Source organism: Epargyreus clarus, unplaced genomic scaffold, assembly GCF_041222505.1.
Source record: "Epargyreus clarus isolate Ecla_fem2 unplaced genomic scaffold, WU_Ecla_fem_2.2 ptg000014l, whole genome shotgun sequence".
Lineage (NCBI taxonomy): Eukaryota > Metazoa > Arthropoda > Insecta > Lepidoptera > Hesperiidae > Epargyreus > Epargyreus clarus.
The window spans coordinates 1,177,351-1,249,439 of NW_027332222.1; the positions used below are offsets into that span (position 1 = coordinate 1,177,351).

General features: G+C 35.2%; 2 protein-coding genes across 3 annotated transcripts; one reads left to right on the forward strand and one right to left on the reverse strand.

Annotated features, from left to right (window-relative positions):
- The first annotated feature begins 13,384 nt into the window (after positions 1–13,384).
- Positions 13,385–49,750, forward strand: LOC140747145 (uncharacterized). 2 transcript variants are annotated; one of them, XM_073079421.1, is made up of 12 exons: positions 13,385–14,564; positions 16,713–16,904; positions 30,017–30,163; positions 30,788–30,976; positions 31,638–31,788; positions 32,028–32,159; positions 33,065–33,232; positions 34,411–34,600; positions 44,056–44,207; positions 44,541–44,656; positions 45,101–45,280; positions 46,799–49,750. In XM_073079421.1, the coding sequence occupies exons 1-12, from the start codon at positions 14,276–14,278 to the stop codon at positions 49,312–49,314; spliced, it is 4,422 nt and encodes a 1,473-aa protein (XP_072935522.1). In that variant the 5' UTR covers positions 13,385–14,275; the 3' UTR covers positions 49,315–49,750. The 2 variants fall into 2 exon arrangements, with proteins under 2 accessions (XP_072935522.1, XP_072935523.1); XM_073079422.1 differs by having other exon boundaries at positions 14,433–14,564; positions 16,717–16,904.
- On the reverse strand, positions 28,169–29,256 carry LOC140747146 (uncharacterized). Its single transcript, XM_073079423.1, has one exon. It carries the CDS (start codon positions 29,219–29,221, stop codon positions 28,382–28,384), a length of 840 nt encoding a protein of 279 aa, XP_072935524.1. The 5' UTR covers positions 29,222–29,256; the 3' UTR covers positions 28,169–28,381.
- Positions 49,751–72,089: the final 22,339 nt, after the last annotated feature.

Consider the following 72,089-nt stretch of genomic DNA (forward strand, 5'->3'; position numbering starts at 1 on the left):
TACAACACGTTTCTCAAGGGAAAATATATGAGCAACAATATGTCAGAATAACTTATAAAATATAAAAGTTTCGATAGGATCGGTTTTAAAACAATAATCGTATTCATACGTTCGTCCGATCCCATTAATAGTAATATCCTATTGGGTATCGGGAATATTCCCGGATTAAACAAATCGGAACACCGCAGAGCGTTGTAAGGACACGGCCAGATAGTCACGTAAATATAAATATTACAAAGCAGATAATGTGGCAAATAAATAAAACTTATATAAATAATTTTGCCAAGTTTTATATACTTATACTAACTAGAATGAATATTACAATTAACCATTATAGACAAATATGTAAAAAAATTGAATTAATGTGTGTTTTCATTAATTAATAAGGACCGATCAATGAGCAAACAAATACGCGTAATATCATGTTATAAAAAATGATAAAAATTGTAATCATCTTCTGTAAAATGAAGTTGAAATAAGAAACATACCTATCTAAAGGCGATTACTGTGTGTATGGAAATCTAAACAATCAAATTGAAGAACCTCAAGATGACTCTATGATACACATTACAGCTATCTTCGATTTCTCGGCTCATTGCAAATATGTTTATAACTATTTCTTCACCAAAACTTGGTAGTGTAAGCGCTGTGGTATGTCCGATGTAAACATCTCACCACACTACCATTTTCTTTGACGAGGCAATTTCATACTCTTTGCGTAGTTTAATATTACGATGTTCTCACTTATTGTGGCAGCGTCCTAACACCATTGTCGTATTAAAACAAGTATGAATAATAGAAATAAAGGTTAATGATGTCACATCAATAGTACAAATAGTACCAATTATTGTTTATTGATGTTAAATGCAATTTACGGCCATGTGGTTGGGATAATAGGTAGGGCTAATTGGACTGAAGGAATTAAAAAGTTTTAACGGTAATTAATGATTTCAACCGTATTTTAATAACTCGCAACGTTAATAAACACCTGTAAATTTTATTTTAAGCTCCCCGGTGTATTATTTGTACTAATTTAAGTGATGTATTATTTATCTTTATATTAATATTATACTCGTAATATTTATATTTATTTTTCCTTCCTGTCTCAACGAGAATGTTAACATACCGTGCAATTAAGGTTCAGAGGTCAGCATCAGGTGGGATAGAAAATCCCTGAGGACAAATTGGAATGTTTCGTGTAAGAGTCTTCCTTATTACACTCTTCTAAATAGAACATAAAATCGCTTGGTGCTGAAATTATTAGGGAGAAATTGGTACAGTGATGGTACCTTTTTTTTTGTTTACGAGGGGGAAACCTTCAAAAGGTACCCACGACGTGGGAGCGACGCCGGGTTATGTGGGATTTTTAACGCACTAAAACACCCAGTGTGGCCGTCTGAGCGCTTGTTAGAGAACTCTGGGATCGTCGACGGAACACAACCGGAGTCCTCCAAGCGCGATGCTCCGATCGGGTTCTGCCCTGGGGGGAGCACTTGTCGCTCCTTCCACACCATCTTGTGTTTGTGACGTGGTGGTGACGGAATGCGACCACACATACCGCCGTCCCTTCCGGGATTGCTTGCTGGACGGTTCGAGCTCCCACTCTTGCCGCCCGCAAGCCCGAACGTCTCCTTTTAATCGCTTCTTACGACAGGCAGGAGATACCGCAGCGCTATTCTAGTCCCAGGACTACAAGGACAATAGCGATGATACCTGCAGTGTCGAACCATGAACCGTTCTACTAATTTTAGTCGAATAGACCACAATTGGCATATATTATATGGACAACTAACAGTGCATTTTTTCCAAACTTCCAACACTATCTCAAACCGCCTGAATTCCCAACAATTGTCAATTCCTTAGTTAGAACCGAGATCGCTCCAGAAGTTCTCGGTAACTTCTAAAAGGGATTTGTTGCGAATGGGCCGATAACACCCGAACAGTCTGATAAGGTCTGTAACAAGTTTTCTCCTGTCAGCTTGCTATCTGCCTGAAACAAGTTGCCTGATTTAATTCATCTCGCTTCTTCTCAAAGCTTGTTATCAAGATTAATAGATATCAGAAAGTTCGCCATAATGGAATACGATCTGATTGTGTTTCGCATCCGGCTCGAAGGACCATTTGTACTGTAAGCCGTTTGAACGTGACTTGACAAACAGCTTCGTTTTTTATACTCTTGTCTGTTTCAAAAAATTTAAACACGATTTTGTTTCCGGTCAGTAGTTAAATTCGAGTTTAGAATTTTATTATAACATCATTATTTATAGCTTGTCCCCTTGCGTCGGTCTGATATAAGTAGAATAAGTAGGAAAAAAATGTTAACAATTTGTAAGTACTATTTATTTAAGATACACCTTTGAGACATATCCAAACATTCTTTGAGATAATAATTTTATGGTGTTTAATATTCAATACATTCGTGATAGAAGTAATCACATACGAGTATTAAGTATAAGATATAGAATATGATATTTTTGAAAAACCTTACAGTATCGTAAACATACCTTAAATTCAACTCAAGAATGTCAAAAGCTATCGTAATGAATTTTGGAACTACAACTGAAATCAGTGCGCTATTAGCAGTTGAACCACGGTATGAGAGGTCAGTGACCACGGTAATTCTGACCTAATTACAAAGCCAGTAATAAACGAGCGAAACGAGTGAACTTTTAACTGGACAGTCGAATTTAACCGGGACAAGCGGTTATGTTTACGCGATCCTCTGTAAACAACTTCGCTTAATGAAGATCCGACAATGTAATTTTGGTGTACAGTTCAAGTTATTGAGAGGAAGAGATTATAAGTTTTCCACTTATTTTATTACCTAACACAAACTTGCTTGCTAAACGTTCATTAAGTAATAAAACATTTTGGGATTGAAAATCTTTCGCCAAGCTTCACTGAGCTGGAAAAAAGTTAAGTCAATTCATAACCGCTTCGCAAGGTGTTTAGTTCAACAGGAAGAAGCGACGAACGACAAATAAATGAATAACTTGAAACTATTTGTGGAACTAAAGCTGGGACTATTTCAGACCCCACTTTTCTTATCATCTAAATTATTATATATTTTGTAATACTCTTTTTACATATCAGATTCAAATCATATCAGATTGGTTAGGTGTTTATTAACTTAGATATGAATGAGACAGCTATATCTCTCTTAGAATAGTAATTAAAGTAAGAAAACGATGAATTTATATTTCTTTGGCTTCAATTGTTTTGGTCTTGGTTATCCATTAAACCCATAACCAACAACATGGATTCCGTGTAGAATGTGGCTATGAGCGTCGAAAGTGTCATTTATTCATGGATTTGAATAATTTGTCAATCGCCTATACTATGCACCACCCGTTATAACCTTTTACGTCGCGTTCCTATTTAATTTTATACGCAGACTGTTTACCCGTAATAACGTGGAGGCTATTGTGAAAACGCGTAAAAATTTCAAAACGTGCTCGCGGACAATCAGTGATTTCATTGCCGTACATTTGCTCATGGGTATCATTATCCTCATGTATGCAACGCTTCCAATATCCTGGATAATTGTTGGGATGAAACCATCTCCGGTATATAAGCGTACTTTTTAAAATATTGAAGTAGAAAATGAGCATGCAGTCCACTTTATGGTAAGTGGTTTCTGTAACCCATGGACAACTATAATATTATAACAACTATAACTCCAAACCTAAGGCTGGTCAAAGACCCATTGCGACATGCGACATAGTAACGATAAAAACTTATAATTATAACTCATGATCAGGACTTTTACGATAATGTCTTCTAAATTATTATTAGTTGAATGGGTTGAATATTTATGTCAATGAGTTTACATTTCATGTTTCGTCTATTTATTCTCACATAATTATTGTAGAAGCCACGAAAATCAAACCAGGTAAACAGGTTAACCAGTTTCTATTATTAACTTGCGTTACAGTTGCAACGTTTTAACAACTTGAAATATTTGTGTCGAAACAAACTTATATTTATTAATAAATAATATTTATATGACTAACTGTACCTCCCGGTTTACCCGCGTTAAAAAGTAATTCTATCGCGGGCGAAACTGCGGGGCACAGCTAGTTCTAAAATATGAGTAACCTAAGTTACTCCTTATTACATCAGCCACCTGCCATTAAAAGTCCCGTCTAAATCGGTTCAGCCATTTCAGAGATTAGCCAGAACAAACAGACAGGCAGACAAAAATTGTAAAATATGTTATTTTGGTGATTTACCGTATGTATATTTGTATGCATGTAGTAATAACGGTTATTTCGATATTAAAAACAGACATTCCAATTTTATTTATTTGTAAATATGTAGATGACGATATTGTTTATCGTCATTTTTAAATCTTATTACAACGTCATTATTTTATAATACGTATATGATACGAAATCTATTAAGAACTCTCCTCGGGTGCTCTTCAGTTCAGTTCGGATTGTGATTTTAAGAGAGAAAGTTGAGTATGTTCTTAACTGAGGGGTTTTAACTTAATCCTTAGGGGTAGCAACGCACCTGTGGCGCACCTCTGGTAGCGTTTTAATCTTATCTGGAATTGATTACAGATTCCATTGGCCGATACCAGTTATCATCATATGGATTGCATATATTCAAAATTATAGTGAGCTATGTATATCATGTAAAAAAATGTAAGTAAAATTTTAAGAACCTTGATCTTTAAAGCTGCCTACAACGAGGACATACCTCACAGAAAATTTGTTCTAAAATAATTTAATTTATATTGGAATTTCCGAGAAAATGGCTAGTAATATAGAATAAATAAAAACCGTGAATTATGCATTATTTAAACAATAATCAATAACTCGTTGAAATACTGCTTAATTTTACTGTTAAATTTTAAATGGACCGCCAACAGCTAAGTCATTAACGGTAACTTGAGAATTGTGAACTTAATTAAACGCTCTTAAATCTAAGTTTTGATTGCTTTTGTATAATCTACTTTTAACCGACTTCCTAAAGGAGAGCCTTGACTGAAATCGGCCGATTGTGATGATTATGAATTTTATGACATTCATTATTCAAAAATACCTATCTACATATTATTTTAACGCATTTTAACCGACTTTCCAAAGGAAGACAGGTTATCTATTCGTCGCGTATTTTTTTTATGTATAACCAGCGATTTTTTCGCGATGCCGCGACCGATCGATATGATTCAAACACCATTGTACGCAGCTAGTTTCACATTTCGAGAAAATTTGAAAAGTTTTGCTAGTTTTCCCGGAAAATTGGAATATTTAATAACGTTCTAGTCAGAGATACATGATGAAAAATTTGACCTTCAACTACTTAGATATGATGATGCAGAGGTACCTCTAGCCTAAATCAAAAAAATAAGTCGTTTAGTGCTTTCACAGATATCGGTCGGCGCTCCATGTATTTATGTAAGGGTACATTCGACTGGATATTCGTTTGCAACACAACCATATAATGTATGTCAATATGTATGTATGTCAGCCTAACATACTTACATATTGATATTATTAGACACTTAGAGTACATGGCGACGTTATGGTAAGTTGCCAAAACACTTTTTAACTGAACAAACTTAGAGAAACGCAAAGCTTTCAAAAGCTCTGCCAAAGCAAGCAATGGGACGAACTTCCTGTTTTCACGGATATGTATAAAGTAGGCACACATATAAATAATTTTGTCATTATTTGTGTAACATGTACATTTTTTTTTCTCGATGGGGAAACCTTCAAAAGGTACCTGACGACGTGGGAGCGACGCCGGGTTATGTGGGATTTTTACCGCACTAAAACACCCCCGGTGGCCGTCCTCAACGCTTGTTGGAGAACTCCGGGATCTCCAACGGAACACAACCGGAGCCCTCCAAGCGCGATGCCCAACGGGCTCTACCCTGGGGGAGCAGTTTTCGCTCCTCCCACACCATGTAGTGTTTACGACGGTATGCGACCACACATACCGCCGTCCTTCCCGGGGTCGCTTGCTGGACGGTTCAAGCTCCCACTCTTGCCGTCCGCAACCCCGGAAGCCCCCTTTTAGTCGCCTCCTACGACAAGCAGGGGATACCGTAGCCCTATTCTAGTCCCGGAACTACAGGGACAGTGTAACATGTACCTACAAGATTTTTTAAAATATATTTTTTATTAATAACTTGAGGTAAAGTAAGTTTATTCTCAATTTGAGTGATGTTTATTCGACGCAAAAAATAAATTCGAGTTCTTTGTATAATTGTGTGGTTGTGTATTTGTCAATAGTATCGTAGCTCCCAAATAAATGAACCCATTGTGTCCAAATTGAGACTTTATTTGAAGACTTGTATAATGTTATTCTTTCTAAACTAAATTTGAGAGCAGCCGCGCAACAGTAATGAGTTATTTTCTTTGTGGTATAGCGCTGTAGGTAATATTATAAGTTAGAACTGTAATAAAAATATGAAAATTTCCACAAAATGCACTATCCCCTTCAACGACACGTTTGCTTTATTTTCAATCTCGTCAATATTTAAAACAATATACTAGTAATATAAAATCGACTGAGAGCATTTAAAATTAAACTCATTCCGTGCAAATGAAAAACTCATTACAGAGTACAACGTTTAATTTCACTACAGATAGGCTATTAAGCAATTTAACGGCCTTACAATGGTTAGCAAAAAAATACACAACCTTAAAGTAAAAATAAATAAACCGAAATAACAGATTCGTATCAAGAGGACAATTTTCGTTACGACAAACGTTCCGAAAAATAGTCCATAGCGATTTCGTCGCGACCATAAAAAAGCAATTAATTTGAATAAACACGATGCGGGAAAAGAGGAAAAAAACTGTTGCTCTCATCGAGGTGTCTCACGATAAAGGGATTTGCGATAGGTGATGAAAAATATTAGTTAAGCAACTGCGAGGACAAAGCTCTCATAGCCAATGATACATAAAACCTATAGATACGTTACATATCCACAGCGACGTTTCAATGATTAATGAAATTTCAATGAAATTTCCAATGATCTTAAATTATTATGACTACCGACAAAGTTTTTGTACCTTGTAAATACAAGCAGTTCTAAACTATTGTGCGTTCTGGTTTAAAAGGTGTGGAGAAGCAGAGACGTGGAAATGAGGATGAGCAAATCTGTTCTCAAGGTGCAACGCACTTATGGCCGAACTCAAGTAAATCTAATTATATTTACAGTTGATGACTTGCAGTAACCAATGACTTTTAAATAGGTTCTACGAATTCATGCTTATTTACTATTTCATTTTCTTAAAAAATACCGTCTCACACGAATTATGAAGAGCTCAAGTAGATCTAATTCCAATTGGGGTTGGTAACAGGTTTCTATGAGTGGAAGTCACTATGAATTGTCTATCAAATAGAACCGGTGCTCGTATACTAATTTATTTTCGTAAAACATACCGTCGCCAGGAAACAATATATTTGAATTAATCGCAAACAGTTATAAGTTTTAGGTGAGACTAATGTACCGCGATGAATTAGAAATTCTGTCGCCGTTTTATCGCCGTGAGATCTTTAATGCGATCTTAATATCTCGTTGCCACATCGTTGGTAGCATCTCCTATCATTTTCGGGAAACCATTTGAATACCAAATTTCGGGCCTTGTTTGGTGGACACCAGTTTTTGGTTGTTGTTTTTGCTAAATTAAATGGAATATGAAGGAGGAATTTTGATAATGAATATTAATTTTAATTTCGTATCGTCTTCCGTTTGTTTCTTATATTTATTTATTAATTAGCTATTATGTAATGCCCATTAGTTTTTGACAATCAACCTATTCAGATTTAACATACAAAAGTTTTAAAATTGATTTTCGAAAATTCGTTTCTTTTGATTATAATTTCCATGTTTTCCTATTTATCTCTACAAGTTATCTGATTCATCTAAACCAGTTTCGATACAAACTTGCAAGATGACCATCTATTTTCCCGTGAGGTATTCCCGGAACGCTAAACATGGAGGACTGGAAAAGAGGTGCAAAAAGAGCTCCTGAAGAGCCGGTGCTAGCAATTCCTTTGGTGTTGCGAATGTCAATAGGTTACTACTAAGCAATAAATAGTCACAACACAGTTTATTTTAAAAAGTAAGTTAAATATTTTATATTTAGGTTTGGAATTAATTGAATGACATAAAGTATAATATTAATAAACTTCATCAAGCATGTGTGGAATATTAAAAAATATATTTTACTCAAATTCATCACATGACAATGGTATACTATAAAATATATACCAACTACTTTTACGGAGTTTCAAATAAAAACATTTTATTTATCATTACCAGGACATGTTCAAGTATTTTATTAATTTAGCTTAGTATTAGCACAAATTAATAAATAGTTACTACGTGAGTATTAGTATCGTGGATAGTAAAGTAGGTTAGTATTGTTAGTACGCGGATTATTATGAAAATGTTGCTGTATTTATTTTTTTATTTACAATATACTTAACATAATAACAGCTTGATCATGAATATCATCACCATAAATAGTTGTTTTTGAACGATTTCTAAGAATATATTCGATGGGGTTCTCATGATCTCATTGTGACTCAGTCATCGTCGGAACGGAGTCCATATGATTCTTGTTTATCAGATTTATTGTCTCATTACATTTTGCATGTGGTTTTTAAAATGGAGCAATAAAACTGTTTATCTCTACATCTGTATCTCAACAATTATAAATAAAGTAGGTACTTATTACCTAAGGTGCTATAATTATTTAAAAAATAAGAAAAAATGTTTTTTCGATATCTTAAGTTTCTTTGTTCGTAACAAAATTTCACTGTAGTTCGTAGTTGTAACAACGTATAGTCCACGCCAAACTGCTAGTCCGCTCTGAATATAGAAAAGATTCGCGTCAAATAGCAAATTGTAGATATTAGAGGGACGAAGACTGCGCAGGACCCCATCCGGCACCCGTCTGCTGCCCGTTCTCGCCAAAAATACATAGCTGCGTTAGTATGCCTTATGTTGCTATGGAATATAATTATGCTTGTAGTTGTGCACAACAACTTCAGAGCGGACTAGCAGTTTGGCGCGGACTATACCTGTGTACGGTCAATTAATAACCATGTACGCCTCAGAATCAGTAAACGCTCTAAACGCTTTCAACACACACACTACACACATTACACACACTACCCACTTTCTACCCACACTAGGATTCCCTCTGTCGTGGGTGCCGTGGACAAACACATAGACAAATACACAAACACCCAGATCCAGTAACAGAAAGCTTAGATATCTGTCTGGCCGGGGATCGAACTCGGGACCCTTTGCGCGTCTGACCGGTATGGTGACCGCTCCATCGTTATCCATCCGTTATGTTTGTTAATAACCTCTCTTCTTTAGGAAAGACATTTTTAACCAAGTTGGTTAAAAATATCTTTCCACCAAATCAGCTTCAAGTTCCACTTTTTTAAGGCATCGATCGAACCAGGTTTTATCTAACCGTTGGTTAGTCCAAAATTAGTATCGTATTAATATTTTAACTTTAAGGCTCAATGCGCCTAATAAGTATTAATTAGTTCAATAACTTGGAGGGCATTTTTTTAACGGCCCTAAATAATTACCCAAGAAAAGGCACCTTTACCACTGAGCCTACGTTTCTAACGAATGTCGCTCTTTTTATTCCACGAACATGACGCATCTGCTTGGTTTGCGCAAATATTTGCCCAAATGTGTACTCAGCATTACGGCAACTTGCACCCTCAATGAGGATTCTTGTAGAAAGACAATGGTTTCGGTTTTTAGGGTTCTGTACTGATTTACCAATAGGGGTAAAAATGTTGTTGTATTAGTCCATAAAAAGTGACTAAAAATAAAAGTCTGGTTTATGCAATAGACCTCGCGCTATTCTTAATAGGATCTCGAATATAAAGTCAAATTTATAATAAATATAATTATATATTTCCGACGTTTTATTACAAAATCTAACACGAATACAAAAAATAAAAAGCTGAATCAATATATATCTGAATAAAAAAGCAAAAAAATCATTATTATTAAACGATTATTTCAAATGGACAAGATAACAGATATTTCTTACTAAAACACTAGTTACATAGCAACATAGAAAACATTGGGTAATCTCCTTAACAACAAGTTCCCAAGTTCGCACCCTTACCGCGGCGCATCTGCGTCTCGGCGCAAATATTTGCGCCAGTTAGCGGTCGTGTGTACACTGCATTACTGCCACTGACAATATCGTACGGGATTTTTGTTGGAAACGCTGAAGATAAGCTGAATAAGCCCCTTGGGTTTAGCACAAAAAGGAAATACTGTTAAGCCGTAGTCAGTCTGTTTTTACCGGACACACCGGTAATAAAGTTAATCTTGTGTTCTTTTTACGAAATGGACAATAGCAGTGTAAAATGTACTCGTATCTATATTATTTTATACTTTGAAGTAAAGGCGACTAAAGCATTAAAAGAAAATTCCAGGAAATGAGCGACAGTTGCTACAGAACTCATTCAACATAGTGACCAACAAGTTTGAAGTTGGTAAACACTTTGTAGTTCGAATCCAAAGGCACTACCGTTACATCTATACTTATACCAACATACATCATATATCTAATACCAACAGTGTTAATTCGCTTTAACGACATACTTATTAAAATGTTTTAAATAAGTCCTCAGGGGTAGCAACATATCTATGGCTAAGGGATATAATCTTATCTGGGGTTAATCACAAATGTCATAGGGCGATAGTAGCCATCTATAATCAGGTGGACAGCATGCTTGTATGCTACTTCAATTTTATAAATAAAAAAAATAAGCATGGTTTTATCCCTATAAAGCTCCCTGTTTCAGAGGGTCCGGAATACTTGCGGCATTAAGTGATGCTCTTTTCCTGCATCAATTTAACCAAAAAAGTGAGAATAATCCCACACCATGCAAACCCAAGAACAGCAGCGCCTAGCGCTGCTTTGGAACGAAACCAATAATTTAAACTACTACATTTTAGGACTGTATTTCAGACTACAAACAGCTACGTATGATAGATTTATTTTCGCGAAACTGAATGTTGGCACTACAGAAATAAACAGTACACGAGCAAAAAGACACGAGTCGCAGCTGCTGTGTCCCGGAGATATCGATTGCAAAAAGGGCGCACAAACACAAACAGGATTGAGCTCCTCGGATTACTCGCCACCCTTTGTTTGTTGAACGCGAGCGTGCACGCCCGCGTTTTTAGAATTCCAGATATTTTGAGAGGAGCCTATGTTACTATGTACAAAGTCCTCTTTATTGTTAGTCTGTGTGACTTTGTGTAAAGTTATCTATACATGTGTGTACGTTTCGCCAAAATTGATTTAGTTGTTTCCAGGATCAGTAAAAACCTTGATCTTTAAATATTTTGAAGTAAACAACAGCTAATATTGTTCTCTGCAAAATTTTCTATATTTCTGTAAGTGTTTAGTTTAGTCAATATCGTTGCCGCTGTTTCTTCAAGTCGTCGTCTAAAAGAGAGGGAAAAGAAAATTGTATTTATAGGTAAATTTCATCTTAAATATCATCATAACATCGCAACATTGTGCGACAACCAAAAAGAACAAGTCAAATACAGTATCGGGTTAGACCGCGGACAATCTATCTAAATGAGGAAATTAAATTTGTTTTCTGGGTTTAATGATTAGGTATGTGGGTACATATTATTATGAGAATAATGCATTCATGGCACTGACGTCACAGGAAATCCTATGACTATAATTTATGATATGCTTTATATAATGCCATTTTCCATATTAATTATAGTCAGTTTCTTTCAAAACTTTCAAGATGCTACGATGTTACCTGTACTTATATCAGCAGATTTCTCAGAATTTTTCAAAGATGCCTCTTTGTAGGTCAATATTTATTTTAAGGCGCGTAGGAAGCCAGCGCTTATTATTCTAGTGCCACTTGGACGGAGGTTGACAATGATGGGCGCTTGATATTTGGTTCAACGTTAAAATAAAAGTTTTCTTAGGTCTCGAAGATCTTAAAATTTTATGTTCAACAGAACATGTATATTTGAAAGTTTATTAAGAATGTTTAAAAGACTTTATTTTAGAAAGGTGGAGCAAGACTTTAATGTTTATTAATTACGAAGAGTTCAAAAAAGTAATTGAATAGTATCTAAACATAGTAATGTAACAAATTCTGAAATCTAACAAATTTGTATAAGAAGATTGTACTAAAGAACCTGACTTGACTTGTAATAAAGAATTAGAACTTTAATTTTGAGTTAGATTTCCATGTCGATTCTGGTTCTGATTCCGAATACGAGAAAAGAAGAATCTACTAAAAGAATTGGAACTTATTAGAATGAGGCAAGGTACATCAGCCCCCAAAAAGGAAAAACGCATGTAACATGATGGTCACTACCCTTCTGGCAAAAGCGTTTCAACAAGTCAAAACCAATAGTACTGAACAGAACCTTTTCTACTTAGGTTTAAATGCGAGCGCCTAATTTAGGCAATTTATAAAATTTGACAAGCGTGAATCGATACATAAGAAGAACCATAGTCCACCTACTACTTAATAGGTGGATCTTATCTTTTCCTTCTTTTAAATAAAACATCTCGACCTTCAAATAAATAGTTTTTCTAGAGATACACAATTATTATATCAAAATTAGGAATAAATTGTCATAATGACTAACGTTTCGTCCAACTTCCTCACGCCCGTTCGTCCGGATGTTTACCGCGAGCACGTGGCACTTGGACGAAAATACGCGTATCTCAATATCTAAGTATATCACCGCATATATAGTGTATCGTAAAGCGCTCCACATGACATCAATATTGTTAGCTATCTTGAGATGGGTCTGCAATGGGATTTGCAAAACAAATCAAATTATTGCACCGACGCGTGCGTTTGTCCTCAATTTATCCTGTTTTGTTATTGTTGTTTAATAAATTTGATTTCAAGCGAGGTTGTAGAAAAGAGATTTCAATTGATTATTTTGGACTCGTTTTCAAGTTAACAAATTCCTTGAAATAAAACGTAATTAAAATAGGTACGTTTGAAAATCGTTCAAAAACCCGATTCTCAACCATATGATAATCTATTAAAATATCGAGAAAACGTATGTAGTAGCATTTATTATAAATTATACTATGAATTAAAGATTACGAAATTACATTTATAGATGGAAAAATAGCTATCTTGCAATACCTACCTATGAAATATTCATTGTAGAATCCCATTAACCATCCGTACTAAAATAATGCGAAAAGAAAAGAAGTGAGCATAAATATTTAAACTAAGAATAATTAAAATATCTCCACATGTCAATGTTCCGTGCGTGTAAAATCTGAATAATCCGTGAAACGCGCGCCCCTCTGGCTCGCATTCCGTCGTATTTTGGTATTAGAAGCAGGGATAGCTTGGAAGCGGTCCAGTCAACGCACCGAGTTCACAACGATCGCAATGTTGAGAAAGTTGGGATAAAAATAGATAGTGTCTCTAATGAATTACACCTAATAAGTGTTAATGATACTACAAATCGCTAGCTCGTAAACAAAAGACATGACAGTATTGATACAAATGCGCGTGAAGATATGGAGATTCATTTAAGTGATAGTATTCTGGATTTAGATACTTATTGTAACAAAGACATTAATAATCAAAATTTGATAAAAATAACGATAGATGATCTTAAAGGTATTAAAATAGTAATTCCTTCTAAAATAAAAACGAGACGTGTGACTTAAGTGTGACTAGTTTAAATTAATGCTATTGATTGATCAGTGAACAGTGAGATATCTGTGAGACGGTAACGAGAAAAGTGAACAAGAGTACCTAAAACATATTAGCAATATACCAATGTAATGATAACGGTGAATAATGAAGATAATCTAAAAAGTGTGAGCGATTATAAGAATATGTGATAAACAATAAACAAACGTTTTACTTTTAATAACAAGATCTATCATAGTTATACATTATAAAGACAGATAAAGTTGAAGTTTAAAGAAAGTTATCACGACAAGTTATTTAACAAAAGAATTCAGCAAGAGCACGTCCTCGACTGGCGAAAATAATTTACAACATATATTATTTGTTTTTTTATAAAGTTTTAATCTGAATATACATTGACGGCTGTGAAGTTAAGAAAGCCTAATTAGGTAAACTGCTGGAAAACTAATTCGTCTGCCGTTTATGACGAAAATACATTCAGAAGATGACTCATACACCCATCGCAAATAAAGTCAAGAGGACAATAAAACCCATGAGTATTTCGAGATCTTGCAATGAGAGCAAATAATAGGAGATCAACAAGATGGCTTCTAAGCACGCGTCTCCGTTTATAAATCACAATTTGTTTATTTGTGTTGTTGTCTCACTCTTGCTGCCGATGGCGGACGAAGGTGCGGCGAAGGTATACGAAGATATCCGAAGCTTCACAGGCGAAGAGAAGCGGCTATCGAGGGAGTATCACCTGAGGCAAGGAGCAATTCGAGGACTGATAGTGAAGCCAGGAAGACAGTATGATTTGCAGAACGTGGAAATGTTCCTGGGAATACCGTACGCGGCGCCACCTGTCGGCACCTTAAGGTTTATGCCACCAGGTGAGGTTATACTATACTATACTATCGTACTTACAGCAACAATACGCGTAACATAAAACGATTGGTGTAGTGTTTGTACATAATATTAATTATGCTTTTTAATTATAACTTCATTGATACGAAAGTATGAAAAAGTTCATTATTGCTTAAATTAAGTCTACATGAACAAATATTGGAAACGAGGATACCAATTTTCAAGGAAACCTGTGGCAAGATAGATATTATAGTGACATAATCTACTTAACTATCGCTGAAAACTTTTATAAGGTAAAGTTTATAGTTTAACGAAGTCCATTAAATATCATATTGTCCTACTTACCTTAAATACTGGCCACAAACACAGTTATATCTAATCGGGAATCGAACCTGGACTCTGATGGACATTACACAGTCTTGCACTGTATACTATATTTGGTCTTCTATCATCATCAACTCATTACTCACTGCTGGATCTAAGTAGGTTCATCTATATGTAGGTACCTACGTATCTACATACATTTAGTAAAATACCAAAAGCTATAAAAACCTATCAAAGAAGTAAAAATAAATAATTTTACGAATTCCAAATAATGGTAATTCGTCTATTTAACATAATTTTCTTAGAGAAAACTTTAGCACTGTTGAATATAAACAGTTTAAAACAACGTTTGTTTAATAATACAGTTTTAATAAAAAAGCTAAATTTCAGAACGCGACTTTTTTCGCATTAAAGAAATGTATTGTTTAAGTAAGGTATTTAAACTACCAAAGACGTGCTAGCAATGACGTGCTGATTGGTTGATGAACTCTCAGGTGTTCACGGTTCCTCAAGATACTTCCTTTCCTCGTTACTAAGTTGCACAAATATTTTGCTATAAGTTTACTTTTGCTTCCTTAATACTTAATAATAAGTAAATACTGCTATAAACATTCAGTTATAAGTCTACTGTAAATATGATATGGAAGCCACCCAACACAAGTAATAAAACGCTCAAAGGATGGCCCCAATCGCAATCCTGTTAACCCATTATTGTCCGCTAAATAACCCTTTTTTAGACCGTAATAAAAATATTTTTGATTTTTGACAAAGATGTTCAGGTAAACAGCTAAAGCGTGTAAAAGCATGTATACCTGTAATTCGAATGACAATCATTCGAATTACAGGTAAATTGAAAATGTAGCTAGCATGTTATTGAAATTATATAATGTTATAATCTCTATCTAATAATATTATTAATCTTATAATATTTTTCTAACAAATACACAGACACAACATACAACATTGTATATAAACGTATTATCATAGTAAAGAGACGAGATACTTTCTTAGAAATAGTTCAGAATTATAAATGACACTCATTATTCTGCGGTTTATACAACATTATGGTAAAATAGTGAAAAAACACTGGAATTCAATGTTCTTTCCATTAAAATGGACTTAGTTTACTTTTCATTTGCATGCAAATTTCTGTACCATTTCCATAAAAGCTATGTTGGATTATTTTTTTTCTCGTAGAACCTTTGTTCATAATGTCAATGTTTACAGTGTTAAAGCGGCTTTTCAAACCGCACACAGACATGCGGTTTGTGTAGATCATAATACATCTACAAAGTTAAGCGTCTTCGAGCGAGGTCGAAAGTCGGATGGGTGACTATTATTGAGTTTTCGTGCTTGCTTTCGTGCCTCGAAAGACACGTTGAGTCGTTGGTCTCGATTATTATATCAAAAACCAGTTGCAAAGCATGTAACCTTGAATCTAGGCTTGACTTCACATAGCACTCCTGATATATATTATATAGTTGGTTATAAGAGGAAACTGATTCTGTGATAGCCCAGTAGTTAAGAACCTTGGTCTTTCGATCGAGGGGTCCGAGGTTCAGGCCTCTGATTTTTTAAAGTTATGTGCGTATCAGAAATTAATTGTCATTTGCTTAAACGTTAAAGGAAAACATCGTGAGGAAAACTGCACACCTGAGGGACTTATAAAAAAAACATATCAAAAGTATGTGAAGTTTACAAATACGCTCTTGGCCAACCCGTTGGACTATAGTCGTTTCCTTCTCGCTCTGAGAGGAGACCCGTGCTCAGCAGTGGGACAATAATGGGTTAACAGGATGATACCGATTTTGTGTACCCCTACAAATACCTAAATTCTCTACTTGTTTCAGTTAGTGCTCCACCCTGGCCTGGCGTGAAGATGGCCACTCGCTTCGCTCCCGTCTGTCCGCAAGCCCTACCCCCGATTAAGAAGGGCAACCCTCCTTCGCTGGGCAGGCAACACTATCTAAACAAGATCAAGCCGTTTTTAGCCCACGAGTCTGAAGACTGCCTGTATTTGAACATCTATCTGCCTTATAGAGGTAAGTACATTATTTTTAAGAAAATTATGAAAAAGTGATCTTAGGTATTCGTGTATTTGATACTATGTGACTACATCTCCATCACGCAGATGCAATAGCATCGGTATCGGTAGGTAGAGTAGAAGATGATACTAGTTAGTGGCCAAATCGCTCTTTGACAATGTTTAACGACTACAATCCAACTACAGATTTACTTACATCCATTCATCCACTGGCCTTTTAAGATTAAATTAATTAATTTTTAAATTTTAATTTACTCCAAATTGTAATTGATATTTATTAGACCAACAGACTTATAATATGATTGCATTGGAACTTCGTCTTCTAGTCATCTCAAGTATCCACGCATCTATGGTTAAATCTAATTTGGACTCAAATCTACATAGGGTACAGGTAAAAGTCGTTTCAGAATGAGAAGGATTAGGCCATAGTACACCGTGCTGGCTAAGTGCGTATTGGTAGCCTTCACAACACTTACCTACCTTTGAAAACGTTTTTTATTTTTTGCTCAGTGGTACATTCAACATCAATTCACACTTATTTGTTACATATGTTAAATACAAAACGATCAATGATATATCGCGGTATTTATTGGAATGATCGTGCTAATGGCCAACTACTTTATAAAACGTTTATTCATTAAGTATACATTGAATGAAACGTTTGCATATTTGATTTTTAATCTATACTCGCTTTGATCAAACAGGTTGGATAAAATAAAAACCGATAGTGGCGCCGCCAACACATTTTGAGGAGTAAATAAACCTTCATCCATCGTAGCTTTCAATATTCTTAAAATATATCTTCTTAAAATAAACGTGGTTTGGAATTTCGACCCAATTTTATTAGAGCTTTTGTTTTTAAGAAATATTGATAGCAAACGAGGATCCTGTCTATAGGTTGTAGATATAGGTGTCTGTATATTGACGTTCAAGAATTCTTTCAAGAATCTACGTTGAATATTTTTGATTTGATTTGATCTTGGGTTGATTAATAATAGATGATAGATAGTATAGCAGCCCAAGACCCCCTGAGGATTTATTTGGAATGGAATGTAAATATCTGTCCTTTCACACACACCCTTCAAATCAAAAGTCATAATCATATTACATTTCTGTTATTTCTTATTAGGCAGAAAATGTGTGACGATTGTGCCTCAGGGGTCCTACCACGTGTATTTGTTAGACAAATCTGGTTTCGCTGTTCAGTCAGTCAGTTTTATCCATAGGATCTATGCGATATTCTATAACTGAGACATACTTTTTCTATCTGATTTTAGGGAAATATATAGTTCGTCGAATGGATATGCAAATTCCGATTCCAAACACTTGAAACATTCATTGAAAGTAACACAATAGTCAATTTATGAACTTATGTATCTATATTTGTAGTATATTTAATTCCCTTTCATGCCTAAACAGTTAAATCTCTAACAGAATCACTTTGATTTCTGAAACTATAGTTAAATCAGGTAATCATTTAATTCAGGGCAATAAACAAAAAGAAAACCTTTATAACATGTAAGATAATGGAAAATGCATGTTAAGTCGGTATTTCGGTACATAATGATTTATTCCTCATAGCAACACTAAATATAAATGTTCCCGATTGTTGAAGTATAGAACTGGTATTTATATATAAAAAACTAATACAAGTGACAAAACACTCTAGATTTCTTAATAAAAGCGAATACAATCGAACCGTTGCCAAGTTATTTGGGGCAAGGAATCAATTTGTGAAATTCGATTGTAGGAATTTGCTAATGAAATAATATTAAGTGGGAATGCAAACTATGGTAGTGAAGAACCCTCAATTTAATTCTCTAACTTAGTTATAGGCATTCTTAATACGATTAATGGTATGTAATGTGAGCTCTATTATGATGGCATAAAAATAAATGTTAGAAATTGAATTAAACGGGTCATGAATATTTTTATCAAATACTTAATTAATACCTAAAATAATGGTAATATAGTGTAGCCAATTTAATAATTAATTTTATTCTGGTTTCAAGAATAAAGACAACAATATAAGGTGTTTCAATACAAAACTCTGAATTGCTACTTCAGATTTTTACAATAAAACAACGCTATGTCAACCTCAAGTAGAAGACAGCATTGGCCGCTATACCTCATGCATGTTTGTTACTTACACAACATAAAAATAACCTACTACTCAAGTTAAAGAAATAATTGCTACCTACATAGGTTCTGCTGAACTAAACATAATTTAGAAGTCATTATTAATTTAAAAATCTTACAAAAATTTAATTAAATCACATTTTAAGTTTGATCAAAATTATATTATACTTTGGTACTCATCAATTGGATCAACAAAGTATATTGATTTAAGCCTACCAACGTCAAAATTACTTTAGAAAACCTTATCCAATGGGACGTTAATGATATTTCCCCGTTTGCAAAAGAACCTCCAAAGATAAAGTCGCGAGATCTTAATATTTTTTACCATCTTCCCAAACTTGTTAAACCATCGTGAGCACTGTTTTTGCAGTTCAAATGAGACACCGATATTTTAATTTTTCTGTCACTTTTATAAATAGAACAAGGTGGTAGAATCCTTTGTGGTTCGATTCCGGCGGCACCACTGCTACACCTATTTCTGCCTCATAACAGTAGTGTTAAGCGCTACTGTTTTGGTTTGAAGGGTGTGGTAAGGAGACATACTTTTCCGAGGCGTTCCAGCTTAGTCCTCAGGGGGAATGGCGCATCCGTGGCCAAACTCATGAAGGAATATCTAATCATATCTGGGGTTGATTACAGATGTCCATGGGCGGTAGTAGCCACTTACCATCAAAAGAACTGCATGCTCGTCTGCTACTCCTATATAATAATAAAAAAAACTAACCTAGGCCGACATTCTAATAGAATCAATTTGTTTGACCGGAGATCTAATCCAAAATCCGCAGCCAAATCACGCGGCTGTGAATCTGTGTATTTCTAAATAATTTTCATTCACTCAAAACAAACAATAAATAACGTAACTTTGTCCAAAACGGACTGTAACCGGGCATCAAACCCGGACCCCTGTACTTGCCAGGGCGTAGTCTTGTATTAATATGTAGGATTCATAAAAAGACGCTTCACAGACCGACATTCTAATAGAATCTACACAAAACTGTTACTAAGTTATAATTAGACAAAGTATTTGGGCACATATGGGACGGAAGTCCTATTTATAGCGTCGCGTGGCCCCAAGTGGTCCCGGCGCCAACGTGCTAGAAATTTACGATACGGTGATTGAGACACAATGTCAGGACGTTTGATGAGGTTTTAGATTCTGTGGCCAATTGGCAATGAACAGAAATCTACAGCTTTTTATGTCGTTCGTTTGTTTTTTTGTCCGATATGAAAACAAATACAGTCAGTAACATTTTTGTACACTATAAATTTATTCAATGGGTGTTATTTAGCATTATGGTTGAACTAACCGACTGAAATGCTTTTTACTTTCGTAGTTTCGCAAAATATAAGTGTTGGCAACCCAACAAAAGTGTTACTTAGTAAATATGTGGCAACACTGAGCGATCCTTCCGCTAGCCACCATTAAACCGCCTGTACGTGTAATAGTTAAATAAAATAAGTTTTCTGCCTCCAAGGCATCCATCTTTCATTAATACAGTCCGCGACAAAACCCTAACAATAAGTGTGACTCTCTTACTGCCCTTCAAACCGGAACACAGCAGCATTTAACAGTGTTGTTAATAGTCACAAAATAGGCGATGATTCCTCCGGAGTCAAACCACAGAGGTTTCTACTATTATTTTTTTTTGTTGTTTATGCTAATCAGAGGTATCTACAAATCTTGCACTTACTAGTTCCTATCTATACGAGCACATTGGCCAACCAGACCAAGTCACGGGTATAAGCCAGTATTTTACAGCGATACAGGCCTTAATTTATTGCGCTGCCTGTCACCTTGTTCACAAAAGGTGCTAATAACCAAATATTTCATCGCACAAAGCATATCGAACACATTGTTGACAAAATGGGCTACCTTTTAATCGATAAAAGTTTTCCACTATGACCCGCGAGCTACCCGAATTCCACTCTTCAACCTTTGTGATAAAGTTCACGTGGCACGCCATCGTTAAATGTAAATGAAAAATTCGCATGAATTTCCAGAAACAAAAGCGTTCTAAACAGAAAGGTCACACACAATGAGTCTCAATGTATTGTTTATTCTAATTCCCTTATTGATACGTACCTTTCGTTTGACCTGTTTCGTTTTTTTAATATTAGCGTTTATTTTTTCATTATATAACTTAACTAGCTAACCCGGCAAAGTTGTGTTGCCATATAAATAAAAAAAATGTTAAGGGTTAACAACCCTCATCACATAGGGGTATGAAAAATAGATAGTAGCCGATTCTTAGACCTTCTGAATATGCATATAAAATTTGGTGAAAATCGGTAAAGATGTTTTGGAGGAGTACAGTAAATAGCATAGACACGAAAATTGTATATATAAGATAATAGCAAACAAACATGCAGTCCACCTAATGGTATGTGGTCGCCGCCCCCGAACATTTATAACCAATCGTAGATAAGGTAGAGTTCTACCGAAGATCGATAACCTGAGAATTAAGAGCTCCAATGTACGAGCTACAACTCGCAACAGTACGTATCGCCGACCACCGGTGGCCGTCGCTAACGGCAGACTAACAACAGGCAGTTAACAGTTCTACTATTTAGGTATCTCCTGGCTCTATTTGCTGCTATCTATCTTCTCGATCGTACTTTTTTTCTGTCATCGGAATAACACACTTAAGTAGTACGAAACTGGATTAATTAGATTTTTTTAATATTAAACCTAAATAATTAATCAAATTGTGGGTTAAATTTGATTTCTTACATGTACGGTATTTCTACATACATAGCCAATTAGTCATTCACTTGCTTAAATATGTGTAGTTTGTTACTTATATACGACTTAATCTAATAAAAACATATTACGCGTAACAACAATACTAGTAAAAGGTCAAGAAGAAATAATGGTCCATCGAGCCAGATAAGGATAATTGAGTAGATCCATATAATCTTAAACCTATTTCTGTTTCGATCGAATGTTGAAGGTTCGATTTCTGATTTCACGGAAAATAATGATACAATGATACGTCAATGATGACAGAATAAACTTCAAACTTTACTAACACTTTATACTAACTTGCTTATTATATTAAAAAAAATAAGGTACCCGGGGTTTGAACCCGGAACGCCATGCTTGCCAGGGCGTGCGTTGTCCTGCATTACATTTAGGCACTGACATTATAAATCAATCTAAGGAGTGAAGTAATTCAAAATAACTCTATAACAACACAGTACAAAGTCATCTTATCAAATGCTTTGATAAACAGATGACCGGAATCCGTGATGGAGAGAACTTCAAAGGAAGCTTTGTAGGAAATGTAATGCATTAGAGAACCATTTCCTTTGTGGAAACGGTAGATACGGTATTTCCACGTACGTACATCATTTGCGTGGTCGATATCTTATATATAAAATTCTCGTGTCACAATGTTAGTTACCGTACGCCTACGAAACGGCTTTACCGATTTTCGAAATTTTATATGCATATTCAGTAGGTCTGAGAATCGGCTACTATCTATTTTTTTCATAACCTAAGTGATAAGGATTATTCACCCTTAATATTTTTTTAATTTTTATGGCAACACAACGTTTGCCGGATCAGCTAGTAAATATATTGTATATAAGTTTACCCACGTTTTTTAATTTTATAACTGTGGGAAAGATAAATAATAAAATATAACAATATGTTTACAGGCTTGTGTACTCAACAATATTGTTTATTTTATTATTTTCGGAATTACTTACCTAATGTTAACATAGACCTATTTAATTAATTCTTTTTGTAAAATGAAAACTGGCGCGCCATCTCTATCAAAAATGGGAAACAATTACGCCACCTCTAGTACTATATAGTTTTAATATCGGGCAAGAGATGGCGGTAATAACGTTACCACATTCTTTATTGTTATATCAATACACTTATTTTTTTTAATAAATTAGTTCATATTGCTAAATCATAAACAATATACCAATATGAAAATATTAGTACGTGTTCTTATAAACTATATTAAAATATACCAACTTGTATTATTTGCCATAAAAAGCGCCATCTGTACGAAATACTCCATACTACAGCAAAACCATCGTTGTGGACCTCTACCCTGTCACTTTGTAAGGCGTTTTCTAATGATTTCGACAGATGGCACTAATAGTATCAAAATTGTTAAAGTTTATGAAAATCCGCATAGTTCCGTTTTCATATTATTTTAGTAGATAATTATAATGATAGTGATAAAAATGTGTCCAGAATTGAAATAGATGTTTAAATTATAATTTGACTTAATACCTATTTATTTCCAGATTGATTTATATTACTTTTATCTCAGTCCCTTATAGTATTTAAATTTAAAATTACAATAAATCATTGAAGTAACGTCTTTTTATCGCCTTTGTATTAACTTAAGTAGAGCTTATAACGAATACCTATACTATGTTAATCTACCCTGAAGATAAACATTTATTCACCTGACAGGAAAAAGTACCTATACACACCTGAAAAAATGAACCTACCTATTTATTACATTAGATACTTTATATAAAATATTGGGAGTCATATTTTTGGGCCAATAAAATTGATTCACCAATCTCAAAGGATGTCAAGATACGTAGTCAAACTTTTGCCTACGGCAAAATATGCTGTATGTGTGAAATTCAAATGTTACGATCACGACACGACATTGCCTAACCTCACTCTACGATAAGATATTGATAGTGTTATAAATAATCTTCTTTTTATAATATAGGAGTAGCAGACGAGCATGCAGTCTACCGATGGTAAGTGGCTACTACCGCCCATGGACATCTGTAATTAACACCAGATAACATTAAATCCTACTCGTACCTGAGGTCGGATACAGATGGGCCGCTACCCCTGAGCTTAGCAGCTGGAACGCCTCGGAAAAGTGTAACGATGCATTTTATTACGACTAATTTTAACAGACATATATTATGACTATACAACTTGTGATTTAGATCTTGACTTAGCCAGGATTGAACTCACTACTCTCTTTGTCAGACCACCACACGAGGCATTGTAAAGCATTAAATAATACTTATCAATTATATTTCATTTAATTAATAAAGAGAAAACATACGTTTATATATTAAATTGATATTATGCATTATAAGCCGTAATGAGAATTTGAGCAAACGAACCGAGGATTCGTGTTAATATGTTTTATCCGGCTCGGAGGACCGGAAAATTATATCTTAAAGCAATCAGTTATTCATATTTGACTCTCGTTAAATAACTATTACATATTTCGTAACAATTATTAATTTTGTATGGTAAATGTAAAAACTATCTATAAATTTCAAATTGTGAATTTTAAAGTTACTGTTCAAAATATTTTACGGGAAACATAAAATAAAATAGTCAATAGTGTATCAAACATGCAGGATTTATTGAGAGTTTCAAGTGGACATCGTTTGAAATTTTTCATAAAAATAGAATTTTAAAAATTTCGGGTCACTGGTTAAATATTTTTTACGTCGGTTAGTGATATACAAAAAATGGGTTCACAAAAATACTTTATTCAAAATTTATAGCGATCGGGCACTAAACATTTTTTTGTACATTTAACCGTAAACGTAGCGAGCTCAGAGGGATTTCGGTTCGATTCCCGATGGAAATATATGTATAGGGTGTGTAGTGGTGTTGTTGGAAATGATACTCCGAAGCTATTTACACGACTCACTATATTATAGATTTATATACAGGGTGTCCCGTAAGTACCACGACAAACTTGGGGAGAACATAGGTGAGGGTCTGACCTCTCTGGGAAAAAAAAATTACCTTAGTAAAAGTGTCACTGTTTTTGCACTATCAATTGTTTTAGATTTTTTGAGAAATTCAGCCCTCTTCATCTTCTTTCGTTAACTGCGTGTACAAATTTGGTGATGCAGTGTTTATTTTTTCTGTTAAATACTCTCAGATAGTTGGTCTATTATATTGAAATGTAAATTGGTTAAAAGATGTAAAGGAACTATGAAAAAAATAGGGATATTTTTAGATTTTAATTTTTTTACTATTTTTCTCTCAACTTTGACTCGTCGCGGTGAAAAAAAAATGTACTGGATTATAAGTGTACATTGCGCAAAAAATATGTCCAGTTAATAGAGATTTCAAAAAGGTACCACACTTACCCTTTAAATTTGAAGAAAAAAAAGTTAAGACCGTTTTTGCATGAAAGGGACTGAAACCAACTAAAACGTAATGATCGAGTTTTTTTTTAAATTACGGTTTCTACCGACTCACAACGTGTCAGGCAGTACTAAATTATATTATTACCTAGTAAAACACTTAAAAATATCATTCTTCATTTGTAAAAAAAACAATTTAGTAACTAACTAGCAAACAAAGTAATACAATTTATTAAGTCAATTTTTACCTACTTTGAAGTGTCGTTTCGAAGTGAAACTTCGTACATGTATGTAATTTGAATGACAATACCATAATATGACGTCTTGGAACTAATCTGATGATGGAGCCAGGATATGGATGGTAAATCTCTTACCAATTTAGCCCAAACTCGAGGGATTTACTAAGAAATGAACCATGCACCTGCTGGCTCCATCATCAGATCTGCTCCAAGATGTCATATTATAGTATTGTTATTCAAATTACATACATGTACGAAGTTTCACTTCGAAACGACACTTCAAAGTAGGTAAAAATTGACTTAATAAATTGTATTACTTTGATTGCTAGTTAGTTACTAAATTGTTTTTTTACAAATGAAGAATGATATTTTTAAGTGTGTAACTAGGTAATAATGTGATTTAGTACTGCCTGACACGTTGTGAGTCGGTAGAAACCGTAATTTAAATAAAAAGTCGATCATTACGTTTTAGTTGGTTTCAGTCCCTTTCATGCAAAAACGGTCTTAACTTTTTTTTCTTCAAATTTAAAGGGTAAGTGTGGTACCTTTTTGAAATCTCTATTAACTGGACATATTTTTTGCGCAATGTACACTTATAGTCCAGTACATTTTTTTTTCACCGCGACGAGTCAAAGTTGAGAGAAAAATCGTAAAAAAATTAAAATCTAAAAATATCCCTATTTTTTTCATAGTTCCTTTACATCTTTTAACCAATTTACATTTCAATATGATAGACCAACTATCTGATAGTATTTAACAGAAAAAATAAACACTGCATCACCAAATTTGTACACGCAGTTAACGAAAGAAGATGAAGAGGGCTGAATTTCTCAAAAAATCTAAAACAATTGATAGTGCAAAAACGGTGACACTTTTACTAAGGTAATTTTTTTTTCCCAGAGAGGTCAGACCCTCACCTATGTTCTCCCCAAGTTTGTCGTGGTACTTACGGGACACCCTGTATATACAATTAACAAACGAAAGTAAGCGAACAATAATGAAAGATTTAAACATAAAAAATTAATTTTCGTATCAACACAATTGACATGACATCCTAACTGTCTTTTCTTATTTTTCCTCTCAAAAATTCGGTTTTCAATATCGAAATAGAAGGAGGTTTGTAGGTAACACTCTACAGTACTCCCCCACCGAGATCGCTACTGCGATCGATAATAATCTGGGAATGTAACTTTTCTTCCGCTTCTTGTTCTCTTGACTTCTGGAGCTGGTTGAGCAGATTCATCAGGCAGTACATCTGCTTCACGCATCAGATAGGCTGGTTTAAGTCGATCAATCGAGACTGTGACTGTCTTTCCTGACACAATAATTTTGTAAACTTTAGGGTTGCGCTCGACGACTTTATGAGGACCTGAGTAAGGCGGTTCAGCGGTCTTCGAACATGGTCCTGCCGCAGAAAGACGTGTGATGAGTCTTTCAAGTCACGTGGGATGTAGAACGGACTATTCCTGTGCCAAGATGCTGGTTTTGGTGTGAGATTGGCTAGGCTAGTGCGCAGACGAGTTACTAGAGTAGTGATGTCTCCAGTGGTGTGGTCATTGGATGGAGCTATGAACTGACCTGGAAGGCGAAGAGGTTCGCCATAAACCAGCTCTGCTGAAGATGTCTGAAGGTCTTCCTTCCATGCACTTCGTATGCCGAGTAACACGAAGGGAAGAACCTCAGTCCAGTTGGAAGAGTTGTGGCACATAATCGCAGCTTTTAATTGGCGATGCAGACGTTCGATCATACCATTGGCTGATGGATGATATGCGGTCGTTCTGAAATGTTTAGCTCCAACCATGGATGAAAGTGCATTGAATAGATGGGACTCGAACTGTCGACCTCTGTCTGTGGTGATTTTTAGTGGACATCCAAATCGGGCAAACCAACCAGACACAAGGGCGGATGCGCAGGTCTCAGCGGTAATGTTTTTGAGCGGGATAGCCTCAGGCCATCGCGTGAACCTGTCGATGACGGTGAGACAGTATGTGAAATCAGATGAAGGTGGTAGTGGACCGACGATGTCAAGGTGAATATGAGAGAACCTTGAAGTAGGGGTAATGATAGGGGAAAGAGGAGATGAGGTATGGCGGTAAACTTTACTGCGTTGGCAGTGTAGACATTCACGTGACCACTCTCTACAAGTTTTGCGAATCCCTGGCCAGACAAATCTTTGTGTTACCAGTCGCACTGTAGCTGCTGCTCCTGGGTGACTCAGACTGTGTAAGGAGTCAAAGACTTGTCGGCGAAAGCTAGGTGTTACGAATGGACGTGATAATGTTGTTGAAGTGTCACAGTAAAGTGTTCGACGCGACTGGGGGATCTGCACCTTCTCAAGTCGCAAAGATGACCCATGTTGAAGCAGGTCTTGCAGTTCAGGGTCAGTTTCCTGAGATCGTGCAAGCTCCTCATAATCAATAGATGAGCCAATTTCCTCTACTCTGGATAGTGTATCGGCCACAACATTGTCACGACCTGGTATAAATTTAATGTTAGTCGTGAATTGGGAGATAAAGTCAAGGTATCGAAATTGTCTTGGTGAACATTTATCTCTATTTAAGGAAAATGCAAACGTCAAGGGTTTGTGATCGGTGTAAATAACAAAGTGTCTTGCTTCTATCATATGACGGAAATACTTGATTGCCTCATATATGGCTAATAATTCGCGGTCATATGGACTATACTTCTTTTGCGATGGTGTTAGTTTGTGAGAGAAGAAAGCAAGTGGTTCCCAATCTTTGTTTTTCCTTTGTTGCAAAACAGCGCCTATGCCTGAGTCCAAGGTTCAAATCCAGGTGGATGGGACCATATGTATGAATCACGGAACCATTGGCTGCTACAAGGTCAAAGCTAGATTTGGTACAGGGCACCTTGCAAGCTGAACGCGGGAAAACACACAGGTCTGAACCAGTATCCACTAAGAATAGCATTTTCGTGTAGCGATCAGTAATAAAAAGGCGGCCTGTAGATGAAGGGCAGTGGTTGGCCGCTAATTCCGGCTGCCCAGTGAGTTTTCCGAGTCAACGAAACTGCAAGGCTTGACGCATTTCTTCGCGCGTGACCCGTAAGTGAAGTGGTACCAGCAGTGCGGATGGTTAGATGGCGGTTGCGCTGATCGCGAGTGACTACGGGAGCGATGTCTGTATCTAGGACGTGAACGCGACCGATTCCGCGGCATCCGACTAGCCTTGAGTTCTGCCACTTCGCTAGTAAGTTCGCTTATTTGTTTTGCCATAAGGTTCAGAGTAGCTTCAATTGATTTGCAAGAGGATGTTGATGTCGATGAAGAAGATGCTACTTGCAAATTAGGTGGTACAATTTCTAAAATTTGATCGGCGAGATCAGCAACTTTTGATAAAGGCATATCCGGATGCGAAGCTATCAGTGTTTGAATATAATGCGGCAGCCGACCAGACCATAGAGTTCTCATAAATTCGTCCGGCATAGACGAACCCGCGAGGCTTTGCAAGTGTCGCAAAAATTGTGACGGCTTACGATCGCCTATTTCTTCGTGCATAAGAAGTTGTTGCACTTTTTTATTCTTGGACATGGAAAGACGTCTAATTAGCTCACCTTTCAACTTTTCATACTTGCCCGAATCGGGGGGTCTGGAAATTATGTCCTTTACCTCTGCAGCATATTGATGTTCAAGCTGAGACGTCACATAATAGAACCTTGTGGAATCGCTGGTAATGTTGGCCAAAGCAAATTGTCCTTCAATTTGATCGAACCAAAGGCTGGGGTCGTTGGGCCAAAACGGCGGAATTCTCACGCCAACTCGATCAACAGCTCGCGTTTCCAAAGGTATCGCGTCTTCGTACTTCTCCATCTTCTTAAATGACGTGTTTTAGTCGGTGGTCACCAATATAGGGTGTGTAGTGGTGTTGTTGGAAATGATACTCCGAAGCTATTTACACGACTCACTATATTATAGATTTATATATATACAATTAACAAACGAAAGTAAGCGAACAATAATGAAAGATTTAAACATAAAAAATTAATTTTCGTATCAACACAATTGACATGACATCCTAACTGTCTTTTCTTATTTTTCCTCTCAAAAATTCGGTTTTCAATATCGAAATAGAAGGAGGTTTGTAGGTAACACTCTACATATGTAAAAGATAACGGTGTGAATCGTGGTCTGAATTAAATAATCTGCGTTCGAATCGTATTACATTGATATGAAGATTATATACTTACACACGTTATTAATATTCAATCTATCCAATGTTTTACCTACCAAAAATAAAAATTTAATAATTTCTTCATAATATATTTTGTCAAATTTCAATCTTTCGTAGGTAATAATTGGATAGACTGATTATTAATAATGATATTCGATGTCGTGTCGCACAGTCTACATCATAAAATCTTATTCTCACTCATACATCAAGTTTTTGTCTCACCACAAAACAGGCAGAGACTGATTGAGTCAATCCTAGATTCCCGACGGGCAAAAAAACGGTAGTTTTCTTGAGAAGTACAAAGATTATGTAAACAATCTTAAACTACTTATGTGTTTGAGATTTCCAAAAATATGGTTCTATTCGACTTTCGATAACACCACCACCACGCCTATTTCTGCTTCATAGTACAAATACTAATAATCTTTTTTCAGAACAAAAATCCAAGAAGTTTCCAGTCCTAGTATTCATCCACGGGGACTCATTCGAATGGAGTTCCGGGAATCCCTACGACGGCAGGATCCTGGCGTCCTATGGGAACGTCATGGTGATTACGCTCAATTTTCGTCTCGGAATACTGGGTGAGATTTTTATTATGATTTTTTAAAATTGATGCCATTAATTATCTTATTTTTTTAATATCCATCATTAAGTTTTGTTGATTCTAAGTTGTCACTGCCGCCCTGAACATCTGTAATCAATCCTATATAGGACAAAAGTTTTGCTTTCTGTCGGCAGGTGCCCCAACCCCTTAAGATCAAGATGAAACGTACAATATTTTTTTTACCAAGTTCTTCATACCAGAATACATAATTTTAAAGGTGGTAGAACCCGTTGCGGTTCGATTCCGGCGGCACCACCGCCACACCTATTTCTACCTAATAACAGCAGTGTTAGGCTCTGCTGTGTTCCGGTTTGAAGGGTGTGGTAGGGGAGACAGACTTTTCGGAGGCGTTCCAGCTAAGTCCTCAGGGGTAGTAGCGCATCTGTGGCCGACCCCAGGTAGGAATATCTAATCCTATCTGGGGTTGATTACAGATGTCCATGGGCGGCAGTAGCCACTTACCATCAGGTGGACTGCATGCTCGTCTGCTACTCCTATATTATAAAAAAAAAAACATCAATTTTACCTGATGTCAAATTTCCGCTATATATCAAAGTACCTAATTTGTAAAATAAAGTTTTATCTAATTTGTCTTTTTCAGGTTTCATGAAACCTAGTCTTACAGAGCACGACTATGGTAATAATGGTCTATTAGACCAGCTGGCAGCATTACAGTGGATCAAGGACAACATCGAAGACTTAAATGGAGACCCGAAATCCGTGACTCTCATGGGTCATGGCACAGGGGCTGCATGTGTTAGCTTTCTTATGCTGTCGCACATCTCTAACGGTAAGATATGGAAGCTGGCCTTTTATATTCATCAATACCTGATAGTTTGCCTTGAGAGACAGCAAAGCTCTTGAGGCTTTGAGAGTGTTGATACACAGTTTCTTAAGAAATTCTATCCACATGATAATTTACACCAAAATGTTATTATGTAAACAGTTCGCCAATAACATAGAGCTATTAATCTTCGCTTTCCGATGAATTGTGTAAAATACACCAAGTCATTGTTTGTGCGGAATAGGTTATCGAATAATTTAATTTGTAAGTGACTCTCTGTTTTTGGGATCGTTCTTGCGAAGTTTTTATTAACACGTCGGTATTAATTATGATTTATGTTTATGAAAAACAAAATTCCATCGACCTCATAATCATGATTAGATCATTCTTAATTGTTTATAAAGACTCATCTTTGTTATATTTACAATTAGTTAAAGATTTTTTTAGGTGAACTCGCAAATGAAATGAAAATAATTAATTACTTGAAATGTTTATGTGAAATCTGTAGATTTCACATGTATGTTTGTTTGTCTTTTGGCCCATTCATTCGTTAGTTGTCCTTTGCTAAACTTTCCCGAACTCACATCAAATTTCTGAGCATAAAAAACTAAATTTTATTAATTTTAAGCTGTCGTCCCGCTTTAATATATTTTTTCCTCTCAATCAGATCTATTCCACCGAGCTATCCTGATGTCAGGGTCAGCGCTCTCCGACTGGGCGATGACGAAGGACCCAACTCAGTACACTATGCAAGTGGCTCAGAGCCTGGGCTGCAACCTGACTTCAAAGAACTTGATGACTTGTCTGCAGAACAAACCGTAAGTTTGATAAATATATTGGTGATTAAAGAATGATAGATTAAAGTCCCACAATTGGTCAAGGATTTTTTGTTCGATATTTCGATTGATGTTCTTTAAATTCGGAAGCATCAACACCACAGCGACGTCTGAGGGGTAAGGTAAAAGAGAGTTTCATATCACATTCAAGGCATGTATCTGTGGTTAACTTCAGATAAGACTCTAATATATAAATTAATGTAGATTGTATATTTTTTCAGGTTAACGGAAATAAAGAAAGTACAAATCTTAGCACGTGAGTTCGAAACACCATTAGGGCCGATCGTAGCCGGTTCGTTCATTCCCAGCGAACCAGACAAGACTATAGAATCCTTCCCGAATCTTCTGAGCAAGTGAGTTTTTCATAAAATACAAAAATAATTCACTTTGTTTTTAATTATACTTAAGTTTAAAGGTTTTATTGGCATTCATACAAAGCTGAAAGACCCTTCGTGATCTGCTGCGACTTGCTAAGGTGATAAGATACACTTTTCAGGGTTATCGGATATTTTTGGAATTGGCTATAGATGAAAACAGGAAACTGTCACGGCTACGGTACTGCCAGGTGGGCTGCATGTTTAGTATAAAATGATATTAAAACAATACCTAAAACTTGGATAAACAGTAAAAACGGGTTTATTTAGAAACAATATAAAAAGTGTTATAAACAACGTTGTATTTAAACTAGTTGCTCAGTAAAAGTTTGCTATCCACAATCTAGTAAACTGTTATCGTTGGGGAGAGTTTCAATGGCGCGTTATCGGTTACGACGAGAGATTTATCTGATCTATAGCTGTTATTGATGGCGCTCCTTTGTTTTATACGCAAAACGTCTACTTTTACGGAATTTTGCGATGAATATTATTATTTTTGTTAGAATTAGATGTTTAAGATAAACGTACTCGTATCTCAAATTGAGTGGGATTACAGCTACAGTCTACCGCGTTTACCAAGTGCGAATCAGAAGACTTTTTAAAACTGTTTTAATCTATTGTGGAGGGTAATGTTTTTCGAGCGTATGTGTATATTATTATGTCTCATTATTTCATAACGGCTTAATGGATTTTAAAATACAAGGTGTGGTTGATTTCGTCTTAATTTTGTGAGATTTTTATAATAATTACTCGTTCTTAAAGAACTCACCGGCGAAACATCCGAGGTGTATGCCTGTGGTTCAAAAATTTGTCCTCAGATTGAGTGGCTGAGTTTCACTACTGGACCATTAATGTGAAAATATAATTTCTAATTCATCTTGAAGGTATCAACTCTTGAGCGGTGTGACAGAGATGGAGCGCTATCACGACTTCGGTGTGATAGAGCTGGACCACGGCGTGCTGGAGAACCAGCGGGACAGCTTCATCACCAAGTACACCAAGATCGTATTTGAAGGTGCTGAGCGGGAAGCACTTAAGGAGATATTGAAGCAGTAAATACTCTAACTCATATTTTGAAGACCACGTCTTTCCCTATATTCCTGTCCACACTGATCCGAATTTCATTATTCTTTTTAATTATTTTCAAGTGACCATTCTGTCCATGGACTTCTGTAACCAATTCACTATGGAATAGGGGTTCTTCCTAAAGTCGATCAGAGATGTGAGCACCTAGGGGAGGTTAAGATGATATCCACATTCTTCCATTAAAACAAGAACTGTTTCACGCTTAAAGTGGATATGGAGATGGTGCCTCCCTGCAAACCCAAGCAAACTGGTTCTACCACCTTTCAATGACTTCTGTACTGTTCGAAGTTACCCTAAACAGCAGTTAGATTGCATGGAAATTTCCTATTTATCACAAAATAATAGTCTTATTAAAATTCACAAAGGCTCCAAGCAAGCGTTATAAAAGAACAACTAAAAATTTCTTCACGATGTCATGAATTAATTAGCAAGCGTTAATGAAGCCCACAAATTGTCTGGCCTGAAATATCTCAGAAATTCATGGATTTAATTTTATGTGCTTTACTTTAATTTTTAATGAAATCGTGTCTGGTATCTCATTTTTTATGAATTGAAAGCACCAACCGAGCATGTCCACCTAAAGCTAATTCTCTTTCGCCCATGTATATCCACATTTCATTCCTTATACATCTATATCTAAACAATGTGATGTTTGCGGTATTATTCCCTTGAGGACTAAGTTCGAGCGCCATACATAACTTAATAATACCTTGTTAAACATATCCAGTTGCGGTGAAGGCACTGCATCTCAGAGTGGTAGAACTGTGTGTTCCGTCTAATGGTACCACCATTTCTATCACACAATGACGGTGTAAAATGATGAGTTCATATTGACTAAGGAAGGCGGATAAACTATTGCCAGACATTCCATCCTAGTCTTTAGGAGTCAGTTGTCCATTTGTGATGAATTTATAATGCCTGTTTTATTTGGGATCAATTATAATCTATGTTTCTGCATGTTTTTTTGCTACATTAATCACATAAAAAGTCAAAGCAAAGTATAACCAGACATGGGACATACGTAAGTACTACATACCTACGGCCTAAGACTCACAATACGACAGGTCAAACGATTACCATTTAAATAATCGTTAAAATGTATGCATCCCATTTTACAACATAATAAATTTATTGAAATCCTCAGGTACTCCCCATCAAAACTGGACCCGCAGCGGTGGACGGTGGAGAGCAACCGGGATGTGGTGCTGAACCTGTTCAGCGACGCGCGGACGCTGGCTCCGATGATCAGCTTCGCCAACTACCAGAGCCGCGCCAACAGGCAGTCCTACTTCTACGTGTTCAGCCACAACTCTGTCAGCACTGATTATGCGCCCGTGAGTAAGAATAGATGATTAAGATTGGTTGGTTGATGTCGGTTATATTTCTCCTCCTCCTTTTGTGAAGTTTGGAAATCGGATTGGAATCTTCTTTGCCTGGGATTGACCCTATAGATGACACACGCACAAATACATACAAACGCGCGCGTAAGCATATACACGCATGCATATGCACCTGGGGGCATGACAGCGCCCCCGCCAAATCGAAAAAATGAATTATTATGCACACTAGCTCACGCAAGCACATACACACAACTTCGAATATATTGATAATTACCTATACGTTTGGTTAAATGAAATTATTGTAGCTGTTATCAGAATTCACTTGGTACATTAACAGTGTACATACTCGTATCATGTAGTTCCAGTTCTAATCTAATTGTACTGTCGCAGTTTGTAGTGTGGGTAACGAGCTACTTCAAGTCGCGGCGCGAGTGATGAATTGTTTAACTATTTAGTTACTTAACGAGTTGGTGTCTCAAGTATTGTGAATGTGGTGGTTTATCTGTATACTTATTATACTACTTACAAAACCTAGCAGGCTTCATTTCTACGGCTACACCTGTGTAAAATGTGCTTTGCTGAATATTAATTTATACTGATAGTCAAGGAATTCCATTAAGCGCTTAAAGTTTATTTACCGTGTATGTTATCCTTACTAATATTATAAATCTGTCTGTCTGTCTATCTGTCTCATCTTCACGCCTAAATCACTGAACCGATTTTATTGAAATTTTGTACAAAGATAGTCTGAGACCCGAGAAAGGACATAGGATAGTTTTTATCCCGAAAATCCCACGGGAACTAGGGATGGCGTTCTAAGATCGATTAATCGGAGAATCGATCTTTTGGACCCAAATATTTTAATTGATATTAGTAAGGATTGAATCGTAAACTATGCATTTGATCAAGTGATGATCTTTAGAAAAGTTGTTTTACATGAGCCCACGAAGGTTAGAAAACAATTAATTATTACTTTTAAAGGCAGAGTTGGGACCACCAATTTTCCCCAGATGACGCCACTTTCCTTCCAATGAAGGTATGAATTTTCAGTTTTATGTATATTAGTATGTCATATTATTATCTTTGAAACGTGGGCGAAGCCGCGGGCAAAAACTAGTTCTCCATAAAAAAACTGTTGAAAATTACCTTGGTGATAGATGAAATGGTTTTGCATGTTCACCTAACCACACAACTGTAACCTGTAACCAAAGCACCAACGTCCACCATATATTTTTTAAGATGTACGTTCTAATATATCAACTGTAATATTGTTTTCGGTTTCTCACATCTTCATAAGCCGAATCTAAATCAAACATATACCATAAGTCAAATTATTCAGAAGGAAGAAGTAGGAGTAAATAAATTCTGCGTGCAAACTTCACGAAACTTATTCGTGGCCTGAAGCTCTTCGTAATTCCTATCAGAAGTTTTACGTCTTTACATTTTTTTATTACGGGAATATTTTAAGAACTGTGTAAGAGGGACCCGTATCTTAGTTGTGAAAATATATCCCGAATTATTTTAGAATTTATTATTAATCTTATTTTTGTACTTTCCATTTTTTCTACTTTCCATCAGGTAGTCCGTCTATCATTAGGTTCTAGTATAAAAAAGAATGCAGTCCACCATGGTAAAACCCCGATGCCCTTAGATATCTGTAATCAACCTCAAATTCCTGGAAGTATATATTCCTGGAAGTATTCGAGATCGGCCATAGGTAAATGGCTAGTCTCGAACTCTCTTAGTCGTCTCCTATAAAACAGAAATATAATATAAACTTTAAAGGCATAATAGCAAAAATGGTCTTAATATATACGAAATTGTATAACGAACTTTCTAAGTTTAGACAAAAAGACATTTGCAAGCTCTCTTGTAAGTTGAAATTGCAGAGTATTACAAAAAGAGAAAGAAATTTCAAAAAATGTTTTAATTTTGATAAAGAAAATGAAGTCGGTTTAAGAAAGTCACAATAGGGAAATCAAAGAAAAAATGTCCCACAATGTGTAACAATAAACGGAACGAAATTAGGCAATAAAACCAGTCTTGAACAATATCCGTCCAAACTAAGACGGTCTTAGCGCATAGGCGTATTATCATTCTTACATGAAAATGAATATATGTATCTACAACAAATAATAATGTGAAATCCAAGATATTTGTGCTTTCGCCTTGTTATAGCCACTATCAGCAAAAATGTCATATGAGTCAGACGAATTAATGGGTTACTTTATAATAATGTTAGAACATAATTTATTTAAATCAAAGTTAAGAAGAATAAATCCAGTTTACAAACATTGAAAACAATAAATTGTGTCGTTATGAACTAAAACAAGGTAAATTTTTTCATTACAATTCTTGAACAAGAGAATTCTCGAGGCTTTGAATAGAGAACATTTTCCAGGGGACTAAAAGTAAGCGGTAGCAAAGTTTCAAATTCCATTCTGTATTCTAAAGGAGCCATTGTTTTGAATACCTGCTGAAACGAGAACCTTACGAAGCTATCTTTTAGCATTTTTATAATTGGAACCAGTTGTATAGTCGAATCGTATAAACGTTATCATTATAGTGCGTCATACGCATCATGCTTTAGGTTTAATTACTACTATCTAGTGATAACAAATGGACCGACAGCTTAACGTTACCTTCTTATTTTGTGGTAACGTGCTCTCCGAAGTTACCTAGTTTGTCGCTTTTCCTCGATAGGGAAATCTTGCCAATGGGTGCCAGTTTTGTAACGAATCTATTTCTTATAATCATGTTGATTTTGAAGGGTCTCAATAAAAGCTCCACGCAGCCATTGCAGCTACTGTTGTACTTCCACATTAGAAATGCAATTTTATCTTCAGATTTCACGCTACAGAAATTTCTGAAAACAATAGCTGTTCTGCAATTCGTGTAGATTTCGGTCGAGAAATTTCAGAGGTGTCGTGAATTTGTCTCCATTGTGGGACACCACAATGGAGACAAATTCACGGTCACGGTCACGGTCTACAACTGACAAGTTGTAGACCGGGTTTCCTGTTGCGCTCGAAATATCTCCACTTTTGTGTCCGTTTTCATAGTAAAATATTTGCTTTTAGAGAAAATTGCTGGCTAGTTCCGGGAAATATTAAACTAGGTGAAATTGTCTCTTTGTTCTCTGATTTCCGAATTTTTCCTGACCTGATTTTGGTGATTAATGTTTCAAGGATTGTGGAATACTGATTATTTATAATGCAAGGTGAATTTTTGTTGAAGTATTTTGGCGCCAAAAATGTTAAAATAACTAGCTTTGAAATGATACTATGAATTACGGACATAGAATCGGTCGGAAATGATGTATGTGTAGTTCACTACTAAACTTATTTATATTGTTACTTTGTTTACTATTAGCGATCTTTCTCAATTTCATTCTTGAGTTATGTTCAAGTTTGGTGAAAGTAATCGATTTTTTAACAATTTTTAAAATAATGGATTATAAATTTCAAAAACTCTTAATACAAGAAAATGATTTACCATTATCAATTTTTTACAAGATTATTTCCAAAATTTTATATCTTTCGGTAAAAAATCCTAGCTTAGCTACACTCAATACAACTTTGAAGAGCCAACTTAAGCCTTCCAGTTATGCAGAACAACTTTAGATTACTACAATGGCTTTCGCAGGTCTATTCAGATCTAAATAATAGAGTTTCTAGTATCCTAATGGAATACGTTACGTGACTGAATCAAGGCTTTGTCGACGCTCTTATCCGAGTTTCGACCATTTATATTGTTGCTTGAAATATGCATCGAGTTTATCGAAATTTAACCTTGCTGTATAACTTATACTGGAAGGGTACTTGGTATAATCTGGTATGTGGTTTCTATTGTCTCAAACTTTGGTAAACATTGTAAAGGGATGTTTCAAGCATAGTTGTGTGATAATTTAATTGACTAACGATAACATACTTCGATGTTATTTATATTCTGAATCTTTTCAATTCGTTTCAGTTATACATTAAAAAGCTGCAACAGTAAACATACCTCCCGTTCAAAAATATGTATCCTTACTTAAAACCTACTTATAAAAGTCAAGATTAAATTTTAATGTTAAAAAAATACATATACTATAATGTCTGTAGTATTTTAAATAATATTAATTATTTAAACTACAACTACTACTACTACTATATCCTTTGTGAACAAGTTTTTAATACAAAAATGGACACAAAAATTGTGAACTTTAACCGTAACAGGAATCCCATTTTCTAACGGACACCACAATAGAATAAATTCTCGCTGCCATTACAATTATTTTAAAGGAAATCTACATAAGCCACAACATTTATCACAATTGAGTTAAAATAGGATAGTAGGAAATATAAGGAAATGTATGAAAATAATTTTTCGTCAAATAAAATAAAACAGTAAAAATAAAACGGTCATGATACAACGATGTCGAAAATGTCTCTTATAAAGCATAATTGTCTTTAGGTAGGTTGATACGATTATATAAATTTTCTAAAATTGATAATTGTTAAGGCGTCGATATTTTTCTTTATTTGTTGTACAAGAGTAACATTTTGGGTATTAGCAATAACATCAAAATATTATTATTGGAATTCATCCAAGTGGAATTGGAATTGAAGTCGCTAGACTTAGTTCGTATTGTTTCAAACTCCTGACAAATTCAACGAAAAATTGTGGTTAAATGTAAAACTGCTTAGAGAGTCCTTGAAACTTGAATCTCAACAGGTGTTCGAAACAATTGTTCCCTGAGAATAAAGAATTTAATTTGAACTTTCGTCGCTGTTTACTTCAAGGCTTGTGAACTTCTTACTCCGTCCAAACTAAAGCGGATTTCAAACTATTATCTACAGCATCTACAGCTGTATGCTCTAAAATAACCTTCCTTTTACATAAACCGTTCTAAAACATATATTATATTTCTTTTAGCCACTAGTATATTCTATACTTATTAGATAACATTCCAGGAGCCACTATTTTAATATTTGTGTCACAGTGTAACTTTTTATGTAATTCTGTCAGTACTCACTGTCAGTATTTATGTTCATTTATCATGATCATGCGGTCAAAAATGTTGCGTTGTTATCTTTGGCTTATGTCCAGCCGTCGACCTAGTTAAACTGATAGATAGATGGATTTTTTGTCATAAAGAGCGAACACATTCCGTTAATTGATTGCTTAATTTACGAATATTTCGAAATACACGTATTATGTTTTCCTTTACTATAAAAGTATTTATTTTGTTTTTTTTTCTCCTCATGGCAATGCTCAGATGTCAGTAACGACTAAAGTCACTTGTGTCACTGGAAATAGAAATGAAACAGTTGACGTTAAGTGTTAGTTTTGACTTCTTTTTACCAAAACTGAAATGGTGTAACTCATCAATTGCTTAACCGTAGATTTGACAACTTTTGCTAATGTTAAAGTTACATGGCGATATCTATAATAACTATTGCCATGTCACCGCCACAAGCGGATAGCGGATATCGAATACTACTTCTTAACTTCCGCGTTGTTTTGATACGATCTTATCACGGGACGCCCACTGAGACTTTATTGCTTAACTTCGTTCTGTTTATTGTTAATCATTGTGGACACTTTTTCTTTGATTTCCCTTTTGAGAACGGACTTTTCACGCTCATTTCAGTTACAAAGTTCATTTTAAGCTTTGTTAATACCCTTGCAAGAATATCCTTGCTTTCTGTCAACTACTTTTGCTGTTACACAGTTTGGTGTCGTACATCGGAAGCGTTATAGCATATCGTATCTGGTCTTCTCTCATTTTGCATAGCCCTTTTTTCCAAACATAAAGTATTGAGTTGTAAGTGTTAACGTGATTCAATGAAGTACAAGGTGAATAAAGAAAGAAAGAAGTAAGACAGTACCACCAGCTGTTCTATCGCCTTAAATTCTTCAGTGCATTAAAACATTTAAAGAACTTTAAAAAAAAAGCAGAAACGTAGGATTTAATTTTTCTTTAATAAATATAATTTTGTTAAGATTCTGATTGCCTTAGACAGAGACTAATTTGCTTATTATGTGAAATGTATCTGTTTCTTTGTTTAAGTTTAGCCTAGAAACACTTTTCTGATTTTTGAAGGATAGTAGAATACATTTCACTACGTAAGACAAGTTTGACTCCAATCACATGTCTGTGTATATTTTGAAATTCTATTTTGAATATCCATATACGGATTATTGTATAAAATATACGATTTGACTTACTACGTGAAGCTTGGACTACGAGGCGCTTCGGGCTATGAAAAACTTCCGTTCCGAAGTTTGCGCTGAGAATTTATTTACTCGCGCTTCGTTTTTTTGAATAATTCCACTTCTTTCCAAAAAGTTTGAGTTGGCAAGAATACCGGCATTTAAAGTTTTATATTACCCGGAAAGTGTAATTTGGACATAATTAATGTTGTTATTTTATTTGTCTCTACAGTCCAGCGTTGTGGTATCCACAAATCAGTGGATTGTGATCTAATAGTTTAAAACGCAGTCTCTCAATCGGTAAGTTCGTGGTTCGAATCCCATATACCTCTGCTTTTTCAAGACAACCTACTCGCCTGAAAATTCTTAAAAAGGGCCCAAGGGCATGTAAAACCTACCTATCTTCTCATGCTTGACCTGCGCGATGTATCAAGACTTAAACCCTTTTTGATTTGAGAGTACACCTGTATCCGGTAGTGGAGTAATGACGACGACAGCTTAAATGAGCATCGAAATAGCAATCTGAACAAAACATTAGGTATTATAATCGTTTACAATATAAAAGTAGTTGAAAATGAGAAAATCACCCAAAGGTTCGTAGCACAACAAACCTACGTAGCAACTAGGAAAACTAAAAGTTTACCTATTTTAAAAATGTAAGTAAGTAGGCCCTTACACTTGCGTCGTGTCATGAAGCAGCTCGTTACCAGCGCTGTACAAACTCTCAGTAACTGAAGGGCACACGACATAATGCCTTCCTCGTATGCAATGTCTACCTCGTTAGAATGATACAAATGTAATTCTTTTGTTGCGACAACTTTCTTGTTATAGGCCTTTAGGAATGGCTCTATTTTAAGTGGTCCTACTATTGAATAAGACATGTTAGAATTTCTAATTTGTTTTTTCGTATTTTTCGATACTTATAGTGTTTATCCAGATGTTTAATGTTGTTGTCGAATCAAAATGTCTGTAGTCCTGAATGCGTCTTAACACCTTACCTCAGAAAGGTATAGCTTAAATAAAATCATTCCAGATTTTATATAGCTTCTTACTTACGATAAAAAGTTTATTATGAGATATCGTCTTCGCCGTTGTCGTCAAGCCTTTATTCTCCTGGCTTCAGAATGAAAGAGGAGGTCTTAGTCTACCCGCGGCCGCGGAGTTAGTAGACTTAACACCTTGAGGACTTATGAAGAAGTTTAGGTTTCCTAACGATGTTATCCTTCATTATCATAGCTATTGATAGATAGATAGATAGATAGATTATTTATTTCAAGAACTTAAGCAACAACAACAAATTATAACATATAATAAACAGTGAAATCCAAAAATACACATATAGAAACACAAACTTAATTATAAACTTATTGACTAAATTTTCTTAAGCTATAAAATTATACAAAATATAAAAACAACTGAAAATAATAAAGTAAATTAAAAAATAAAAACATTCAAAATACTTTATCGACTGTTGCAGCTAACGTCTATGAAAAGGGTTCCGGAACTCAGTAAAAAACCGAGATTGGATCTCGGGAACTGATTTTCAGCCCGTACCGTATGCGAACGTTGCTCGGAAGGCTGTACAAGTGTACATATACATCGTGCCATCGAGTTGTAAACGGGAGAAAAAAAGAAAAACATCTTCTACCCTTTTTTCTATTAATTTTATATTAACCTACTATAAACATTGTGCTGCTCAATAAGAGTCGTTTTGTGTTACAGAAGTGAACGCATATTAAAAAAAATACGATTACGTGTAAATACGAGTATTTTAAAAAAAACGTTAGTATATCTGTTATCTACATTCTATTAGAGTATTTAATTTGACCTTGTATTATATGTAGTTGATAAAATTAATTTCTTATACATAACTTTGAAAAATGAGAATTGCGTAAAAATTAGGGATTCAAATCTCGGTCCCTTCCCCCCTTTTGAATTACCAAACTCAATCATCGTCATTTGCTATCAGAGCTTATCATAAGTACGAGTTACTTAATAAAATGTGTATATATTTTTTTCCGTTATAATGACGTAAAAAATAGCACGAAAAAAAGCGAGATCCTTTCCCTCCTAGGTACTCAAACTAAAGGTGCATCATTCCTTATATCAGCGGGCCGTGATCTTTCAAGAAGCTCGTTACTCGCAAGGGCTATAGAAACTACTTGTACGGAAAGCAGCACGCGTGGAACATAACTATTATATTCACATCATATTAAGAAAACCTTCCAAGTTCTAAAACTAGGAGAACTGCTTAGCAATCACACAATATTTAAATTTAATTGATTTCTCCGTAGTTTGGCAACACACTACCTTTTCTGTTTATAACAGTAGTGTATAATGGTTGTGTTGATTAGAAAGGAGAGAGTGAGAAATCGACCTTTCAGTGCGTATTTGGCCAATTTTTATTAATTGTTATCGTTAGAGTTTCAACAATATTATTATTTCATCGAAAAATGTACATTTTGTACATCTCCATTCCACCCTTACCATGAGTTTTTACGTTTTGACAAATACTACTGTTTTGGTATTTGTTTACGTATTTGCCCGTACAATTTCCAATCAGCGCCCCTAGCGGATTTTATCAGAACTATAGTGTCAGTAACGTAACATTAAATGTCTAAAATGACAAAATGGCGCTTTATTTTTTGTCTCTCTTTTTTGCGACGTTGTGAGGCAGACAGGAAGACTCGAGCACTTACTTATTGTTACGTTTACCCAGTCTACTGAAGCAAACGGAACAGAATATTGGATTGAGTAAACGTAACGTAAAATTGTGGGATGTTTTGAAAACTCATGGTAAGGGTACTGATCGCAGATTTCTCCAGAGACTTTTGTTCAATAGACATTAAAACACCACCCACGGAAAACGTTTGTTGGTTTTCAATTCAGTCACTGATTATAATATTTTTATCCTATTCAATGTAATCCATTTTAAAACTTCTGCCCCGTTTGTATGATTTTATTTTGAAAAACTTGCAAGGAAGGTGATCTTAAACCTAAAGAAACGAATACAGTAACTAAATCTTTATATATATATTAAAAATTTAAAATCTAGTTTCCGTGTAGTTATGTCCATGAAAAGGGAAAACTAGCTGAATGGTGGGCTTTAATTTTTTATGCAACGTTGCATTTATATAAAAGAAAGTTTTTATGTATACAGTGTGTTTTTTATTTATCAAAATACTAGTTATATCGCTGATATCATGGATTTGAAGTCCATTTTATTTTTCTGTTATGTTATTATGTTTCAGCTTAACAAGAGCGTTCACGGTGAGGAAATGCCCTACGTCTTAGGAATCCCGCTAGGTGGCGCTAATACTCATTTCCACTCTGAGTATACTCAGAAAGAGAAGTTATTGAGCGAATTCATCATGCGACTCTGGACTAACTTTGTGAAAAATGGGTAAGAGTTTCCGAAATTTTATGTAAAGTAAAATTTTAGACTTAGCGCTATCATAACTTCACTATCATGTTCAAAATTAACTCCTGGATTCATTTATAATATTTGAGGTTGTTAGAACCAGAATAGCCTAACTACAAAAATCAATTTACAACATGGAGAAAAATAAAAGTGTATACAAATCTTAATGTGTGTTGTATAGTCCAATGATTTATTTACTTCTTTTTTCTTAAAACAACTGCTAAAAGGCAAACTCAATACCTAAATACTTTCTACTTCATAAATAATACTTGTATTTATTAAGTCTTTATTTTATTGTATAATGTACATTACCAGGTCACCGAACACTCAAAGCGTCAACGAGTATTTTACCTTTGACAAGAAGCAATGGAGTCAGTACAACGTCGAATGGCCGGAGTATACAGCTGAACACCAACCATATCTCAGAATAGGTAAAAGACGTCTTGGTACAATTTTTAAATCATGTATGCAACAGTAATCGAGTCACTTCTGCTTATAAATGTAACCGAACTCAAATTGGGCGCTTCTTTAAGCAGTTACTTAGATACTTTGCTGCTTCCTAGAAGTAAGTATTATTAGGCTACTGTAACAGGCTTCAAACTTGGGCAGGAGTCAACCTCAGTTGTTCATACAAACGTTGCTGCTTATGGGAATTGACATTAACATTTCTATCTTTCAAATGAAAATTATATACCGAGAACATATCAACTTTACACCGCTGTACTATATTCTGTATTGTAGGGTAGGTAGATAATGTATTGCATTTGGCTAAAGATATGTTTCGCGATGGTGCTACCGATCGCACCAGAACACTTTGCCACCTTAATGAGGCAGTCAAAAAAAAATATTATTTTTGATGTGAAGTATATTTCCAGATATGCCGCCCTTCATCAGTAGTTTGTACAGATCGAACTACACAAACTTCTGGATAGAGAAGTTACCTAACAAAATGAGCCGATACGTGGTGGACCCAATGTTTCAATTCACGCTGGCTCCAGCGCCTACGTCTCCAAGGCCGAAGCCTGCATACGTTCAGCCCCAACAACGGATTACTGGTAAAATATATTATATAAAGCTTTCACTAATAAAAAGTTTAGGAAAGGCTAGAATATTTAAAGGAATCGAAAAATATGTTTTTCGTTTATTAGGACTACTGAATAGGTGTAAGAGGTTCCCAGTAAGTTTCATCGACTCATTTTAACGTATCAATTGAATTCACAATAATTATTTTAAAAGTCAAATTTAAAAGTTTGCTATTGAATAATTTGATTTTCCAACAAAAATTAAAACTTTAAGCCAGAACAATTTCTTACTGCAACGGTTATGTTATTACACCCGAAATAGCAAGTTAATTAAATTGCCATGTATTTCTTAGCGTTTAATAAAACAGACAGGCCGGTTGGCATTACTCACCTAAAACAATACGATACAATGAATTACAAGCGTCTTGCTCCAACGTAAACCGCTCAGATAACAACCTCTTTGATGAATGTTGATGAGCTTCTTATGGAATTGTTAGAATGGGAACTGTTGCTGGTGTTACGTTTATACATCATAGGCAATTTGAAAATTTAACGTGGTAAATGGGTTTTTAATTAAAAAATGTGGTGAAATATGCAAACGACCTGATGTTGAGAGGCCTTTGTCGTCTAGTGCAATCCCTAATCGTATTTATAGAAACATGATATTATATTCCGACCTGTTTAATATTGTAATGTAATAAATATCGGTTGCAAATTTGAAGATCCAAATGAAATGTCACAAAAAATAATGTAAAAACCACTTCACTACATCCTAAAAATAGGAAGAAGTAGGCAATAATTACAAAGGTTGTACTGTCTTTAAAACGTGGAATAAAATTTAATAGTATATTTTTGCTACATATATTTCCATAAATATCGTAGATAATCTTTAAAAAAATTAGTCTAGGTAGAGGTCTTCCAGGAAAAGGTGCTCAAAATACGTAGATAAACGAAGATTATGACAAAAACCCTTTTCTAAAAAAATCTTCACCCAGCAGAGGATAAAGAATTACTGCTGGGTACACTGGATGTGTAATAATAATTGTGTCGTTACTTGCGTAACCAAAACATGGGGTAAGGCGAAGAGCCTTGTAACGTCTGCGTACTGAGATAATAATCTCTTTTGATGAATGTCGCGGTATTCAGACCTCGAGCTTAGGTCCTGACCCTTAGTTTGTGGGGATTTGCAAATAATATATCTTTTAGGCTCGGCCTTTGTCGGAGATTTTATTGAAATTCTACAAGCGTGGCTAGAATGTTGTAAAACATTAAATTATGTTTTGGTCTGAGGTGTCGATAGTAATTTCTCGTACAGATTTGAATTTGCTTTTGATTGTAGGAACGTAAGGACAAACTTATTTGTTTGCAGGAGATTAATTTAGCTAAATGTATGTACATAATAATAAACGAATAGTGTAAACGTAGCCCTCAGTTAATAGCGTTTACTGTGTAGTTTGTGTTATAACACATATCATATAATAAGTTAACATCATATAGCTTACGTGCTTATAGGAAAAAAGGATTAATTTGTATTTATTTTTATGATTACAGATCCCATTAGGAAAATATGGGCGCCGCAAATTGTCAACCCATCGCACTATTCCTCGGCAACATTTGGCAAAATGCGACCGTACTCGCCACCGGAACAGCGTCCCGACACAGATATGATTTACAGAGAAATACAGTCAATAAAAACGCCATCCCGACCCGTACCGCCCAACTTAATGGAGAAAGCCATACACACGACCTCGAAACCAACCGTAAACATGCCCGTAAAAACGTCTAGTGCAACCATAACACTCATTATCTCACTCGGAGTGCTATTTCTCGCAGTAAACATTAGTATATGCGCAGTATTGTATTTCAAAAAGCGAAAACTCCGATTACAAGAGCAGACGTTCCAAACGACCCGACATTCCCGCGCCGAAATAGGTGAAGTGGACGTAATCGGCCAGAAGAGTTCAAAAGATGACAAGAGCGCTTTACAGTCATTCAAAAACGGCTGCAGTGTCATTAAGTCGATGAGTCTCAACAAAATGCGCGCGAATAGCAAGAAGGCCAAAAAAGAGGTTTGTAAAACTCCGAAATCGGACGATTCCGGTGGTTTTAGGGAACGGTTTCAACTTAGAAGACATTTGTCGACTAGCACTTTAGATGCGCATACTAAAGTAAGGGATTGGATAGCAAACGAAGTCATGCATAGATGTTCCCCCGGAATTTTGCGGAAGTCTAATTCGGATTTGAACGAAAAAACTATGAGTGTGCCGAAACCCTTTACGCGTTCCGAAGAATTGTTATCTGATATGAAAAAATCTAAAAATGAGCCTTTGAAGGTGAATGAGGAATTAAGTTCCAAAGTTCTTTTATCTAAAAAATCTCACCTTAGTAGAAATAAAACATCTGAAAAAACAACCTCTACATCTGCATTAGATTCTCATTCTTCTATAGGTAGTAACAAACATTCTATAATGAGCAAACACACAGAGAAATCAAATGAATCATTGAAAAGCAAAGGTAACGAAAGTATTAAGTCTAACAAGGTTTCAGTGGCAATTGATGCCACCCCCGCCGCTCGAACAAATTCCATTTTAAATCAAGAACCGATCGAATTTTCTAAGTCTTTCGAGCTGAATGAGCCCAAACATTCCAATACTGAAAATAAACTTCAACGTTCTAAAACTGAATATGATTCCAGCAAAGATATTATTGAGATAAAGCCAATTAAACAAGATGAAAAGAAAATATTTACAAATGTTGTAACACTGTCCTTAGAGCGTGACCGACCTTTAAAAATATCTCATAAGCATTCCACTTCCGATCCTGTCACTGACGTAAACTATGAAATGTTAATGAAACAAATGCAGAAAGACGCAGAAATTGCTAACATACTTCCACCTATTACATTCAGAAACGATGTGAATATGACTTCACGGGAAGATAAAACACAAAAACAACCTTTGTCGGCTGAAGAATCTTTACTTACTATTAAAAGGCGGAACTTTCCCAAAGTCCTACCAGACTTACCGAAATCGCAGAAAAGATTATCTTTGCAACCGACTGCATTACAAACTTTTCGAGGCTATATCGGAAATATTGAAAGTCAATTCGACAGGCCGAAAGTGCCTCCACAGCCCCCACCAAGAACTACGAGTACAAGTTCAGAGCGACGTCTTGCATATAAAAACACGAAGCCATTGTCTTCATTCGACACTTCCAATATAAATAAAATACCGGAGATTAAGAACTATGAAAACATTGACAATTTGTCGCCTTATTCTGAGATTAATAAATCTTGGAACAGATCGTTCGAGACAACATCGAGCAATGATAAACCCCATATAATTGCAGTGGTGCCTTCGAAGGAAAGAGAATATCCAAAGGTTATAATTGCTTCTAGTGATATGCCTAGTACACCAGAACCAAAGATAGTTATTAAACCTTCGCCAAGTCAAATAGAAATACCGTCTAACGTGCCAAGAGTAAGGTTACCTGATGACTTTCATTCTCATACCACAGGATCAGTGACGTCGTTTTCGTCATTTTGTTCAGATGAAGAGGACGATGACATTGATGATGAATTGCTTGATGACATAGCTGAAGATGAGCTCATAAAAGAATTAGTAGGTGGAGTAGAATCACCTACAGAAATGGATGTCCTCGATTCGAAAGGACCAGAAACGATATATGAAAAGAAATTAGAAATTGTACCAGTAAAACTTAATACAGTGCGTGTTCAACCAAGAAGTATGGACGAGTACGTGTGCATATCCGATTTACGATTACCAGAAGTGAGTGACTTAGAAAAAACGGCTCAAATAAAGCCAAATTTTGGTTTAAACAAACTTTCGCATCGAAGTGAAAGTATTAATAGACCTCCGGAAAAAGCTGTTAAAGTGAAACAAAAACGAACGATGAAATCATCACTTCTCAGTAGAAGTGGGAAAAGTGTGCGAAGTGGAAGTGGTAAAACTAAAAGTGACTCTAGTAGCTTAGAACATTCTAATTCTGGGTCCTCTAACGATACTGAAACAAGTACTGGAACTGTGAAAAAAGTGGATGTAAAATAAGTTAATAGTTGTATATATTATTATAGTGACTTTGTGACCGCATATTTTAGGTATAAGTAGACATAGAGGTTATAATTATTCGCCTGTTACGTTAATAAGTAACAAAATATAATATCCCAATATATGATGTAAATAAAAATATGTTAAAAACATTTCAATAAAATAACTCTACCTTTTTGGTACATCTTCATTGATATTTTGGTTGAATCAAAATTCCACTGCGAAATGGAATTTCGATAATGTTCAATTGATAATTCAAGAGATATAAATTTTTTTCTACGTGGGACAGCAATTTTACATATAGTTCGGAATATATTTTATGAAGTTGTAAAATTTTAATACTTAAAAAGCTTACTTTGAAATGACTGATCGGCTAACAAACAAAGTGCCTTGTAACTAGGAATTTGCATTTGAAATATATAGCATTTTCTCCTTACTGTATTTTTATTTCATTTCGATGATTAGTATAAAAATCGTTTCTTAAAACTATATTTAAATTTAGGTATTTAAATAGTCGTAGTAGTAGTTCCTTAGTATAAATTAATAGTGTCAAAACAATATCATAAATCAGAATATCCATTTTGCATTTAAATACATATTACCAGACAAAACCACTAAAATAGCACCTATTATACAAACACCTCTGAATTTCATGACAAACTGTTTTAGCAAAATTGGCTTTTAACTGCGTTTTGCTAAATTCTAACAACATCCAGTGGAATCATAAACTAAATGTTTCCAAGAGAAATATTCAAAGCGCATGAAATACGAGTGTTTGTGGAATGCATGTGAAATATAATCATTGAAGCGACGAAAACTAAAGTAGGTTAAACATTTAAAGTGAATGTATACATTTTCGATATAACAGAAGTGAAGGACTCAAATCCAAATTTTATTATGATCACTATAATAGTGTCAACGATGATGAACAACTATGCGATGACGTGATGATATTTGCCAAGTCCCCTAGCCTGATATTGATAAATGATGATGTGGTAACGTGAAGACGATGATGAAACTCACCGTATACAAACAATTTACTACTCAAAAGTATTTAAATATGAAATAATTTTCTAAGGCGTGACTCCTGTCTTACTAGCTGTTTAGGATGGATAAAATGATTGTTATGATTATGTTATGTTATGCATTCGCCACGTTAAGATATAAATGAACTTTCAGATTAATAAAAAAATATTTAAGTTTGATAGTCATATTGTGATATTGTTTAAGTTTTTCTTTTTCACTGAAATTGAGTTTCGACTTGAAGAGTTTTGACGAGTTTTCCACGAAACCACTTTTTGCTGCAAACTGGAGTTTTGCGCAAAATTGCAAAACCGTCCACGATAGTGGAACGGAAGTTTGTCTGAAATATAAAAAACAAACATCCAAAAATTCGCTTCAAGTTAATACATTTTGGAGTGGAATTTTAATAATATTCTCCAAGACCATAAACCAGCGGCAGTGGAGAAAATTGCTGAAAGTGTTTAAAATGCAAGTTTATTCGCGGGCCCGGAGCGGCGCGCAATATCTTGAAGCGATAAATTCCCGGGAATATACATATAATGATTTTTGTTGGAAGTTGTAAGGATGCTGTTTTGTTATATTAAATTTAACAGTTTTAATATGCTCGAAAAATATAATGGAAGATACATAATATAATATCGTATACTGTAGTCTTATAAGCCTTCAACGTAAACCTAATATTACATTCTAATTTAAAGTACTTTCAAATATAACAATTTATAAACGTTTAATTTAACAATAAAATTAGCATATTTTTAAACATAATATTAAAATGAAATAATGGCGTAGTTACAAACTAAAAAGAGAAAATAAATTTTATAATTAAAAAAAGGATTTTGTCGGAATTTAAACTAAAGGGCTTTCGACAAACACAAAAAAATCAGTGATTAATAAAGTTCTTTGCAGTACCCTTTCAAAAGCGAACTTTGCACTCGACTTAAGCTATTTTTAATTAAAAATATATATTCCGAAGTTCCAAAATTCCAGTCCAAACAAGGAACTTCCAGAAAAGCTTGTTAATTCGTGGGACCGTCGAGACCGGAAACGGAAGTCCCGGAACTATCTGGAAAACTTTGATACCAGACTTGCTTGAGACAATGAAAGTGATTCTTAGCAGCTTAAAGTTAAATTAAGGTCTTTGGGAAGTTACGTTAAAGTAGTTGCATATTATTTTAAGTTATGAGACCTGGAACTTTGTTTATACAAATATTTCATACAAGCTTTCGCGTGAGTTTGGATGCATTCTTGTGCGTCTATTTTAATAAAAGCATTTCATAACGTTTGTGTTTTTTATAGTATCGGATTAGCATATGAACACGCAGTTCACGTGATGGTAAGTGTCTACTGCCGCTAATGGACATCTGTAATTGACCTCAGATAAGAATGAGACCGAATTGTGGCCGGCTAAAAATGTTTTTCTACCTTTGAACACGGATTTGTTAAGTTGGAATGCATAAGAAAAGTCTTAATTATCACACTCTTAACATTGTAACACAGCAGCGCCGAACGCTGCTATTAGCTATAAAAATTGTAGCGACAGTGTATCCAGATTCGAACAAAAAAAAATACCCATTATACGTCATATCTCTTATGCAAAATTTTCGGATTCAACAAACATACCAAAACCCTGTGTGATGTATATATATAATCCAGCTACAGGTATTTTATTACGGAGCTCAGTTACAATTATTCGAGGAGAGATACCACGCCAACTTGAGAACAAAGTTAGACACATTTCACTCCCGAAGAAGTCTGAACTCCCACAAAATGTCCCGAACTCGCACTTATTCAGGCATTGAGTCTTTAATCGCTTGCAATTGAGAGTTCAGGGCGCTGTCGTCGGTAACCCTTCGATGTTCTGCTTGATAAAGGGTTCGACACTTTAACGTCTTGTGTGCCGTAGAATAGACGATGTAGCGATTTTCTTAAACATGTATAAAGCGAAAGTTCTTAAATATGTATTAAGTTTTTCAAATAATTTTGAGGAAAAGGAGTCCAAGCCTGATGACCTAAGAGGCTGCAAGTAGAAACTAACTTAATGTTCCCAGATAGGAATTTATTACCAACTAAAGACAAAATGTAGAAGAAATCTATTATTTTTATAACGACCAATAGATAAACAAACGTAACAGTCCTATTATCAACATACTATATATACTATATTACAGATAGTTATTTTTTTGTACCTAAGTATTGAAATGTACGTGTTAAAATTAAGTGGATGCATTAATTATTATCAATTAACGTTATTTTCTTGTAACTTAAACTCAAATGAAACAAAGTAAAGGATAAATTTAGTAGTCACAGTGATTTGAAGTGTTCAGATTTCAGCATAAAATTGTAATTGACAAACTATATGAACATTCTTTAAATAAGTTTACTTCGAATTTATACGCGAGGATTATTTTGAAGCAATAATTAGATAGTTGGGATTTGTATATTTTAGTTCCATTAAGGTCTAGGACGACTAGAATAAAATTGGTAATTTGTAGTTTGATATAAATTACTTACAACTTTAATATCCATGACCGAATACTTACCATTAGGTGAACTGCGATAGAGATTATTCATGTACTGTTTCAGATTCAGTATGTACTATTTCTGTTTTAGACAGCATATTCATTTGCAATTTTTTTTTATAAAAATTGTTATCGTGGTAGATTGCATATTCGTTTGCTAAATTACTTATAAGTCGGTGCACTGCATATCCATTTGCGAATAAATATGACGGATAATTTTGCTATTTTACGCAATATTGAACCAAATTAACTTATCAGAAACATTTTTATCTCTCATAATATGACCGAACTGCAATAATTTATAGAGGAACAATGCCGTTAAGCTAAATAGCTGCAGATATGATCTATAGTGTGCTATAACGAGCTTCGGGCCAGCTTAATTCAGCTCATACGGATTTTTTTAAGCTATTATCCTAGCTATTTAAGTAGGTAATTAGTAATCAAAGTTAGGAATAGTAATTGTTACTAAAAAGAAGCAAAACACCCGACTGCTTGACTATATTAAAATGAAAAGTGAAGTAATGTACTTTATACCGTCCGAAAATTTATAGGAAACCAACGACACCTCATTATGTTAGAGAAGGTACGTAAACTATTCCAACACATAAAATCTCAGACAAGCCCACTAGCAGGTGTACTGTAAAGCTTCCCATTAAGAGAGCTACAACATCATTAACACGTGAGATCATTCTTCTCTCACTCTAATCCAACTTGGATCTACTGGTCCATTCGTTTCGTGTCTCCGCTAAATAAATCTGGCACGACTTGCCAAGCGACAATTAAACGGATACAATGTGCTGCTACCGGGTCTGTTTGTGTTTAAAAAATCAAATAATTGGTCAGGATTATATTTTGATTGTGTATTAAAAAGTTGAATATTAGTAGGTAACCCACTTGATTTTATCTGGTCACTGCCCGTGAATACATGGATATTTCTAAATATAGAATAAGTGTAACTAGGAAACAAATACGTTCAAATATTTCAATTCTGCGGTAGTTGTATGATTTGAACGCAAGTGTGACGTGCAAAACGAAGTAAAATCCTGGCGTTACAAATAAAACATTCGCAAAGTAAACCTATGTTTACTTTCGCAAATAATCCTATGTTTACTTTGCGAATGTTTTATTTGTAATGCCTTATCTTTTAGCGGACGCTTTAGTTGTTAGGACCATATCTCTACATCTTGCATTTTTTGGACACACAGAAATCTCTTTTCTTTTAATAGTTACAAAAGAGACTACACAGACAACTTCGACAAATCGGACGCTGTATTCGGATTTGTTTAGAAATACAATTAGGTAAATAATATATGTATGTCTAGCCTGTGACACTTATATACTTAAAAGTAAGGAAATAGTACCCGAGCTCGATTATAAGAACCTTTTAGACTAAGTTGAAATGCCTTCGCTTCACTTCACCGGAGCTAAAAGTTCTGATCATATTTTTCCTTTAATTTTCTAAAATTTCCTAATTTGCCAAAATCTATATATTATCTATCGTTTGTAATATACTACTTTGCAAGATTTTGCTGCCTAAAATTACTAAACTAAAGGGTAACTAAAATAATTTGTAAACATATAATTTTGAAGCCATGGAGTATGCACAACCCATTTACACCTTGTGCGCATGCAAAATAAAAATATTTATCATTAACTTTAATATAAAATATAATCATGTCGCAAACGAAGATGGAGCAACGAGCCAATTTATTTTTCAAAGTGCATTTAATTAGATTCGTACAATATTCGTACATCTTATAAAACTTATTCCATCGTAAGTAATATAAAGTTAATTATAACTTGGTGGATGACGTCACACACAAACCAGGAATCGGTAATGGAAATACGGTCTCTAACTCGATATATATTTGGTGGGTATGTCAGTATTGAAATGAATTCTTAATATACTTTTTAATTTAAATGTTTTCAATGATTTAACTGATGAATGAACGACTTTGATGGTAATTTGACATTGGTATAGTTAACACTAAGAAAGGACTTAGATATATTTTCAAAAAATAATTTCTCGGGGATGATTTGTTCGTTATTTATTTTTCGTAATTAGTTATAAATACATAAATAAATAACGAATATTTCTGCCGTATGAAATCCACCCGCACCAATCTTGGGTGCAGCTTTTGTAGTACAAAAGAGAATAAAAATATAAATTGTACCTACTAGAAATTTCCCGTAACTTCATACGCGTAAATTATAAAATGAAATGTTAATAAAAACTTTCCTTAACCCCCATAGTAGCCCGCTTAAAAAAAATTTAAACTTTATACCTTAGAAAATAAAATATTACATGCACATTTGATTTTGCCGGAAATCGACCCCAGACCTGATACAATGCTATTACACCTGAGTTGGTCCCTTGAAATTTATTAAAGACCCCGTTACAAGTTAAGAATGACATTGGAAATCGTTACGAAGCGATAAGATCCACTCTCAAATTTCCTTTAGGGGTCTATGGAGTTTTGCAGAAGAATATTTAATTTGCCAACCCCGTAGCAGTCACCATATTTTATCGGTCTAGCACGAGGGATCGGAGTTCGAACCCTGCCTCACAGATATAATTATAACGTTGACTTTAGATTACTGTTCTGAGTCTCATTATTTATGTATTCGTCTTTTTAGGGAATTGAATATTAATATTGGACTATGAGTAGAAAAAGCGTCAGATTAGGTAAAGTTTACTTAAGTAGGTACTTGCGCATGTTATGAGAGATTTCAAAAAAGCTTCTTTAAAGCCGGCTCGGCGAAAAAAGTTTGGCGACTGCTCTGATGTTGCAAATGATCAGAGGCGACGTTGAATACCTTCCATCAGGTAGCCCGTCTGTCTTTCCATTGGATCTCATTATTAATACCCGTTAGTCATAATCATTCCTTCCAATTGTTATCTGCCAAAGATGGAAATTTGACGTCTAGTATGAAAAAATTGTCCAATGTTGATGTTTGCTAAGCAAAGTGGATAGATTGATTATTAATAACGAGCGTAAAAGACCATGGCTATTCAACATCAGACTGTCACTTGAGACAGTACGCTACTTTCCTGACAAAGTGACATTATAAAAGTGAAAAATTGCCAAAATTTCGAGTCGAGCCACGATAATATAGATCAGATATCATTTACAGTTTCTCCACAAACGAAATTCGCGGCGCAAGGGGAAAAGTTTTGGAGCGAAAATTATAAAAAACCTGCTCGCAGGCCGGAACCATTAAAAGTTTTATGAAATTTATTAACGATCTACCATTTTCACTACATGTCGCTTTCGCGTGACACTTCCGACCTTAATACAACGTTATAAGAAGTAATTTCGTTTCTTCCGTACTACGTTGGAGTTTCTTCAGAAATTCTGCTGTGGTTTCATCGGTAGACTAAATTGAACTGTATTTAACGGTGTTTCGGTTTGATATTGATGCAGTAACATACACGGCTCGTCTGATATATACAACGTATGAATTGCAGCGTTTTGCCAGCACTTAAAGAAACTTTGAAATTAGTCTATCCCGTCTTGTTAACCTTCCGATTACTTGTTGAAGTTAATAGCTTGCAATAATTATAATGAACAATGATAACGCAACGAAATAAAATTTTATTACCAGAAATTCCGTTTTATGTTTCGAATTCCAGGACTTCTGGATTTTAAACGACTGCCGAGGATAATGTTTTTATTTAAGGTTTCCTCATAATGTTTGCCTGCTTCCTTATTATAGCAAGTGCTAATTGTACGCAAATAAATTTGAAAATCAGAGGTGTACTGTGTCTAAAAGATGAGCTGGGATTCAAACCTTGGACTTCCCGAAGGAAATCGAGTTAACCACTAGAAGATAACCACCACTTTCTTGTCATTGGATTAAAGTCGATCAAAATAATATTTTGAACTGAAATATATTATTTAGTTTTCTTCAGTGGATTCCCGGTGTAATTAACTCAGTAGGTACCTACTTTGCGAGCAATCTCATCGTTTGCGAGTAAATGAGTTCTGCTTTTTAGTGCTTTCTGATTTTTTGTAGCTCACTGCAGCTTTTACTTGAAGATGTAGTGACAAAGTTTTTATTCCTTTTCGAGTGTTTTTAGTTATCTGTACCTCGACGCGAAAATAAAATTTAAGTTTTCATTCTAAAGTTATTTATATTCTGTTTACGGTACCAATTTTTGTTCGTAGTTCTGTATGTATGGGATTATTTTGAGAAAGTCTCAATTATTCATTCTTAAACAAAAAAAAAAAATATTTATATTTTAATTTTGTCAAAAATATGTAGGGAATAGGGACATAGCTATTTTGTTTCAATCTTGCAAAATGAGGTTTCATTGGGAGATGAATGCTTGTAAAATACTCCGTTTATTAAAATTGTTTTACTATATTTAAGCCTAATTATTTTATTATAGTCTTATTAACTCTAATGCTTTTATTAAGCTATTGCATAGCTTTTATCGCGGGCTTTGAGCGCGGCGACCGAATCGAGAAATTCCGTAACGAAAATAAGTAACACCTTTCAACAACTCGGTTGCCTGGAGACTTGATATCCAACTATCAAGTCTCCAGGCAACCGAGTTGTTGACTGTCAATAGAAAAATATGGATATAATTGAATAAAGTATTATTTTACATTCCTTATTATTTTATTTGATATTGGCGACGAGATGTCGAATGAACTAAAAAACAATAAGGAAATACGAGCCACATTACGTGGGTTAATGAAACGAACCGAAAATTACATTTCGGGAATAGAAAAAATTGACATTGAAGAAATAAATATACGACTGAATTCTTTACAAGAAAATTTTGAACAAATTCTACGCGATTCAAGAAAAAATTGAATGACTTACAGAAGAAGAAAATTTAGAAGAGGAAATAAAATACAGGTACGAATTTGAAGAAATATATACAAAGCTAAAATTTAAATTTTTGAATGTACAAAAAGAAAATAATCGGCTAATACCTGAATGTTCTTTTATATCAGCAAGAGCGGAAGTTTATTTGATAAACTGTTAACTGTCAAGGCACGCTTGAGACGTACACCTAATACAAAAGAGTTATCACCTTATCAGTTAATGTTCGGCAGAGAGGTAAGAACCTATATGCATGCCTTATTTAAGAAATCCGCCCCACTATCCAGATTACATTACAATGCACCGCCAACGCAGGAGTTCGGACAAGGTGATAAGGTACAAGTCCGCAGTTACACCAACCCAAGAGTTAAATGGGAGTTCGGAGTCGTCATCCGAAGATTAGGTAGACTCCATTATGAAGTCAGAACTGAAAATGGCATACTGGTGCGCCGTCACCTTGACCAACTGCTGCCGGCGCCCCTGGTGGTGTAAGTGAAAATAGCGGTGGAGGACTGTTGGATATCAAGTCTCCAGGCAACCGAGTTGTTGACTGTCAATAGGAAAATATGGATATAATTGAATAAAGTATTATTTTACATTCCTTATTATTTTATTTGATAACCTTAATTCGTCAACTTGAACACAGATGGCAGTAATACACATTTTTTTATAATCCGTGCAGAAATCTTAAAATTGCGTGAAGTATATTTTATATTCCCATTATAAAATTCAAAATTATATTACCATATTATCAAAATAATATGTTTTATCAACATAAGCTATGTTGAATTCTGGATTGATAAAATAACGTAAAAGAGTGTTTGTTATTTTTAAACGTACAATTACAACTGACAGACTTGACAGCACAAAATCAAAACGCCATTATGATTTATGGTACAAATAATTTGTGTACAAAGTGTTTTAAATATGAATAAACAAAGTGCATTTATTAATGAAAAATGCGATGTACCTTATAACATTCGGCCAAATGTCACAGGCACATCGCATTGATCCATTTATATTGCTGGTTGTTAATACTTTACGTCACTTATTAAATACTTTTCTATTTTATATTTTAGAATGTTCAGTCTTGCTTGGAGTTATGAAATGTCAGCTGATATTTGCAATGTCTTATATAATGAAGATATGATAAAATAGTGGATAAAGATGTATTAATGTTAATGTTGATGATTATGGAAGAATATATTGTATTTCTGGAATTCCTTCTGAGCGTTTTCATAGCATAAAAAATGCTATGCAATAGCTTTACCGCGGCAGTCTCCGAGTGCCACACGTATTTTTATAGTAATGCTCTATAGAAGCCGTTATCACTTTTATCTTTGTTACTTTCATCTCCTTTCTAATTATTCGCTATGGCAAATATCCGAACAAACCCATTTTTCTATATGTAACAAAAGTTCACAGACAAAAAGCCTACATAATCTATGTCCCGAATCGCAAAACGTTAGTAAAGCTGTTCATACACCAAAAACTTTGAAAAACCTTTTTCGTCTCACAGCTTCACATTTTGATTCCATGTGTTCTGGTACGCACACAAACATACACGCAAATAATGTGTACAGCACATTGTAAGCACATAATATGTGTAAGAATAGTAGTTAAGTTTGAAAGATTACGCTTATGTGAGTGTGGTCTTTGATGTTTTCGTAGTTCCACTGTGGCGAGACCACTACCACACATATATTTGCCTTAGTAGCTTTTCTATTCTGGTGTGAAGTGTATGGAAACAAATATTCTCTAATTGGAGACGTTCCATCAGTTTCCTTTGTGGCAGCCCTGCACCTGAAATCCCAACATTCCGGTGGTCATGTGATTAGACAATAGCTGTGTTTGTATAGATTTAACCTTATTTGGACCTGTATTGGCTGACTCCGTGAGGTGGATTATCTATAGGAATGTGATGTGAATCATTCATTGCATATTACAGATACAATTAAAACTATGTGTGGGAAAAAAAACTCAAATATCGTCTAATATAATTTTGACGACCAAACAATTTAAGTGACATATTGTTTGTCACATGCGATCAATTACGAAGGGGCAAAAGTCTTTACATTGTAAAAATCGCTTTAACATCGCCTAGCATAGTTCCGCGCGGGTCGCGGGTCTAATACACGCATTGTTCGGGTGCACTTTTCAAAATTGCATCCCGGTTGCATTGCACAATGCATCTTTCACTAAATCCGGTTGTCGGCTTCCCCCGGGCTGATATACCCTCTGTCTTTTTTCATTTCTGCGGAATGAAATTACGTTTCCAATGTAAAGCACGAAATACACCTTGTATTTCGTTGATGAAGTGTACTAAAAATCGATATCTTAAATTAAAATTATACTCAATTCATATTTAATGATTATAAAATACATTGTTTCTTCATAATGTGATTCTTTGCCATTAATGACAAAAGTCACGCCCTTCGAACCTACGACCTTCAAAATGAGAGGAAATATATATAAATATTTAATATTCATATAAAATAGCAACGCACAGCTGCCTCTCAGAGAGGTGTTTAAATATCTAGCACGCTGGTCAAGTACAGATTGGTAGACATAATGGTAAATGGTTACTTTCACCCTTTAAGTATACTCGACGTCAATTATAATGTCCTAAAATCCTACTGTATACCTAGCCCAACACATACATTAGAGTACATAAGAGTTGTGTACATGAGAGTACACGATATATGTAATCTGTAATCGCAAAATCCATTAAAATCATGAAATTATGTTTTAGTTAACTAAAGCAGTTTTAAAATAATAAACGATGAAATTAATTGTAACTAAGTTAATTCTCACGGCACACTTGCATGCCATAAAGGAAAATCACTCATGGCGATAAGAAAACGAAATTCACCTGAAATTAATTAACATGGAAATTGAACCCATAACGGAGAATTAGACTGTTGTTTTTAATGGATATTTTCCATGAAACACTACACAGTATACTCGCGTTACCAGCCTATATAGAAAGGGATTCATTATATTTATACAGTTACTAAAATATTAATATTAAAGATTACCAAATAATTGAATAATTACACTTACATTGTTAAGTGTTAGGTGCAGAAAACCCATGACTTGACGAAGTGGTACCCATTTTTAGAAAAGATATATTTTTTTGATTTTATAAGCAAGTAGATGTCATTTTCAGTTACATGCATTCATGTTCATCGTGCAATAGATAATAATCTTACTATCGTTCACAGTAATAATTACAATTCTTATAAAATTTAGTTATCCTTATGCAGCAGCGAAGCAGTGATAGTCTAGTGGTTAAGAAATCGAGGGGGCCGAGGTACAAGTCTCAAGCACGCACCTCTGATTTTATCAACAAATTAATCATTACTTGCTTAAACGGTGAAGGAAAACATCGTGGGGAATCTTGCATTCCTGAGAAATCTTAAAAAAAAATATAGGTATGTGAAATCTACCAATCAGTTTTAACGGACGGATAAATATAGCGCATATGTATAAAGTCGTCATAATTTAAAACCGATTCATGGTTGACAAATGTCTGTTACCCCCAAACAAGATAGGTACATAATAAAGCTGACGCTTCAAGTTAATTAAGAGGTACGTGTCGCTTCGTGAAGCGGCTGAATTAAAATATATACCCGTTAGAGCCTATTTTCAGCCTGTATAAAATCTATTTATTTTAAGAGAGTGATGTTGTTTTAAATTGACGCCAGTCTTGGAGTACTTTTGTTCAAAGAAAACGTTATGGGGAAATCTATATACCTGAGAGTACTAAATTATATTTTAGTAATAAATTTAAAAGGTCTATATAAAAGCAACACAATTTATATAATAAGTAAACAACTTATAAAACGTGTTGTTACTAAATGTTCATGGAATAAATTAAAGATCTTCCTGGGATAGTAGGTACATAATTAGACGCTATCAATAAGCGTCATTTTAATTAATATTACCTAGACCTAACACCTATTTAACCATTTGCATACTCCATTCGCGGTATACACATACACAAAAAGTAATAGGTCGAAGGCAGAAATCATAATCAAAGTGCGCAGCAGAAGGCTATTGCCTATTCGAAAGCAATGCGAGTGATTGGCATCTCGTTAGGCAGCCCGAGCCGTTCCATTCCAGGCGTCGATTGTAGCCGCTTTAGGCTCACGTCAGGAATGGGATGCGAAAATGGAGATTTATAGTCAGAGCGGGATGAGCTGAGATGTGATTGATGACGGTAACAGATGTTGCTTGAGTTGTGAATTTCGAAATAATGACAATAGTCCAGTCAATGGGATAGTACCGATAATTTAAACAATTAATTAATGATTTTCATGTCATATATTTATTCTTAAATTAGCAAACGCTAAAAGTAATTATTATGCAAAAAATACGTGGTCATAATTTATAACGAAGTAACAGGATAAATAATATTTATTTACAGACTAAAATCAGCCTTCAATTATACAAAGTTGGATCTTAAGTAGAGTGTAATTCTCAAATTATATCATTCTAATACAACAAAAAGCGTAACCTTTGTACCATGACTACACGATACATAGTGGCATCAGAGATTCATACAAGCCAAAAGCATGAATCATAATCTAAATGCGCAGCAGAAGCCTATTGCCTATTCGTAAGCAATACGACTGATTGGCATCTCGTTAGGCAGCCCAAGCCGTTCCATTCCCAGCGTCGATTTTAGCCGCTTTAGGCTCACGTCAGGAATGGGATGCGAAAATGGAGATTTATAGTCAGAGTGGGATGAGCTGAGATGTGATTGATGACGGTAACAGATGTTACTCAAGTCGAGTATTTAGAAGTAATACACATCTATACTCTATATAAAACATCACCCAGTAGCTAGTGTTGATTATAACTTATCAATGTTAAGAAATATTAGGTGCGGTCTGAAGTTCAGTAGGTGACTGCTACCTGTCCATGCTAACACAGTTCCATGCCAGTTTTTTTTTTTTTATAATATAAGAGTAGCAGACGAGCATGCAGTCCTCCTGATGGTAAGCTGGTAAGATGGTCGCCTGAGGACTAAGCTGGAACGCCTCGGAAAGTTCTGCTAATTAACATTGATAGCATTCATCAAACCTTGTCTAGTTCAAGTGTTGGCAATTAACCTGTATTTCCTTCACCAATCTTCATTGAATCAGCCTAATGAAGTGCTGCAGGTCTCTCCCAAGACGATTCAAGGGAGCAGACACATTGCCAGTTGCGGAATATAACAGGGACACCGCCATTAAGGCGTATGAAGGTGGAACAGTGCCCAACAAGTTTAGCTGTATACAACGTAGCTTGAGCCTTGTTATCTGTATAGCGATTCAATAGTAATTGGCATCTAGTAAACCAATCCATGCTGTTCAGTGTGCGGGGGCTTCAGGTTTATCTACTCAATAAAAACGAATTCGAACTTTCTATCGTGTGCGAAGAACAATTTATTGTAAAGTGACAACGGCATCCGCATCGGCTTCTTTCAATATGTAGGCAGACGCTCACTAGATGGCGCTACCGGTACTGTTTCTGAACATGCCCCCGGCCTTGGAAGAACCCTCTTCCAACGGTATGTCATCCTTCACTGGTGCGGCATTCTCCGTTGGTGTGGCATCCTCTGATGATGTAGCATCTTCCATTGGTAAAGCGCATATCTTCGAAAATGGCCTCCGGACAGGCCCCATTGAAGTTGTAATTTCGGCGACACGAGACACTCCGTCAGCACCCGGGAACACTCGATTAACTCGGCCGAGACGCCATTTGAGGGGTGGTAGATTGTCCTCTTTGACTAGAACCAAACTACCCAAAATAATGTCGTCCTTCTTCAATTTCCATTTGGTTCTGATCTGAAGCTCCGAAATGTACTCTCTGGACCAGCGACGCCAGAAATGTTGCCGCAGCTGCTCCATACGACGATAGCGAGACAGTCGCGACGGGGTTACGTCTTCCACGTCTTCTGCAGGCAGCGCAGTTAACGGTCGGCCTAGAAGGAAGTGACCAGGCGTAAGTGGAGTCAAATCGGTAGGATCAGTGGATAAGGGTGATAGAGGGCGAGAATTAAGAATGGCCTCGATTTGTGCAAGAACCGTGCTAAATTCTTCAAAGGTCAAATTAGCATTACCTACGATGCGTCGTATATGATATTTAACCGACCTTATCCCACTCTCCCATAGGCCTCCAAAGTGTGGTGAGTATGGGGGAATAAAATGGAATTGAATTCCATCATTAGAAGCAAAATCGACTATTTGTTTGTTATTATTTGACAAAACTGAAGAGATTTCTCTAGCAGCACCCACAAAATTTTTACCATTATCCGAATAAACAGCATTCGGCTTACCCCGTCTGCTGATAAAACGTTTAAGTGCTAAAATATAGTCGTCAGTAGACAGACTGGTAACTAGCTCCAAATGCACGGCCTTGGTAAGAAAACATATAAAAAGACATATATAACCTTTTACTAACCTGGAACCTCTGCCTTTTCGATTTAAAATCATCACAGGTCCCGCGTAATCCACACCAGTTCGTTCAAATGGAAACCCGGGGTCCAAACGATTAGCTGGTAAGTTTCCCATTATTGGGGTTAAAGTCCTGCCCTTTATACGGGTACAAGTGATACATTCACGCACTACTTTCCTAACTAGGTTTCTTGCACTCAACAACCAAAAAAAATCACGTAAACTGGATAATAGCAACTGAGGACCGGCGTGAAGTAAACGCAAGTGTTCATGCCTAACTAGTAAAACTGATAATGGATGTTTGCTACATAATAGTAACGGGTGTTTTTTATTGTAATTAAAAGTAATAGAATTATCAAGTCTTCCTCCGACACGAATTAAGTTTTGCGCATCTAAAAACACATTCAAACCGGCTATACGATTCATTTCCTTAGCGTTTGTTTTAATAGGTAGATTATTATTACTTAAACACCTGTATACGTCCGGAAAGGATTCACTCTGCGCGCATTTAACTAACAAGCATTGCGATCTATTTAACTCGTCCACAGTTAAGACACCGGTGTGCGGAATGAATTTGTCGCTGCAATCGAAGCGGCTACGTAGGTTATTTATAAAGCGTAGTACATACGCCCATACACGTTTAAGTTTAATAAAAGACGAATATTTATTGAATTGTATTAAATTACAAGATTGAACACAAACATGATTTAACGTTTGACCTTTTAATTCAGGTAAATTATTCGAGTTAATTATATTGTCGTGTAAATAATTATGAGAAAAATTATTATTATTATCGTGTAAAAAAGATGGACCGTTCCACCATAAGTTGCTGTTATTTAATAAATTAAGAGATAGACCCCTAGACAACAGATCAGCTGGATTATCTTTGCTTTGAACATGTAACCATTTTGAGTCGTTTGTCAGTTCATTAATTTCTGTAACACGGTTCTGTACAAAAGACTTTAACAAATGTGGTGACATGCTAAGCCAACCAATGACAATTGTCGAGTCCGTCCAGAAGTAGACATTAGTGAATGTTAGCCGTAATGACTCAATTATTCTTTTATATAACTTTGCTCCTACCAGAGCACCGCAAAGTTCCAATCTAGGAATTGTTAATGATTTTAAGGGTGCTAGTTTGCTCTTAGCACAAAGTAACTTAACTACTACTTCTGAGTTATTGTTATAGGTACAAATGTAAGCGCATGCTCCATACGCATATTGTGAGGCATCAGTAAAAATATGCAGTTCTTTGTGCTGTACATAATTACTCATAACATGACGTGGAATCTTTAATTCGGATAAACAATCTAATGATTTAATAAAATTTTCCCACGTAACAGCAATCTTGCGTGATACTGGAGTATCCCAATCGAGTTTACTAAGCCATAGCTGCTGTAATAATATTTTTAAAATAATGACTGCAGGAGAAAGTAGACCTAATGGATCATATATTTGCGAAATAGTAGATAGCATTTGTCGTTTAGTTAAGTTCGACCCATTACTAAAGTTATTAATCTTGGTAGTGAAGTATAATTCATCAGATTCATTATGCCAACCTATACCAAGCGTTTTGTTTTGCGTGTGTTCACCTACAAACTGACGAGATAACGCGTTACGAGTGACGTCAGAATTAAATGTCCATTTGCGAAGTAAAAAACATCCAGACTGTAAAACATTACTTATTTTATTACACATTTCTAATAATTGTTGGTGATCATCACTTCCCGTAATTAAATCATCTACAAAAATATCCTCAAATATAACACGTGCTATGGCCGCATCTTTACAATCCAACCCGAGCTGCCGTATACAACGCATACTAAGGTAAGGCGCCGACGCAGTCCCATAGGTGACCGTATTGAGTTGGTATACTTTCAGTGGATCAGTCGGGTTCTCTCGCCAAAGTATGAGCTGCAGCGACCGTTGGTCCGGATGGACTAGAACCTGCCTAAACATCTTTTCCACATCTGCGCAAGCTACGAATTTAAATTGCCGAAAACGTAGAAGTATAGAAAATATGTCAGTTTGAAGTGCTGGTCCTGGTAGTTGGATATCATTAAGCGATTTACCAGAAGTAGATACTGCACTAGCGTCAAATACCACTCTTAACTTAGTCGTATTGCTATCTTTGAGAACACCATGATGAGGCAAAAAGAAATTAGGTTTACTTACTTCATCTATGCGAGTCATATGACCTAAAACCTCATATTCCTTCATGAATTCACAGTATAAACGTTTACAATCAGGCGAACGTTCTAATTTACGCTCTAACGAAAGAAATCTGTTTTTTGCTAAAGTGTATGAATCGCCTAATGTACTAGGTGATTCTTTAAGAGGTATCCGTATAACAAACCTACCGTCATATTGACGCTCGGTCGTATTTGTAAAGAGGTCTTCACACAGTCGTTCGTCGCGAGTTAAAACGCTATGTGATGGGGGAATATTTTCAATCTCCCAAAATCGTTTAAGTTGATCGTCTAAGGATTGATTAAAATTACATTGAACGTGATTGAAGTTGCGTTTATTTACCTCCTCCGTATATAATGGGCCAGACAGTAACCACCCTAACTTTGAGTTCTGAATGTATGGACCATTAGTTAATCGAATTCTGTCATCGTTTAATATATCCCAAAAGAGTTCCGCACCAATTAACAAATCAATTTCCGAAGGATTATAAAATGTAGGATCTGCTAACTGGATATTATTCGGAATACGTATAAGATCGGTGCTAATGCTCGCCGAGGGCAAACTGGATGTAATGCGCTGCAGGACGAAACATTTTATCTTTCTAGTAAAATCGTTTAATTTTGAACGTATAGTAATTTCGCATAGTTCATTCGATTGCGTCACAGACTGTGCGACGCCTGAGATATGTATAGTGGACTGTATAGAAGGCGTATTTAATCGTTTTCTTAAATTATTTGAGATAAAACAATGTTGACTACCATTGTCTAACAGCGCTCGGGCTGAATGTATATGATTATCTTGATCGATAATATCTACTAATGCTGTACACAATAACACCGGTTGCAACGAATGCGGCAGCGTTAAATCGCTGTCCGTGTGAAAGGTATCTAAGAATACGGAATGCAGCGCGGTCGACGGGCCAGCCGGAGCTGCACTGTGATCGACGGAGTGCTCGTTGCGCGCACACGTATTAATGTTATTGTATGAAGTATTTAAGTGAAGTAAAGTATTATGTTTGCTTTGACATTGTTTACAGGGCCCAAATAAACAATCGGTAAATGAATGACCCGCGCGTAAACAATTATGACATAATTTTTTGTCGTTTACAAATTTAATTCTATCTTTAACCGACAGATTTAAGAAGTTATAACACGTATAAAGTGCATGATTCCCGTTACACGAAGGACAGTTAGTGACGCGTTTGTAAACATTATTGTTAGATGATTTGCTTTTCGTGCTATTGGATGTAGTAACATAACTATGTGCCTGTGAGTGTTGTGAGTGATGTAGATTTTGTGAACCTTTGTTTATATTAACGACATTTGTGGGTTTATTCACAGGTTTATTATGACTAGCGTTAATCATGTCCAACATATCCGCTTTATTTTTAAGAAACGAAAGCAAATCATCCAACTTTAACTTTGTGCCATCGGATATAGATCCTTTGTAATTCTCCCAATCGCGTTCGGTTGCTGCGTCTAATTTTGTAACAATTAAATAAATAATGATTGTATCCCATGAATCCGTTGGTTCGTTTAATGTTTTTAAAGCGCGTAGGTTTCTTAAAACTGTATCAATCATCTTTCTAATATGCGTGTGAGATTCATGCTTTAAAGGCGAAATAGAAAATAACGATTTTAAGTGGTTGTGTACAAGAAGCCTAGTATTATGAAATCTGTTATCTAATAATTCCCATGCGTGAATGTAATTACTAGGAGTAAATTCTAATGCACTTATTACTTGCAAGGCGCTGCCACTAAGTGAACACCGTAGATAGTGAAACTTTTGTATTTCGTCTAAATCTGAACGATTGTGGATCATAGTTATATACGAATTTTTATATTCAAGCCACTGGTCAAACGAACCATCGAAAGAAGGTAGCTTTATATCAGGTAACTTAACGCTAGACCTAGATAAACGACCGTTAAATTTCGCATTGGAACCGTCGTCAGCCTGACCACTTTCGACTAAAATTTCAGCAGTAGCTAACACACTAAAATATAATGATTCAAAAGATTCTACGTATTCACTATTAGACAAACTTTCCGAATCAGGAGAAGATAATTCAATTTGACTTTCTATAGCATTAAATGTTATAAAATGATCATTAGCAGCCTGCATCCTAAATTTGATTTCTTTAATTTGAAATTGGGTGGGGCTAACATCGTGAAAACTGTCTAAAAACTTTTTAAACTGCGTTAATCTACCTCTCAGAATTCCACGCTGTTTTTTGAGATCAGATAAGTCACACAGCTGTTTTCTCGTGGGAGAAACTGAGAGACCAGATTTAGGCACTTCTAGCTTATCATCACCACCCATTTTAAAGGCCTATGAATAAGAAAGTTAAGGTACTCACGATTTTGATGATATTACTCGTATGTAATTGCACAGACACAGACTTCTGAAATGCACAAAATAACACGGTTATACACAATTCGTATAGGGAAGGAGTAGATAGGATTGAAGAACCTGACCGTTAACTGACGATTTCTGATGCTGTAGAACGCTTGCACGGCGATTCAATTTATTCCTCTTCGTTTATTATTACGTTATTCGAAATTGAAGTCCAAATTATTCGGCTCGAAGACCAAATTATGTTCAGTGTGCGGGGGCTTCAGGTTTATCTACTCAATAAAAACGAATTCGAACTTTCTATCGTGTGCGAAGAACAATTTATTGTAAAGTGACAACGGCATCCGCATCGGCTTCTTTCAATATGTAGGCAGACGCTCACTAGATGGCGCTACCGGTACTGTTTCTGAACACATGCCATTCCATTACAAGAGATATCACGTCAAAACTGAATGGAATTCGAAAATTGAGATTTATAGTCAGTGAAATGAAATGAAATGAAATGAAATATATTTATTTTGTATAGGCCAACGGCGGCACTTACAAATTGTCAGTTACAATATTTTCTTAAACTACTACCGGATCGGAACGCGACCTCTACTGAGAAGATCCGGTAAGAAACTCAGTGGGTTTGTCTTTTTTAATTTTAAAAATAATTATTCTCTTTTTAATTTTTTTTTTTTAAATGCCATTATTTTTACATATAATTAATAAAGCATTAGCTCCAGTATCTTGCTTTACATTTATCTAAAAAAAAAAGAAGTTTGTTCAGCAAGATACGCTACACTTTGACATTTTCTTAATTAACTAATAATTATGTTATTGATCAGTCCCAAGCTGTTTTATCATTAATATAATCAGAAATTTTATAATAAGCTTTACGACTAAGTGTGCTTTTGATAATAACTTTAAATTTATTAATTGACAAATTTCTGATTTTGATGGGCAGTTTATTATAAAAACGTATACATTGACCCACAAAAGAATTACTTATTTTGTGGAGACGAGTAACATGTGTAGAAAGGTTAAGTTTGTTCCTTGTATTTACATTATGCGTGTCACACCGTTTTACAAATTTATCAATATTTTTCCTTACATAAATTAGGTTTTCATATATGTATTGGGATATAACAGTTAGAATATTTATTTCTTTAAATAGTTCTTTTAGTGAAGCTCTTGGAGGCAGGCTGTAGATAGCTCGTATAGCTCTCTTTTGCAATATAAATATATCATTTAGGTGTGACGAGCACCCCCATAGCAATATACCATAAGTCATAATGCTATGAAAGTAACTAAAATAAACTATTCTAGCTGTTTCTACATCTGTTAGAAGTCTAATTTTTTTAACAGCATATGCCGCCGAACTGAGTCTACCCGACAATTTATCTATGTGGCAGCCCCATTGCAATTTGGCGTCAATAGTAACACCTAGGAAAACAGTTGACTCCACGGGATCCAAAACCGTTCCATTTAATAACACATTGGTTTCAACATGCTTCACGTTGGGTAACGAGAACTTGATACATTTAGTTTTCTTCTCATTAAGAAGAAGATTATTTATGTTGAACCAATGGACAACTTTCGAGAGAGCATTATTTACTTCGTCATAATTATTTAATTGTCTTTTAATCTTAAATAAAAGTGAAGTGTCATCAGCAAACAATACAATCTCGTGATTATTCCCTACATAGTAGGGCAAGTCATTTATATAAATTAAAAACAGAAATGGACCGAGTATTGAACCCTGCGGCACGCCCATTGTAACAGAAGCACCGGGCGATTTTGTACCATTTACATCAACCTTCTGAATTCTATTATTTAAGTAAGAAGTCATATTTAAGTCGTATTTAAGTCAGAAGTTGAGAGCCTTGTTCCTGATTCCGTAGTGGTGTAATTTCCTGACCAGTGTCTCATGGTGGACACAATCAAAGGCCTTAGATAAATCACAAAACACACCAAGGGCATCACGCGAATCATCCCAGGCCTCATAAATATGTTTTAACAATTCAATCCCTTCATCTACAGTAGAGCGATTCCTTCTAAAACCAAATTGGTTGTCATGAAGTATTTTGTTTTTATTAAAATACTTCAGCAGTTCATTTAAAACAATTTTTCAAAAATTTTACTTAATGTTGGTAGAATAGAAATTGGCCGAAAATTGGTTGGATCAGTATTACATCCCGATTTAAATAAGGGAATCACTCTACTTTGTTTCATAAGGTCAGGAAAAACACCACAAGTAACACAAGCATTGAACACAGAAGCCAAGTGCGGTGCAATAAGGCCGATAATGGAAGAAACGGCTTTAACGGAAAGCCCCCATAGATCTGCAGTTCTCTTAGAATCAAGACTATTGAAGGCATTAATGATATCATTCGCATTAACAACTGAAAATTCAAATCCTGTGTTACATTCATGTACACTTTGTTTAAGCATGTTTTCAGCGGAAATAGGAGATGATTTCAGAGTTTTAGTTGTTAAAATAGGCATGTTAGTAAAGAAATTCTCAAACTCTGATGCCACCTCTAGATCCCCTTTTACATCAGTATTATTTATTTTTAAAGTATAGTCTTGCTGATATGTCAAATTCTTATTAGTTTCACTATTAATAATATTCCACGTTGTTTTAATTTTATTTGATGATTTTTTAATCTTATTTCTTAAATATAGAGACTTAGCACAGGAACAGGCCATCTTAAATATTTTTTTATATAGAATATATAGAATATTTTTTTACATATTCCTTAAATTTAACATTATGATTATAAGATCTCTCATAGTATAATTCATATAATTTTTGTCTACTTTTGAAAATACCTTTAGTTGCCCATTCACTAAATTTGGCAGTGTCACTTATAGTTATCGGTTTAAAAACTTTGCCAAATTCACCACTGATCAGATTAAACATAGAATTATATAATACATCAGGGTCACCGTGTACAGGCAAAAAAGGAATTTTTTGAGCCAAATTGCTTTTAAATAGTTCAAGGCGGTTATTATTTATAGGAACAAACTTAATTTCCTTTTTTTGGACTTTCTTAACTTTCCTAGGGAAAACTGCTAATTGACCATGATCATGATGATGATTTGACATGATGATGAGTAGCGGGATGATCTGTAATGTCACTTAATAATAGTGGTTTTGATTTGTTCAGTGGTCACTGCCATCCTTTTTAAAACCTTGCCTGCCCCATTTATATCTGAGATCGGCCACAGATGCGTCGCTACTCTTGACGACTAAATTTGAATACATCGAGTGTCTCCTATTAGATATACTACATAATAATAATATATAATTCAGGAAACAACAGCGTAGCACCAGTTTTCATGCATTTCAAAAGTAGGTGTAGCCGTGCTGCCTCCGAAACACATAGGGTTCTACAATCGTTATTTATTTTTTACCGTCATAAAA

Coding starts and splice junctions, on each gene's coding strand:
- LOC140747145 (XM_073079421.1), top strand. CDS start 14,276: ATGGCTTCTAAGCACGCGTCTCCGTTTATAAATCACAATTTGTTTATT. Junction 30,977..31,637: donor GCTGTCGCACATCTCTAACG/GTAAGATATGGA, acceptor CCTCTCAATCAG/ATCTATTCCACCGAGCTATC. Junction 33,233..34,410: donor CTTAAGGAGATATTGAAGCA/GTAAATACTCTA, acceptor TGAAATCCTCAG/GTACTCCCCATCAAAACTGG.
- LOC140747146 (XM_073079423.1), bottom strand. CDS start 29,221: ATGGAGAAGTACGAAGACGCGATACCTTTGGAAACGCGAGCTGTTGAT.